This window comes from Aegilops tauschii, chromosome 3 (genome assembly GCF_002575655.3).
Source record: "Aegilops tauschii subsp. strangulata cultivar AL8/78 chromosome 3, Aet v6.0, whole genome shotgun sequence".
Lineage (NCBI taxonomy): Eukaryota > Viridiplantae > Streptophyta > Magnoliopsida > Poales > Poaceae > Aegilops > Aegilops tauschii.
Window position 1 is genome coordinate 605,235,236 of NC_053037.3, and position 63,464 is coordinate 605,298,699.

The window sequence follows — 63,464 nt, forward strand, 5'->3', positions numbered from 1 at the left end:
GATGCCAATCAAACGGCGCCCATTTGGAGACCATTAGCTGTTCAGGTGATTATATCAGAGGAAGAAAGGAGTTGCACGTGCGTACATGCAGTGGAATTCAAACGTACAAATGAACACAAAATGGATGTAGTTTAGCATACATCGTGTGCATGCAAAAAAAACTATAAAAAAAATATGACAACTTGTGGTCTGCACAAAAAACATATATGTGAATGACACATTAAACTATAAACTTATAATCTCGTATATTTTGCATAGTTAAAAAGTGCTCATATTTTAAATGAAATTTTGCAGGGCATAAGATACAACATAACCTATTTTAATAGATACAAAAAATAAACCCATCTCAACGAATTTGTTCATTACGTCTGAACTTCTTTTATTCTTGGCGGTTTCTGTTGTAGAATTTTAGAACCATATATATGCAATGCAATTCACACATACACATATGCCCTGAAAGTTTTTGTATGCCAAGACACTATATTATTTTTGATAAAACACAAAAGCTTTTGTCTCGATGCATTGATAAAATGAGAGAACAAATATTTTTACATGCCTAGTGACGGGCCACACCCCAATGTACAATACTACACTTCTAAGTAGCAACCATTGGGAGGAGTGCCGTCACAGTACACGTCTAAGTATAACCATTGTTTCTTGTCAAAAATAATATAGTGTCTTAACATACAAAAACTTTGAGGGCATATGTGTATGTGTGAATTGCACTGCATATATGTGGTTCTAGAATTCTACAGCAGGAATAAAGAGCAAATTCATTGACTTTGCGTGTTTACGTGAAGGGAACAATCCACGAGTGCATGGTGCGTCCCTGCTCTCTCGCTAGCAATAGCATGCAGGCTGGCTCTTATATGGATAGAATTTAGCTTTTATGCACGTAAATATGGAAGAAAGAACAAATAATGATTTGCTGATAGAAAATGTGTATTACAATAGTCCATCCGACGAAAACAAAAATAAATTGAAAAATTACATTTAGTGGTAAGAGCAAGAAACTAAAAGGCATCCTATATGCATCTACTACAATAGTTCTCTACTTGCGCTTAACAACGCCGACATAAGGAAGCTCTACCGAACCCAAGTAGATTTTGCCATTTGCTCTCTCCATAATCTCGGTGGGCCTCACCTTCTTTGGCCCTCTCATCTCCTCGACTATCTTCCCATCGTTACCGACCCTGACAGCGAGACGATGACTATCACGACCAAAGGGTAACTCATTCTTCTCGCGGTGTAACGCCACCCAATAGCCTCCTTTGGTGTCGGGCCTCACGTTATCTGGATAGCCGGGCAGGTCGGCAAAAGGCTCCGATGTGCCTGCGTTGACCCCTTTGATCCAATGCCTCAGCAGCTTGCATGGTCCGGTAGATGCGACCACGAGGTGAGTGCGGTCGGCGCTGAGCGCGACGCCGTTGGGGTACGTCATGTCCGCCTGGAGCACCGTGACATCGGATGTCCGTGGGTCGTACCTCATGAGGCGGCCCGTCGAGTCCCCAGTGCGAGTGACCATCTCATGCTGCGACCTTTGATAGTTCATCGAGCTGTCGGTGAAGTAGACCTGACCCGTAACTTGATCGACGTCAACACCGTTGGTGAAGCGCAGAGGAAAACCGTCAACCTGGTTGACCAACACGGTGGCCTCCCCGCCGCCCGGCGCAACCCGCATCAGCCCCTTGTATGCGTCGGCCACGTAGAGGTCACCCGATTTCTGGTTGAACCGTAGGCCGAGCGGACGGCCGCAGCGGCTCTCCCTGGCAGTCTCAGTCTCCGGGCTGAACTTGGACGGCGTGCACGTCCTGCTATCGTAGCCGGGTCCATATGCATAGGTAGTCCATCCTAGCTTTTCGCCGTTCCACTTGAGGATCCGGCCATCAGAGACGCCGCTGTAGGGGCCCTGGCCTTGACCGTCGAAGGCGACGCTCTCCGGCCCGTGGACCGTCCCACGCGGCAGCGGCAGCTGTTGGCTTCGTGAGGCATCGAAGCTAGTGGCGGCTAAGGCCCCGGGCATGAGGAGAAGGACGAGGATGATCAGCGTGACGGTGGTCTTGAGGAGGCGGCTCATGCTGCACCCCATGTTGTTGTCGATCTGCTGGTTGTCTCCTTGGCTCTTGGACTCTTGGTTAATAAGCACCTGCGCTGGATGGCTTGGTTTGATGGAGAGATCCAAGCTGGAGGCTGCTCTTATATAGCAGCAGCATTGATCCATCGAGAACTAGCAGTAGTCCGAGTCGGCGTGTGGTACAGCCGGAGGCCGAGTGGGTTTCGATCCTACGTTTTTTTTTTTAGGAAAACCGTTTCTGCTACGTAACGGACGGAATCAAACCAAACGAGGAAGAGCAAAAAAAAGGGTGGCCGGTGTACGTGCGTGATCGTACAAGCCAGCTTCACGTGTATTGTGTACGGGAGCAGAAGAATCGATCCACCTGCTAGCCTGCTTGCTTCGGAGCTCGTACAGCTTGTTCCTTCGGAAAGCACTCCATCGTCATCGTCTCGCCGTCGCCGGAAGTACTCGTCGTCGGCACTCGGCCAACAACCGTTCCGACCAAAACCCCTCTCTTTCCTTGTTTTCACCAACGTACCTTAGGACATGTACAATGGTGCTATCTTAAGAATGCCACGTAGGATAAAAGATAAGGTGGAGGAGAGAGAACTCATAAGAAAAGGCTAGTCTTTTCTTGTTTAAGAGAAGACAAGAGATGATCTCTTAGCACAATATGTCTCACCATGTTTTTAGAAATAACTAGTTATTGACGATAAGGCTAAGAGATGACCCATTGTAGACAAATATTTCTATCATCTCTAAATTACATGCAAAACTTAAGATAAGACCATTTTATCAACCATTGTACATGCCATCTTATCAACCAACTAGTACTACGAATGGTACACGTACACAGGACAGGAGCACGTACGCCATCCATACTCCATAAATTAAAAGAATCTAAAAATATTACTCCATTAACGAGCAATACCGCCGTCTTCCCCGCCTAAGGTTTTGGATTTCGGAAAATATACCGCCCCAGAATGAAATTGACGCAATTCGGCTTTAACGGAAATTCCGGACGAAGAGCACCATCCATATTTTGTGTTCTTGAACGAAAATGAGCCGATTTTGAACAAAAATAAACGAAATTACCCCCGCAAGAAAAATATATCATAAAGGGTTTCTTATTTTTTTGGCACGGATGCACAGAAGTAGGCGGACTACACTGAGCTTGGCCGGCCAAACCTTAGATCAGGGCCTGGGTGTTCCGCGTGACGGCGCCCACTAAACCAGAGGCCGCCACCGCAGCGGTGATCCCAACAAGTGTGTATCATTGCAGGACAAAATTTAAAGAAGAGCTCAAGTGGATCATCTACAGAGCGAAAAGGCATGAATACAGTGGCTTTCATGACTAGGTGAATGATTTTCGTTAAGCCAGACTGTAATTGTTGTAATCTAGTAAACTAGATATATTATTTATTTATTTGTATTTGTATGTTTTTATTTCTTTCTTTTCTTTCCTGAAGACTTTCTATTACTTTTTAAAAATAATAAAATACGCAGCAGAGTCCTGCTGTTTCCCTAAAATAAGGGAACTTAACCCTTCCCCAGAACTGATACAAATAATCAGAGTTAGCATAGTACTTCCCATCAGGAGTCCATTTCCAGCTTAGAACATCCACCCTTTCAGATAGCAAAATTACTTGAGTGTGGTGCCAAAGGCTGATAAATTTAGGAAGAACATCAACGTCCGGGTTGTGCTTTATCGAAGAAATCCATTTACTGTTGGTGAGGCCCTCATTAACAATGATCTTCCTCTTCTTGCTGTGTTTATAAAGATTTGGGAAGACAAATGCAGGAGCCTCCCCATTCAATCAGTGGTCATGCCAAAAGGAAACTGATTTGCCATAACCCAAGATGAAACAAGTACAAGCAACAAACAGAGCCTTGACTTCCTTATCGACAGGAATCGGAAGATCATGCCATAGCTTGTCAGTTCCTCTATGATTGAGCCACAACCACCTCGCTTTTAGAGCAATACCTTGTTTGTGAACACAAGGGATACCGAGCCCACCAAACTGCACTGGCGAGCAAACCTGCGACCATCGCACCAAGCACTTACCGCCAGTGATAGCATCAACTCCTGCCCAAAGGAAAGCACACTGCAGTTTGTCAATCTGCTTGATAACCCACTATGGTTGCTCCATGGCAAGAAGCAAAAATATGAGCATGGCCGATAATACGAAGCGAACAAGAACCAACCCCCAGAGGAGGAGATCCAACAAGCCTTCCATGCAACAATTTTCTTGATGAGCTTATCCAGGAACTACCACACGGCGTACGTGGAGAGCACTTCCAAGCAAAAAAAAAAACTTATCCAGGAGCTCTTGGACATCAGTCAATTTCAGACGCTTATCCAAGAGGGGCATCCCCGAATAAGGACAAGGGAAGCTAGCAATCTGACAACCAATAGCAACTTGCAGAGAGGTGAGATCAATACCATCACATCTGATTGGAAGAATTTTACTTTTGGCCATATTGGTGCATAGGCCTGTAGCTTTACCAAAGAGATCCATGATCTGCGAAACAGCATTGATGTCCAGCAATAAAGGTTTGATGAAGATGATAACATCGTCTGCGTAAATGCAGGCCCTATGCTTGATGGTCATCTTGCTGAGGGGCGAGAGGACGTTGAGCTGCTGAGCGAGGTCCATCAGGCGACCAAGACAATCAACGACCAAGACAAAGATATATGTAGAGTCAATGTAGAGGGATGAGCTCCTACGTGATTACAGCTCCACTTTGATTACATAAGTAGGGAACAACAACTATCTAGAGAAAATATATGACACAATTATACATGAAACAGAAAAAAGGATAACATCCGCACCAATTGTTGTGCTATTTTGTTTTCTCTTTTCAGCATGAAATTCCTTGAGGAATATAAGTAGTGAACGGTGTGCATACCCAGTATACCAAGAGGATGGACATCAAAGTGATCACATCTTTTTTTTAAAGGCACATGCAACCTGTTAAAAAATGAGTGCTGAATTTACTTATCGTAGTTAGGTACAAATGAAGTAAATAGAACAAAAATGTATAAGAATTTACCATATTATTTTCAGATCCAACTTATATGTACACTAGCTAGCTAAATAAAAATAGAACAGGTGAGTGAGGAAAACATCATCAAGGAGATTGACCACGAGAAGCTGATCTTATATGCATATACGCTAATTAAGATCAGTAAAAAAAGATCAATAAACCGACACAGCGTGCACACTAATAACATCAGGAAAAAATATCAATATTTTCCTTCACAAAAACGTCATAAGAGTCGCAATCTCAAAAGAAAAAACTAACAACGTTATAAGAGACCTTTTCTCACAAGAAACGGGGACCATCAGCACTTTTCCTATAAAAAAAAGACCATCACCACGGTCCTCTCCTATCATCTATTTATTAAAAAAAACATGCTTCCATAACCAGAATACATGGTAGCTCCTCCTCTTTTCTTTCATGAATAAAACCACGATCCAAGTCTCATCCAAGAAAACAGGTAGCAGCTGAGGCCGTTGATGCTGTATATGGGCGTGCAATGTGGGAGCTGCACAGAGTCGCCGGTGGCCATGTTCCACGAGAGCAGGGAGACCGTGTTGCATATGCATGTTGATATGTATATAGTGCCCAGGGTTGGAGATTGATCAGCGGATGCTAGCTATCTAATATCCGTATCCCTGAGTGTTTGACGATGGAGGCGGTGGCGTGCATCAGCTTGGCAACAACGACGGGATGCAAGTGGGCGGCTTGCCTCCGTGGGCTGTGTGGCAAACTCGACTGTGCAGCCATCCATTCTCCTCAGAAGCTAAGCGATGCAGGTTTCTTTGCCGCGAAAACGCCCTATATTTCCGACGAGATGTATGATCCTGTACTTTTTGGCACAGTATCATTAACACCCACTAGTAGAAAAGGAGGCTTCCATACGCCCCCATTAGTCTTCAAAATAATCGAACCGCGACCAAAGGGGTCTTTAGTCGCGGTTCGGGAGGAGACCCGCGCCCAACTATCTGGGCCCAGCGCGCTCGGTGGACAGCTGGCGGACGGGAGGGGCTTTAGTCCCGGTTGGCCTGGCCAACCGGGACTAAAGGTCCTCAGGCTGGCCCGAAGGCCTTTAGTCGCGGTTGGCCAGACCAACCGGGACTAAAGGTCGCGACTAATGGCCCGAAGGCCATTAGTCGCGGTTGGCCAGACCAACCGGGACTAAAGGTCTAACCTTTAGTCCCGGTTGCCTTTAGTCCCGGTTGGTCTGGCCAACCGCGACTAATGGGATTTGAGGCTTCATTTTCAAACTCTACCACCCCCCTGATCGCCTTTTTAGTTTTAGAAAAAACAAAAGAAAATGATGGAAATGTCAAAAAAAAGTTTCCCATGTGATATGTGGTCTAGTTGTTGGGAAAATTAACAAATATGAATTTCGACTTTATTTGCAAAATCTCTCTGGAATTTCTTAAAATGGGCATAACTTTTGCATACGAACTCGGATGAAAAAGTTTTTTATATGAAAACTCATCTACTCGAAAAGTTACATCCGAATTTAACCGGGGAAACCCCGTTAAACATTTTCAAAATCCTCAAAAACCTAACAGAAAAAAAGATACGGGGCTTTTAAGATCTGGAGAGGCAAAAAAATTCAAAAAATTTCAAATTGTGGTCAAACTGTGGTCAAACAATGGTCAAACTAATTATTCTAGAATATTAGTGTTACTAAATAATTATTTCAGATTTTTTTAAACTTTGGTCAAATCTGGTCAAACTGTGGTCAAACTGTGGTCAAACAGTGGTCAAACAATGGTCCAACTAATTATTCCAGAAATATTAGTGTTACTAAATAATTATTGTTTTTTAAAACAATAGTTTCAAACTCAAACAGTGAAATGTGTCACTTCGTGCTCAAGCTAAATTCCTGAGGGTTAATAGAATTGACATCCTACTATTGTCAGGAAAACAACAAGTGCAGACTTGGAAACGAGGGATGAACAGGGATGTATAGGATCTCAACTACTAATGTGTCATGATACAATTGCACTTATATTCTCTTAGTGCATCTTATTCTTGAGAACCGCTTAAGAAGAATGACAAGCATGATCCAAAAATCAGTTTGGTTTCATGCCTGAGAGATCGACGATGGAAGCCATTTGCTTGGTTCGACAACTTATGGAGAGATACAGGGAGCAAAAGAAGGACTTGCATATGGTGTTCATTGACTTGGAGAAGGCCTACGATAAGATACCGTGGAATGTCATGTGATGGGCCTTGGAGAAACACAAAGTCCCAGCAAAGTACATTACCCGCATCAAGGACATGTACGATAATGTTGTGACAAGTGTTCGAACAAGTGATGTCGACACTGATGACTTCCTGATTAAGATAGGACTACATCAGGGGTCAACTTTGAGCCCTTATCTTTTTGCCATGGTGATGGACGAGGTCACAAGGGATATACAAGGAGATATCCCATGGTGTATGCTCTTTGCGGACGATGTGGTGCTAGTTGACGATAGTCAGACGGGGGTAAATAGGAAGTTAGAGTTATGGAGACAAACCTTGGAATCGAAAGGGTTTAAGCTTAGTAGAACAAAAACTGAGTACATGATGTGCGGTTGCAGTACTACTAGGTGTGAGGAGGTGGAGGTTAGCCTTGGTGGGCAGGTGGTGCCCCGGAAGTACACCTTTCGATATTTGGGGCCAATGCTACAGGAGGATGGGGGTATTGATGAAGATGTGAACTGACGGCGGTTCGACCCGCAATGCTGTATGGCCTGAGTGTTGGCCGACTAAAAGGTGACATGTTCAACAGTTAGCGTAGCACCAATTGAAGAGAAGCTTGTCCAACATCGTCTGAGATGGTTTGGGCATATTCAACACAGGCCTCCAAAAGATCCAGTGCATAGCGGACGGATAAAACGTACGGAGAATGTCAAGAGAGGTCGGGGTAGACCGAAGTTGACATGGGAGGAGTCCGTTAAGAGAGACATGAAGGATTGGGGTATCACCAAAAAACTATCTATGGATAGGGGTGCGTGGAAGCTTGCAATCCATGTGTCGGAGCCATCAGTTGGTCACAAGATCTTAGGGGTTTCACCTCTAGCCTACCCCAACTTGTTTGATACTAAACGCTTTGTTGTTGTTGTTGTTACTAAGGTTTAATATAACTTTTTTAATCTTTCAATGAAGTAACTTCATTTCTTTTCAAACTATAACTGGCTTAGTATAACGTAGGTTTGTACTTTCCAAGGAGTTCCATGGAAATGATTGGAACATGAGTTCAATATATACTGATATAGAATTTTATTAGTTTGTGTGAGTTTCCTATGTTGATGCACCCATGCTACTTGATTTTGAATACGAGGATTTTTATACCGAGAACTTATGTCATTTCTCTTCTCTATATATATTACTCATCATTGATGCATAAATAAAAAAAATCACATCTGTATGATATTATCTGTAACTTAAATTGCTTTCCCGTGGAAGTGCACGGGTTGATGACTAATCTTGTAGTGATTGAAAGCACATAACTTCAGAAATTATAAAACATTTTTTTACATGAATTGAAATAACTGCCAGCAAATTATTCAACAACAAGCTGATAAAAGGATACTGCAATGTCTTGACACTAGACGTCTTGATGGAACATATCGCTGGAACATGGTACTAGTCATCAGATTCAGACTCATCACTGCCGATGCCTAGCGCCAACATGTAATCACCACGCCGATCATCGCCATCGGCCAAGTCCTGTTGCTGCACAAGTGTAAGGCTCCCCTCTGTGACGTCCACCCAGAACAACTCGACAACCATGTCCACGTGTTCGCTAGGGAACACGACAAGGACGTCACGCACGAGCTGCATTCTCATCACCCCGTCGCGGTGGCGGGCCAGTTGCAGGAAGGATCTGATGAACGAGTTGTTACTAAGCCTGTGGCGAGCGTGCTGCCTAGCCACGCACACGAAGTGAGGCTGCGGTCGGAGCGCATATCTGAGCAAATCCCCTTCTAGAGTTGGCAGGAAGAACTGGCCGCGCACGAAGAGCCCGGACTCTGACAGCATCGGCGAAGGATCCACGATCTGCCACCTGACGTCGCCGGGCTTTGCGTGCATGATTACTTCCCTGAACGACCCCACCGTCACATACAGCACCACGGTGGGATCAGCCTCGCCGTCGTTGTAGACCATTCCTGCCGCGTTCCACTCGATCGCCCAGGGTGGGCTCTCGAGGAAGACGTTGGGTAGGTCAGCGACGGCCCCGGTCACCGGGTTGAACAGCCGCATATCCCACCCTAAGGCTAAGAGCACCAGGAGGCCCTCGGCGCTGGCGACGACGTCCCCGTACTCGCGAGGGATGTTGAGCTCGATGGAGGCGCTGGTGAGATGGTTTACGAACTTGGCCTTGTGATCGGTGCGCTCATCCCCTTTCGTCATCTCCCATTGCCATGGGTAGAAGCGCGGGTCCATGCCCACTAGCTTCGGGTCGGCAGTGGCGGCCCTCCACGGCTTGCACACACCTCAAAGCGCCATGTAGTCCTTTACGTCGGAGGCCAATACCATCTCCGCCACCTTCGGTAGCAGCAGGTCGGCGAAGACGATTTCCTAGTCTAGGCTGTCCAGCTCATCCATTGAGGTGCATACGCTGCAAATCAAGAGATTGGAGTACATTAATCTAACAAATCAGGAGAATACCCCACTAGAGTTTAGAGATTCATTTCCTGGATGCATGCTTTTGAAACTTGGAAATCAAGAGATTAGAGATTCATTCCGTCGATGCATATGCTTTTGATCTAGCAACAAGAAAAAAATATAAAATAGATCTAATCCGTAAAAGATATAGCTATATGCATGCGTAATTTCATATAGTGTACCCACCGTTTTGGGCCGGAATCCTCGGGGCAGGCGATGAACGACCGGCCAATCTCCGGCGCGGCTGCAGGAGCGTTGGTGGCGGCGGCTGCAACAGGGAGCTGGGGTTCCATTTTGCGGCTAGGGTTGTTGGGAGGGCAGGCTAGCTTGCGGAGGCCGGGATGGGTTGGCTTTAAATGGCGGCCGGGCAGCTACAAGTGAAAGGGATCGCTGTGTGGATTGAACGAAAATGGAAGGTAGTAGACAGACATGAGGTCACAGCTAGGCTAGGCGACGAGATTAATTATACGACCAGCTGGTGTATTTTTCGTCATAAATTAATATGCTTCGATCCTGTACCTTGGATGCCAATCAAACGGCGCCCATTTGGAGACCATTAGCTGTTCAGGTGATTATATCAGAGGAAGAAAGGAGTTGCACGTGCGTACATGCAGTGCAATTCAAACGTACAAATGAACACAAAATGGATGTAGTTTAGCATACATCGTGTGCATGCAAAAAAAACTATAAAAAAAATATGACAACTTGTGGTCTGCACAAAAAACATATATGTGAATGACACATTAAACTATAAACTTATAATCTCGTATTTTTTGCATAGTTAAAAAGTGCTCATATTTTAAATGAAATTTTGCAGGGCATAAGATACAACATAACCTATTTTAATAGATACAAAAAATAAACCCATCTCAACGAATTTGTTCATTACGTCTGAACTTCTTTTATTCTTGGCGGTTTCTGTTGTAGAATTTTAGAACGACATATATGCAATGCAATTCACACATACACATATGCCCTGAAAGTTTTTGTATGCCAGGACACTATATTATTTTTGATAAAACACAAAAGCTTTTGTCTCGATGCATTGATAAAATGAGAGAACAAATATTTTTACATGCCTAGTGACGGGCCACACCCCAATGTACAATACTACACTTCTACGTAGCAACCATTGGGAGGAGTGCCGTCACAGTACACGTCTAAGTATAACCATTGTTTCTTGTCAAAAATAATATAGTGTCTTGACATACAAAAACTTTGAGGGCATATGTGTATGTGTGAATTGCACTGCATATATGTGGTTCTAGAATTCTACAGCAGGAATAAAGAGCAAATTCATTGACTTTGCGTGTTTACGTGAAGGGAACAATCCACGAGTGCATGGTGCGTCCCTGCTCTCTCGCTAGCAATAGCATGCAGGCTGGCTCTTATATGGATAGAATTTAGCTTTTATGCACGTAAATATGGAGGAAAGAACAAATAATGATTTGCTGATAGAAAATGTGTATTACAATAGTCCATCCGATGAAAACAAAAATAAATTGAAAAATTACATTTAGTGGTAAGAGCAAGAAACTAAAAGGCATCCTATATGCATCTACTACAATAGTTCTCTACTTGCGCTTAACAACGCCGACATAAGGAAGCTCTACCGAACCCAAGTAGATTTTGCCATTTGCTCTCTCCATAATCTCGGTGGGCCTCACCTTCTTTGGCCCTCTCATCTCCTCGACTATCTTCCCATCGTTACCGACCCTGACAGCGAGACGATGACTATCACGACCAAAGGGTAACTCATTCTTCTCGCGGTGTAACGCCACCCAATAGCCTCCTTTGGTGTCGGGCCTCACGTTATCTGGATAGCCGGGCAGGTCGGCAAAAGGCTCCGATGTGCCTGCGTTGACCCCTTTGATCCAATGCCTCAGCAGCTTGCATGGTCCGGTAGATGCGACCACGAGGTGAGTGCGGTCGGCGCTGAGCGCGACGCCGTTGGGGTACGTCATGCCCGCCTGGAGCACCGTGACATCGGATGTCCGTGGGTCGTACCTCATGAGGCGGCCCGTCGAGTCCCCAGTGCGAGTGACCATCTCATGCTGCGACCTTTGATAGTTCATCGAGCTGTCGGTGAAGTAGACCTGACCCGTAACTTGATCGACGTCAACACCGTTGGTGAAGCGCAGAGGAAAACCGTCAACCTGGTTGACCAACACGGTGGCCTCCCCGCCGCCCGGCGCAACCCGCATCAGCCCCTTGTATGCGTCGGCCACGTAGAGGTCACCCGATTTCTGGTTGAACCGTAGGCCGAGCGGACGGCCGCAGCGGCTCTCCCTGGCAGTCTCAGTCTCCGGGCTGAACTTGGACGGCGTGCACGTCCTGCTATCGTAGCCGGGTCCATATGCATAGGTAGTCCATCCTAGCTTTTCGCCGTTCCACTTGAGGATCCGGCCGTCAGAGACGCCGCTGTAGGGGCCCTGGCCTTGACCGTCGAAGGCGACGCTCTCCGGCCCGTGGACCGTCCCACGCGGCAGCGGCAGCTGTTGGCTTCGTGAGGCATCGAAGCTAGTGGCGGCTAAGGCCCCGGGCATGAGGAGAAGGACGAGGATGATCAGCGTGACGGTGGTCTTGAGGAGGCGGCTCATGCTACACCCCATGTTGTTGTCGATCTGCTGGTTGTCTCCTTGGCTCTTGGACTCTTGGTTAATAAGCACCTGCGCTGGATGGCTTGGTTTGATGGAGAGATCCAAGCTGGAGGCTGCTCTTATATAGCAGCAGCATTGATCCATCGAGAACTAGCAGTAGTCCGAGTCGGCGTGTGGTACAGCCGGAGGCCGAGTGGGTTTCGATCCTACGTTTTTTTTTTTAGGAAAACCGTTTCTGCTACGTAACGGACGGAATCAAACCAAACGAGGAAGAGCAAAAAAAAGGGTGGCCGGTGTACGTGCGTGATCGTACAAGCCAGCTTCACGTGTATTGTGTACGGGAGCAGAAGAATCGATCCACCTGCTAGCCTGCTTGCTTCGGAGCTCGTACAGCTTGTTCCTTCGGAAAGCACTCCATCGTCATCGTCTCGCCGTCGCCGGAAGTACTCGTCGTCGGCACTCGGCCAACAACCGTTCCGACCAAAACCCCTCTCTTTCCTTGTTTTCACCAACGTACCTTAGGACATGTACAATGGTGCTATCTTAAGAATGCCACGTAGGATAAAAGATAAGGTGGAGGAGAGAGAACTCATAAGAAAAGGCTAGTCTTTTCTTATTTAAGAGAAGACAAGAGATGATCCCTTAGCACAATATGTCTCACCATGTTTTTAGAAATAACTAGTTATTGAGGATAAGGCTAAGAGATGACCCATTGTAGACAAATATTTCTATCATCTCTAAATTACATGCAAGACTTAAGATAAGACCATTTTATCAACCATTGTACATGCCATCTTAGCAACCAACTAGTACTACGAATGGTACACGTACACAGGACAGGAGCACGTACGCCATCCATACCCCATAAATTAAAAGAATCTAAAAATATTACTCCATTAAGGAGCAATACCGCCGTCTTCCCCGCCTAAGGTTTTGGATTTCGGAAAATATACCGCCCCAGAATGAAATTGACGCAATTCGGCTTTAACGGAAATTCCGGACGAAGAGCACCATCCATATTTTGTGTTCTTGAACGAAAATGAGCCGATTTTGAACAAAAATAAACGAAATTACCCCCGCAAGAAAAATATATCATAAAGGGTTTCTTATTTTTTTGGCACGGATGCACAGAAGTAGGCGGACTACACTGAGCTCGGCCGGCCAAACCTTAGATCAGGGCCTGGGTGTTCCGGCGTGACGGCGCCCACTAAACCAGAGGCCGCCACCGCAGCGGTGATCCCAACAAGTGTGTATCATTGCAGGACAAAATTTAAAGAAGAGCTCAAGTGGATCATCTACAGAGCGAAAAGGCATGAATACAGTGGCTTTCATGACTAGGTGAAAGATTTTCGTTAAGCCAGACTGTAATTGTTGTAATCTAGTAAACTAGATATATTATTTATTTATTTGTATTTGTATGTTTTTATTTCTTTCTTTTCTTTCCTGAAGACTTTCTATTACTTTTTAAAAATTAATAAAAATACGCAGCAGAGTCCTGCTGTTTCCCTAAAATAAGGGAACTTAACCCTTCCCCAGAACTGATACAAATAATCAGAGTTAGCATAGTACTTCCCATCAGGAGTCCATTTCCAGCTTAGAACATCCTCCCTTTCAGATAGCAAAATTACTTGAGTGTGGTGCCAAAGGCTGATAAATTTAGGAAGAACATCAACGTCCGGGTTGTGCTTTATCGAAGAAATCCATTTACTGTTGGTGAGGCCCTCATTAACAATGATCTTCCTCTTCTTGCTGTGTTTATAAAGATTTGGGAAGACAAATGCAGGAGCCTCCCCATTCAATCAGTGGTCATGCCAAAAGGAAACTGATTTGCCATAACCCAAGATGAAACAAGTACTAGCAACAAACAGAGCCTTGACTTCCTTATCGACAGGAATCGGAAGATCATGCCATAGCTTGTCAGTTCCTCTATGATTGAGCCACAACCACCTCGCTTTTAGAGCAATACCTTGTTTGGGATACCGAGCCCACCAAACTGCACTGGCGAGCAAACCTGCGACCATCGCACCAAGCACTTACCGCCAGTGATAGCATCAACTCCTGCCCAAAGGAAAGCACACTGCAGTTTGTCAATCTGCTTGATAACCCACTATGGTTGCTCCATGGCAAGAAGCAAAAATATGAGCATGGCCGATAATACGAAGCGAACAAGAACCAACCCCCAGAGGAGGAGATCCAACAAGCCTTCCATGCAACAATTTTCTTGATGAGCTTATCCAGGAACTACCACACGGCGTACGTGGAGAGCACTTCCAAGCAAAAAAAAACTTATCCAGGAGCTCTTGGACATCGGTCAATTTCAGACGCTTATCCAAGAGGGGCATCCCCGAATAAGGACAAGGGAAGCTAGCAATCTGACAACCAATAGCAACTTGCAGAGAGGTGAGATCAATACCATCACATCTGATTGGAAGAATTTTACTTTTGGCCATATTGGTGCATAGGCCTGTAGCTTTACCAAAGAGATCCATGATCTGCGAAACAGCATTGATGTCCAGCAATAAAGGTTTGATGAAGATGATAACATCGTCTGCGTAAATGCAGGCCCTATGCTTGATGGTCATCTTGCTGAGGGGCGAGAGGACGTTGAGCTGCTGAGCGAGGTCCATCATGCGACCAAGACAATCAACGACCAAGACAATCAACGACCAAGACAAAGATATATGTAGAGTCAATGTAGAGGGATGAGCTCCTACGTGATTACAGCTCCACTTTGATTACATAAGTAGGGAACAACAACTATCTAGAGAAAATATATGACACAATTATACATGAAACAGAAAAAAGGATAACATCCGCACCAATTGTTGTGCTATTTTGTTTTCTCTTTTCAGCATGAAATTCCTTGAGGAATATAAGTAGTGAACGGTGTGCATACCCAGTATACCAAGAGGATGGACATCAAAGTGATCACATCTTTTTTTTAAAGGCACATGCAACCTGTTAAAAAATGAGTGCTGAATTTACTTATCGTAGTTAGGTACAAATGAAGTAAATAGAACAAAAATGTATAAGAATTTACCATATTATTTTCAGATCGAACTTATATGTACACTAGCTAGCTAAATAAAAATAGAACAGGTGAGTGAGGAAAACATCATCAAGGAGATTGACCACGAGAAGCTGATCTTATATGCATATACACTAATTAAGATCAGAAAAAAAAGATCAATAAACCGACACAGCGTGCACACTAATAACATCAGGAAAAAATATCAATATTTTCCTTCACAAAAACGTCATAAGAGTCGCAATCTCAAAAGAAAAAACTAACAACGTTATAAGAGACCTTTTCTCACAAGAAACGGGGACCATCAGCACTTTTCCTAAAAAAAAAGACCATCACCACGGTCCTCTCCTATCATCTATTTATTAAAAAAAACATGCTTCCATAACCAGAATACATGGTAGCTCCTCCTCTTTTCTTTCATGAATAAAACCACGATCCAAGTCTCATCCAAGAAAACAGGTAGCAGCTGAGGCCGTTGATCCTGTATATGGGCGTGCAATGTGGGAGCTGCACAGAGTCGCCGGTGGCCAGGTTCCACGAGAGCAGGGAGACCGTGTTGCATATGCATGTTGATATGTATATAGTGCCCAGGGTTGGAGATTGATCAGCGGATGCTAGCTATCTAATATCCGTATCCCTGAGTGTTTGACGATGGAGGCGGTGGCGTGCATCAGCTTGGCAACAACGACGGGATGCAAGTGGGCAGCTTGCCTCCGTGGGCTGTGTGGCAAACTCGACTGTGCAGCCATCCATTCTCCTCAGAAGCTAAGCGATGCAGGTTCCTTTGCCGCGAAAACGCCCTATATTTCCGACGAGATGTATGATCCTGTACTTTTTGGCACAGTATCATTAACACCCACTGGTAGAAAAAGAGGCTTCCATACGCCCCCATTAGTCTTCAAAATAATCGAACCGCGACCAACGGGGTCTTTAGTCGCGGTTCGGGAGGAGACCCGCGACCAACTATCTGGGCCCAGCGCGCTCGGTCGACAGCTGGCGGACGGGAGGGGCTTTAGTCCCGGTTGGCCTAGCCAACCGGGACTAAAGGTCCTCAGGCTGGCCCGAAGGCCTTTAGTCGCGGTTGGCCAGATCAACCGGGACTAAAGGTCGCGACTAATGGCCTTCGGGATTTGAGGCTTCATTTTCAAACTCTACCACCCCCCTGGATCGCCTTTTCAGTTTTAGAAAAAACAAAAGAAAATGATGGAAATGTCAAAAAAAAAGTTTCCCATGTTATATGTGGTCTAGTTGTTGGGAAAATTAACAAATATGAATTTCGACTTTATTTGCAAAATCTCTCTGGAATTTCTTAAAATGGGCATAACTTTTGCATACGAACTCGGATGAAAAAGTTTTTTATATGAAAAATCATCTACTCGAAAAGTTACATCCGAATTTAACCGGGGGAACCCCGTTAAACATTTTCAAAATCCTCAAAAACTAATAGAAAAAAGATACGGGGCTTTTAAGATCTGGAGAGGCAAAAAAATTCAAAAAATTTCAAATTGTGGTCAAACTGTGGTCAAACAATGGTCAAACTAATTATTCTAGAATATTAGTGTTACTAAATAATTATTTCAGATTTTTTTAAACTTTGGTCAAATCTGGTCAAACTGTGGTCAAACAGTGGTCAAACAATGGTCCAACTAATTATTCCAGAAATATTAGTGTTACTAAATAATTATTGTTTTTTAAAACAATAGTTTCAAACTCAAACAGTGAAATGTGTCACTTCGTGCTCAAGCTAAATTCCTGAGGGTTAATAGAATTGACATCCTACTATTGTCAGGAAAACAACAAGTGCAGACTTGGAAACGAGGGAGAATAGAACCCGGAAGTTAAGCGTGCTCAGGCTGGAGTAGTGAGAGGATGGGTGACCGTCCGGGAAGTTAGATGATTTGGAATGATGAGGGGTGATTAGAGATTAGAGGATAAATTGAGCAGTGATGAGGGGTGGTGATTAGAGATTAAAGGTTAAAATAATTCAGAAATTTGAAAATTAAAAAAAATTAAAAAAATTCGCAAAGAAACCAGGTTTAGGGGGCCTAAAACCCTAAACCTGCGGAGGAGGCCTTTAGTCCCGGTTAGCCACGAGAACCGGGACTAAAGGTCCTCCGCCCCGACGGACCCCTGGCGCCCACGTGGACGGGCCTTTAGTCCCGGTTAGCCACGAGAACCGGGACTAAAGCCTTTAGTCGCGGTTCGTAAGAGGCGCGACTAAGGGGGGGGGGGGTCTTTAGTCGCGCATATTTAGTCCCGGTTGCACAGCCGGGACTAAAGGCCTTTGCGAACCGGGACTAAAGGCCCATTTTCTACCAGTGACCCACGCACAGATAGATTGGTTACCCCGAGAAGCACGGGTACACGAGGATAGCTAGCTAAAGCTAGCGATTCTATTATGAGAGAAGATGCACGCTGACGTACGTACAAGCAATACCCTCATCCATTGTTTCCCATGGCTGCACAACAGACGTGAGGACGTACTGGCCATATGAGCTTCTCATCACGTCGGGGCTGCATCACGCGTTTCCTGGTGCAGGTGCAGCCCACTAATTATTGGATTGAACCCCTACTGTATTCTACAAGCCATTAAATTCGTCACCAAATATCTGATAAATGAGGTTGATCCGTACCATCTGAACAAAAATATTGAAGCCGTCCTTCCATGTCACCCTCACTTACATCTAGGAGCATTCTGCTCGTTCCAAATGGTCCGAAGCAAGAGCACTGCACCACCAATCTTGCTAAACAACATCATCCGCGAGGCAAACCATTGGATCACCGCCAGAGCTATGAAATTAGGGAACATTATTTTGTGTGACTATTCCTGCATGCCGTGTAGAAGTGTGCCCTTGTAACAAACTATATTCTCTTCTTATTTAATAGATGATGCAAATCTTTTGCCTCTGTTTCGAAAAAAAACTTATATCTAGGAGCAGTAGTTGCCTCTCCTCCACATGCACATCCTCTAAGCCACCACACAGGTAGTTCGCATGTCAGAAAAAAAATATTCCTTCTTTCCCTGACCAGTTCACAAGATTACTTCTGTTTATTTTTTAATTGGTAGCACACTAGGATACCTTGGATGGATGAAAGATGATGGCTTCATACTACCATGTTATTACCCTGCACGTGAAACATCAATAGTGCATTAGAAGTTGAGTCATGGGAATTGCTGATGCTTTACTCCACAGATTGCATGCAGATATGCATTTTCTTACCACGTAAAGTGGCTATTATTTACTCATACTGATTCCATTGATATTTATATACTCTAGATGAGAGTTAACTCCTAGATCTGACCCAATGATTGCTTTGTCCATTATCGAAGTTGCTTATTTTTTAAACCTTTTGGACATTGTATGTTTGCTTGAGTTAGTGTTCATATAGTATATCTATTAAATGAAGCATGCACGTGATTTCTTTCTATTTGAATTTCTATCTCGATTATATGAGTCATGCATATACATCTCCCTATACAACCACTTAATTTCCAGTTCTCTTCCTCTGATTTTTGTTTCCCTCTTAAGTGAAGACGTCCATGATTTTGAATTTCAATCATATTTTTGTCCAAAGTCGGTTGTCCTCCAATGAAGCCATTAGCTATTGTCTCTATGATGAAACCATCAACTATTGTTACCAAATAGAAAGTATATTTCTTCAGGAAATTGTTCTTAGTTCAGACACAAATATGCCATGCAAGCTTAATTATTTCATCATGTTCTGCATTTAATCGTTGTTTCCATCTACCATTTCATCTTTTTGGTTGTAGTGTATGTTTGAGAAAAAGGGGAGATGCCTATAGTTGGAAGCCTCGGATGGAATCCTAATCACCTTTTTCATGATATATGCTTCCTTTAAATTACTTTATTTACTATGATCTTTCGGATTTGTTATTTATTCACTATTTAATCGATACAAATAACAAAGATTCATGACACATAAGCAACATCCAGTTGACAAGGCTATACTGACATTTACTTTTGTATGATTTCTCCAAAACTTTCACTTATTATGGATGATGAGGAGCAGTTTATGTTCGTTCTAAGATTGCAATAACTAATGTTCTGAAACAGATATAGCTTAAAATCTGAGACCAGAGTAGAGAAATAACCACTTTATGAATTGTTAGTAATTTTTGTAATAGCAGAATTATTATTTTATTATTGGTAGCAGGATTTGATTAGTTGATGGAAGCAACAAGAAATTAAAAATCTAAAATTATCCTTTTGGGGCATGTTCAGTGATGACCAAGGAGTTCCTTTTCTCAAGATATAGTACATTGGTGCAGCAAAAAGTCACTTTGGAGCACGGGTGCATTGGAGCCCTATATTTTGAATAATGCCAAAATGCTATTTTGAAGTTTCAAAAAATTATGAAAATAAATCAACATGTTTATATGGATGTATATTACACATGTGCAAAATTTGATGCTGGTATAAGTGACCATGTGAGTCACACGAAAATGACAAAATCAGGACTCTGGAAAGATGAATAGTGCATGTATTATTCACTATTTGGAAATCATCATTTTGTCATTTTTGTATAGCTCACATGTTTACTTATTTCATCGCCAAACTTTACACATATATAATATACATCCATATGATCATGTAGAATTCTTTTCGGATTTTTTTTAAAAAATGAATGTGATTATTAAAGTATTTAAAATAAGGTCCTCCAATACGCCCGCGTTCCAAAAATCCACTCTCGCTGGTGCAGGCTATTCTTATAGGTTATTTTTGCATAATGAGTTGCATGCATGCTCCCTTTGCCAAGGTTAGCTCACCACAATGAACAGGGATGTATAGGATCTCAACTACTAATGTGTCATGATACAATTGCACTTATATTCTCTTAGTGCATCTTATTCTTGAGAACCGCTTAAGAAGAATGACAAGCATGATCCAAAAATCAGTTTGGTTTCATGCCTGGGAGATCGACGATGGAAGCCATTTGCTTGGTTCGACAACTTATGGAGAGATACAGGGAGCAAAAGAAGGACTTGCATATGGTGTTCATTGACTTGGAGAAGGCCTACGATAAGATACCGTGGAATGTCATGTGATGGGCCTTGGAGAAACACAAAGTCCCAGCAAAGTACATTACCCGCATCAAGGACATGTACGATAATGTTGTGACAAGTGTTCGAACAAGTGATGTCGACACTGATGACTTCCCGATTAAGATAGGACTACATCAGGGGTCAACTTTGAGCCCTTATCTTTTTGCCATGGTGATGGACGAGGTCACAAGGGATATACAAGGAGATATCCCATGGTGTATGCTCTTTGCGGACGATGTGGTGCTAGTTGACGATAGTCAGACGGGGGTAAATAGGAAGTTAGAGTTATGGAGACAAACCTTGGAATCGAAAGGGTTTAAGCTTAGTAGAACTAAAACTGAGTACATGATGTGCGGTTGCAGTACTACTAGGTGTGAGGAGGTGGAGGTTAGCCTTGGTGGGCAGGTGGTGCCCCGGAAGTACACCTTTCGATATTTGGGGCCAATGCTACAGGAGGATGGGGGTATTGATGAAGATGTGAACTGACGGCGGTTCGACCCGCAATGCTATATGGCCTGAGTGTTGGCCGACTAAAAGGTGACATGTTCAACAGTTAGCGTAGCACCAATTGAAGAGAAGCTTGTCCAACATCGTCTGAGATGGTTTGGGCATATTCAACACAGGCCTCCAAAAGATCCAGTGCATAGCGGACGGATAAAACGTACGGAGAATGTCAAGAGAGGTCGGGGTAGACCGAAGTTGACATGGGAGGAGTCCGTTAAGAGAGACATGAAGGATTGGGGTATCACCAAAAAACTATCTATGGATAGGGGTGCGTGGAAGCTTGCAATCCATGTGTCGGAGCCATCAGTTGGTCACGAGATCTTAGGGGTTTCACCTCTAGCCTACCCCAACTTGTTTGATACTAAAGGCTTTGTTGTTGTTGTTGTTACTAAGGTTTAATATAACTTTTTTAATCTTTCAATGAAGTGACTTCATTTTTTTTCAAACTATAACTGGCTTAGTATAACGTAGGTTTGTACTTTCCAAGGAGTTCCATGGACATGATTGGAACATGAGTTCAATATATACTGATATAGAATTTTATTAGTTTGTGTGAGTTTCCTATGTTGATGCACCCATGCTACTTGATTTTGAATACGAGGATTTTTATACCCAGAACTTATGTCTTTTCTCTTCTCTATATATATTACTCATCATTGATGCATAAATAAAAAAAATCACATCTGTATGATATTATCTGTAACTTAAATTGCTTTCCCGTGGAAGTGCACGGGTTGATGACTAATCTTGTAGTGATTGAAAGCACATAACTTCAGCTTTGAAGAATAGGAAAAAACGTCAATAATAATTATGTTCCACGCAAAATTATAAAACATTTTTTTACATGAATTGAAATAACTGACAGCAAATTATTCAACAACAAGCTGATAAAAGGATACAGCAATGTCTTGACACTAGACGTCTTGATGGAACATATCGCTGGAACATGGTACTAGTCATCAGATTCAGACTCATCACTGCCGATGCCTAGCGCCAACATGTAATCACCACGCTGATCATCGCCATCGGCCAAGTCCTGTTGCTGCACAAGTGTAAGGCTCCCCTCTGTGACGTCCACCCAGAACAACTCGACAACCATGTCCACGTGTTCGCTAGGGAACACGACAAGGACGTCACGCACGAGCTGCATTCTCATCACCCCGTCGCGGTGGCGGGCCAGTTGCAGGAAGGATCTGATGAACGAGTTGTTACTAAGCCTGTGGCGAGCGTGCTGCCTAGCCACGCACACGAAGTGAGGCTGCGGTCGGAGCGCATATCTGAGCAAATCCCCTTCTAGAGTTGGCAGGAAGAACTGGCCGCGCACGAAGAGCCCGGACTCTGACAGCGCCGGCGAAGGATCCATGATCTGCCACCTGACGTCGCCGGGCTTTGCGTGCATGATTACTTCCCTGAACGACCCCACCGTCACATACAGCACCACGGTGGGATCAGCCTCGCCGTCGTTGTAGACCATTCCTGCCGCGTTCCACTCGATCGCCCAGGGTGGGCTCTCGAGGAAGACGTTGGGCAGGTCAGCGACGGCCCCGGTCACCGGGTTGAACAGCCGCATATCCCACCCTAAGGCTAAGAGCACCAGGAGGCCCTCGGCGCTGGCGACGACGTCCCCGTACTCCCGAGGGATGTTGAGCTCGATGGAGGCGCTGGTGAGATGGTTTACGAACCTGGCCTTGTGATCAGTGCGCTCATCCCCTTTCGTCATCTCCCATTGCCATGGGTAGAAGCGCGGGTCCATGCCCACTAGCTTCGGGTCGACAGTGGCGGCCCTCCACGGCTTGCACACACCTCAAAACGCCATGTAGTCCTTTACGTCGGAGGCCAATACCATCTCCGCCACCTTGGGTAGCAGCAGGTCGGCGAAGACGATTTCCCGATCTAGGCTGTCCAGCTCATCCATTGAGGTGCATACGCTGCAAATCAAGAGATTGGAGTACATTAATCTAACAAATCAGGAGAATAACCCACTAGAGTTTAGAGATTCATTTCCTGGATGCATGCTTTTGAAACTTGGAAATCAGGAGATTAGAGATTCATTCCGTCGATGCATATGCTTTTGATCTAGCAACAAGAAAAAAATATAAAATAGATCTAATCCGTAAAAGATATAGCTATATGCATGCGTAATTTCATATAGTGTAGACACCGTTTTTGGCCGGAATCCTCGGGGCAGGCGATGAACGACCGGCCAATCTCCGGCGCGGCTGCAGGAGCGTTGGTGGCGGCGGCTGCAACAGGGAGCTGGGGTTCCATTTTGCGGCTAGGGTTGTTGGGAGGGCAGGCTAGCTTGCGGAGGCCGGGATGGGTTGGCTTTAAATGGCGGCCGGGCAGCTACAAGTGAAAGGGAACGCTGTGTGGATTGAACGAAAATGGAAGGTAGTAGACAGACATGAGGTCACAGCTAGGCTAGGCGACGAGATTAATTATACGACCAGCTGGTGTATTTTTCGTCATAAATTAATATGCTTCGATCCTGTACCCTTGGATGCCAATCAAACGGCGCCCATTTGGAGACCATTAGCTGTTCAGGTGATTATATCAGAGGAAGAAAGGAGTTGCACGTGCGTACATGCAGTGCAATTCAAACGTACAAATGAACACAAAATGGATGTAGTTTAGCATACATCATGTGCATGCAAAAAAAACTATAAAAAAAATATGACAACTTGTGGTCTGCACAAAAAACATATATGTGAATGACACATTAAACTATAAACTTATAATCTCGTATATTTTGCATAGTTAAAAAGTGCTCATATTTTAAATGAAATTTTGCAGGGCATAAGATACAACATAACCTATTTTAATAGATACAAAAAATAAACCCATCTCAACGAATTTGTTCATTACGTCTGAACTTCTTTTATTCTTGGCGGTTTCTGTTGTAGAATTTTAGAACCATATATATGCAATGCAATTCACACATACACATATGCCCTGAAAGTTTTTGTATGCCAAGACACTATATTATTTTTGATAAAACACAAAAGCTTTTGTCTCGATGCATTGATAAAATGAGAGAACAAATATTTTTACATGCCTAGTGACGGGCCACACCCCAATGTACAATACTACACTTCTAAGTAGCAACCATTGGGAGGAGTGCCGTCACAGTACACGTCTAAGTATAACCATTGTTGCTTGTCAAAAATAATATAGTGTCTTAACATACAAAAACTTTGAGGGCATATGTGTATGTGTGAATTGCACTGCATATATGTGGTTCTAGAATTCTACAGCAGGAATAAAGAGCAAATTCATTGACTTTGCGTGTTTACGTGAAGGGAACAATCCACGAGTGCATGGTGCGTCCCTGCTCTCTCGCTAGCAATAGCATGCAGGCTGGCTCTTATATGGATAGAATTTAGCTTTTATGCACGTAAATATGGAGGAAAGAACAAATAATGATTTGCTGATAGAAAATGTGTATTACAATAGTCCATCCGACGAAAACAAAAATAAATTGAAAAATTACATTTAGTGGTAAGAGCAAGAAACTAAAAGGCATCCTATATGCTTCTACTACAATAGTTCTCTACTTGCGCTTAACAACGCCGACATAAGGAAGCTCTACCGAACCCAAGTAGATTTTGCCATTTGCTCTCTCCATAATCTCGGTGGGCCTCACCTTCTTTGGCCCTCTCATCTCCTCGACTATCTTCCCATCGTTACCGATCCTGACAGCGAGACGATGACTATCACGACCAAAGGGTAACTCATTCTTCTCGCGGTGTAACGCCACCCAATAGCCTCCTTTGGTGTCGGGCCTCACGTTATCTGGATAGCCGGGCAGGTCGGCAAAAGGCTCCGATGTGCCTGCGTTGACCCCTTTGATCCAATGCCTCAGCAGCTTGCATGGTCCGGTAGATGCGACCACGAGGTGAGTGCGGTCGGCGCTGAGCGCGACGCCGTTGGGGTACGTCATGCCCGCCTGGAGCACCGTGACATCGGATGTCCGTGGGTCGTACCTCATGAGGCGGCCCGTCGAGTCCCCAGTGCGAGTGACCATCTCATGCTGCGACCTTTGATAGTTCATCGAGCTGTCGGTGAAGTAGACCTGACCCGTAACTTGATCGACGTCAACACCGTTGGTGAAGCGCAGAGGAAAACCGTCAACCTGGTTGACCAACACGGTGGCCTCCCCGCCGCCCGGCGCAACCCGCATCAGCCCCTTGTATGCGTCGGCCACGTAGAGGTCACCCGATTTCTGGTTGAACCGTAGGCCGAGCGGACGGCCGCAGCGGCTCTCCCTGGCAGTCTCAGTCTCCGGGCTGAACTTGGACGGCGTGCACGTCCTGCTATCGTAGCCGGGTCCATATGCATAGGTAGTCCATCCTAGCTTTTCGCCGTTCCACTTGAGGATCCGGCCGTCAGAGACGCCGCTGTAGGGGCCCTGGCCTTGACCGTCGAAGGCGACGCTCTCCGGCCCGTGGACCGTCCCACGCGGCAGCGGCAGCTGTTGGCTTCGTGAGGCATCGAAGCTAGTGGCGGCTAAGGCCCCGGGCATGAGGAGAAGGACGAGGATGATCAGCGTGACGGTGGTCTTGAGGAGGCGGCTCATGCTGCACCCCATGTTGTTGTCGATCTGCTGGTTGTCTCCTTGGCTCTTGGACTCTTGGTTAATAAGCACCTGCGCTGGATGGCTTGGTTTGATGGAGAGATCCAAGCTGGAGGCTGCTCTTATATAGCAGCAGCATTGATCCATCGAGAACTAGCAGTAGTCCGAGTCGACGTGTGGTACAGCCGGAGGCCGAGTGGGTTTCGATCCTACGTTTTTTTTTTTTAGGAAAACCGTTTCTGCTACGTAACGGACGGAATCAAACCAAACGAGGAAGAGCAAAAAAAAGGGTGGCCGGTGTACGTGCGTGATCGTACAAGCCAGCTTCACGTGTATTGTGTACGGGAGCAGAAGAATCGATCCACCTGCTAGCCTGCTTGCTTCGGAGCTCGTACAGCTTGTTCCTTCGGAAAGCACTCCATCGTCATCGTCTCGCCGTCGCCGGAAGTACTCGTCGTCGGCACTCGGCCAACAACCGTTCCGACCAAAACCCCTCTCTTTCCTTGTTTTCACCAACGTACCTTAGGACATGTACAATGATGCTATCTTAAGAATGCCACGTAGGATAAAAGATAAGGTGGAGGAGAGAGAACTCATAAGAAAAGGCTAGTCTTTTCTTATTTAAGAGAAGACAAGAGATGATCTCTTAGCACAATATGTCTCACCATGTTTTTAGAAATAACTAGTTATTGAGGATAAGGCTAAGAGATGACCCATTGTAGACAAATATTTCTATCATTTCTAAATTACATGCAAGACTTAAGATAAGACCATTTTATCAACCATTGTACATGCCATCTTATCAACCAACTAGTACTACGAATGGTACACGTACACAGGACAGGAGCACGTACGCCATCCATACTCCATAAATTAAAAGAATCTAAAAATATTACTCCATTAAGGAGCAATACCGCCGTCTTCCCCGCCTAAGGTTTTGGATTTCGGAAAATATACCGCCCCAGAATGAAATTGACGCAATTCGGCTTTAACGGAAATTCCGGACGAAGAGCACCATCCATATTTTGTGTTCTTGAACGAAAATGAGCCGATTTTGAACAAAAATAAACGAAATTACCCCCGCAAGAAAAATATATCATAAAGGGTTTCTTTTTTTTTGGCACGGATGCACAGAAGTAGGCGGACTACACTGAGCTCGGCCGGCCAAACCTTAGATCAGGGCCTGGGTGTTCCGGCGTGACGGCGCCCACTAAACCAGAGGCCGCCACCGCAGCGGTGATCCCAACAAGTGTGTATCATTGCAGGACAAAATTTAAAGAAGAGCTCAAGTGGATCATCCACAGAGCGAAAAGGCATGAATACAGTGGCTTTCATGACTAGGTGAAAGATTTTCGTTAAGCCAGACTGTAATTGTTGTAATCTAGTAAACTAGATATATTATTTATTTATTTGTATTTGTATGTTTTTATTTCTTTCTTTTCTTTCCTGAAGACTTTCTATTACTTTTTAAAAATTAATAAAAATACGCAGTAGAGTCCTGCTGTTTCCCTAAAATAAGGGAACTTAACCCTTCCCCAGAACTGATACAAATAATCAGAGTTAGCATAGTACTTCCCATCAGGAGTCCATTTCCAGCTTAGAACATCCTCCCTTTCAGATAGCAAAATTACTTGAGTGTGGTGCCAAAGGCTGATAAATTTAGGAAGAACATCAACGTCCGGGTTGTGCTTTATCGAAGAAATCCATTTACTGTTGGTGAGGCCCTCATTAACAATGATCTTCCTCTTCTTGCTGTGTTTATAAAGATTTGGGAAGACAAATGCAGGAGCCTCCCCATTCAATCAGTGGTCATGCCAAAAGGAAACTGATTTGCCATAACCCAAGATGAAACAAGTACTAGCAACAAACAGAGCCTTGACTTCCTTATCGACAGGAATCGGAAGATCATGCCATAGCTTGTCAGTTCCTCTATGATTGAGCCACAACCACCTCGCTTTTAGAGCAATACCTTGTTTGGGATACCGAGCCCACCAAACTGCACTGGCGAGCAAACCTGCGACCATCGCACCAAGCACTTACCGCCAGTGATAGCATCAACTCCTGCCCAAAGGAAAGCACACTGCAGTTTGTCAATCTGCTTGATAACCCACTATGGTTGCTCCATGGCAAGAAGCAAAAATATGAGCATGGCCGATAATACGAAGCGAACAAGAACCAACCCCCAGAGGAGGAGATCCAACAAGCCTTCCATGCAACAATTTTCTTGATGAGCTTATCCAGGAACTACCACACGGCGTACGTGGAGAGCACTTCCAAGCAAAAAAAAACTTATCCAGGAGCTCTTGGACATCAGTCAATTTCAGACGCTTATCCAAGAGGGGCATCCCCGAATAAGGACAAGGGAAGCTAGCAATCTGACAACCAATAGCAACTTGCAGAGAGGTGAGATCAATACCATCACATCTGATTGGAAGAATTTTACTTTTGGCCATATTGGTGCATAGGCCTGTAGCTTTACCAAAGAGATCCATGATCTGCGAAACAACATTGATGTCCAGCAATAAAGGTTTGATGAAGATGATAACATCGTCTACGTAAATGCAGGCAATATGCTTGATGGTCATCTTGCTGAGGGGCGAGAGGACGTTGAGCTGCTGAGCGAGGTCCATCAGGCGACCAAGACAATCAACGACCAAGACAATCAACGACCAAGACAAAGATATATGTAGAGTCAATGTAGAGGGATGAGCTCCTACGTGATTACAGCTCCACTTTGATTACATAAGTAGGGAACAACAACTATCTAGAGAAAATATATGACACAATTATACATGAAACAGAAAAAAGGATAACATCCGCACCAATTGTTGTGCTATTTTGTTTTCTCTTTTCAGCATGAAATTCCTTGAGGAATATAAGTAGTGAACGGTGTGCATACCCAGTATACCAAGAGGATGGACATCAAAGTGATCACATCTTTTTTTTAAAGGCACATGCAACCTGTTAAAAAATGAGTGCTGAATTTACTTATCGTAGTTAGGTACAAATGAAGTAAGTAGAACAAAAATGTATAAGAATTTACCATATTATTTTCAGATCGAACTTATATGTACACTAGCTAGCTAAATAAAAATAGAACAGGTGAGTGAGGAAAACATCATCAAGGAGATTGACCACGAGAAGCTGATCTTATATGCATATACACTAATTAAGATCAGAAAAAAAAGATCAATAAACCGACACAGCGTGCACACTAATAACATCAGGAAAAAATATCAATATTTTCCTTCACAAAAACGTCATAAGAGTCGCAATCTCAAAAGAAAAAACTAACAACGTTATAAGAGACCTTTTCTCACAAGAAACGGGGACCATCAGCACTTTTCCTAAATAAAAGACCATCACCACGGTCCTCTCCTATCATCTATTTATTAAAAAAAACATGCTTCCATAACCAGAATACATGGTAGCTCCTCCTCTTTTCTTTCATGAATAAAACCACGATCCAAGTCTCATCCAAGAAAACAGGTAGCAGCTGAGGCCGTTGATGCTGTATATGGGCGTGCAATGTGGGAGCTGCACAGAGTCGCCGGTGGCCAGGTTCCACGAGAGCAGGGAGACCGTGTTGCATACGCATGTTGATATGTATATAGTGCCCAGGGTTGGAGATTGATCAGCGGATGCTAGCTATCTAATATCCGTATCCCTGAGTGTTTGACGATGGAGGCGGTGGCGTGCATCAGCTTGGCAACAACGACGGGATGCAAGTGGGCGGCTTGCCTCCGTGGGCTGTGTGGCAAACTCGACTGTGCAGCCATCCATTCTCCTCAGAAGCTAAGCGATGCAGGTTCCTTTGCCGCGAAAACGCCCTATATTTCCGACGAGATGTATGATCCTGTACTTTTTGGCACAGTATCATTAACACCCACTAGTAGAAAAAGAGGCTTCCATACGCCCCCATTAGTCTTCAAAATAATCGAACCGCGACCAAAGGGGTCTTTAGTCGCGGTTCGGGAGGAGACCCGCGACCAACTATCTGGGCCCAGCGCGCTCGGTCGACAGCTGGCGGACGGGAGGGGCTTTAGTCCCGGTTGGCCTGGCCAACCGGGACTAAAGGTCCTCAGGCTGGCCCGAAGGCCTTTAGTCGCGGTTGGCCAGACCAACCGGGACTAAAGGTCGCGACTAATGGCCTTCGGGATTTGAGGCTTCATTTTCAAACTCTACCACCCCCCTGGATCGCCTTTTCAGTTTTAGAAAAAACAAAAGAAAATGATGGAAATGTCAAAAAAAAAGTTTCCCATGTTATATGTGGTCTAGTTGTTGGGAAAATTAACAAATATGAATTTCGACTTTATTTGCAAAATCTCTCTGGAATTTCTTAAAATGGGCATAACTTTTGCATACGAACTCGGATGAAAAAGTTTTTTATATGAAAAATCATCTACTCGAAAAGTTACATCCGAATTTAATCGGGGGAACCCTGTTAAAAATTTTCAAAATCCTCAAAAACCTAACAGAAAAAAAGATACGGGGCTTTTAAGATCTGGAGAGGCAAAAAAATTCAAAAAAATTCAAACTGTGGTCAAACTGTGGTCAAACAATGGTCAAACTAATTATTCTAGAATATTAGTGTTACTAAATAATTATTTCAGATTTTTTTAAACTTTGGTCAAATCTGGTCAAACAGTGGTCAAACAGTGGTCAAACAATGGTCCAACTAATTATTCCAGAAATATTAGTGTTACTAAATAATTATTGTTTTTTAAAACAATAGTTTCAAACTCAAACAGTGAAATGTGTCACTTCGTCCTCAAGCTAAATTCCTGAGGGTTAATAGAATTGACATCCTACTATTGTCAGGAAAACAACAAGTGCAGACTTGGAAACGAGGGAGAATAGAACCCGGAAGTTAAGCGTGCTCAGGCTGGAGTAGTGAGAGGATGGGTGACCGTCCGGGAAGTTAGATGATTTGGAATGATGAGGGGTGATTAGAGATTAGAGGATAAATTGAGCAGTGATGAGGGGTGGTGATTAGAGATTAGAGGTTAAAATAATTCAGAAATTTGAAAATAAAAAAAATTAAAAAAATTCGCAAAGAAACCAGGTTTAGGGGGGCTAAAACCCTAAACCTGCGGAGGAGGCCTTTAGTCCCGGTTAGCCACGAGAACCGGGACTAAAGGTCCTCCGCCCCGACGGACCCCTGGCGCCCACGTGGACGGGCCTTTAGTCCCGGTTAGCCACGAGAACCGGGACTAAAGCCTTTAGTCGCGGTTCGTAAGAGGCGCGACTAGGGGGGGGGTCTTTAGTCGCGCATATTTAGTCCCGGTTGCACAGCCGGACTAAAGGCCTTTGCGAACCGGGACTAAAGGCCCATTTTCTACCAGTGACCCACGCACAGATAGATTGGTTACGCTGAGAAGCACGGGTACACGAGGATAGCTAGCTAAAGCTAGCGATTCTATTATGAGAGAAGATGCACGCTGACGTACGTACAAGCAATACCCTCATCCATTGTTTCCCATGGCTGCACAACAGACGTGAGGACGTACTGGCCATATGAGCTTCTCATCACGTCGGGGCTGCATCACGCGTTTCCTGGTGCAGGTGCAGCCCACTAATTATTGGATTGAGCCCCTACTGTATTCTACAAGCCATTAAATTCGTCACCAAATATCTGATAAATGAGGTTGATCCGTACCATCTGAACAAAAATATTGAAGCCGTCCTTCCATGTCACCCTCACTTATATCTAGGAGCATTCTGCTCGTTCCAAATGGTCCGAAGCAAGAGCACTGCACCACCAATCTTGCTAAACAACATCATCCGCGAGGCAAACCATTGGATCACCGCCAGAGCTATGAAATTAGGGAACATTATTTTGTGTGACTATTCCTGCATGCCGTGTAGAAGTGTGCCCTTGTAACAAACTATATTCTCTTCTTATTTAATAGATGATGCAAATCTTTTGCCTCTGTTTCGAAAAAAAACTTATATCTAGGAGCAGTAGTTGCCTCTCCTCCACATGCACATCCTCTAAGCCACCACACAGGTAGTTCGCATGTCAGAAAAAAAATATTCCTTCTTTCCCTGACTAGTTCACAAGATTACTTCTGTTTATTTTTTAATTGGTAGCACACTAGGATACCTTGGATGGATGAAAGATGATGGCTTCATACTACCATGTTATTACCCTGCACGTGAAACATCAATAGTGCATTAGAAGTTGAGTCATGGGAATTGCTGATGCTTTACTCCACAGATTGCATGCAGATATGCATTTTCTTACCACGTAAAGTGGCTATTATTTACTCATACTGATTCCATTGATATTTATATACTCTAGATGAGAGTTAACTCCTAGATCTGACCCAATGATTGCTTTGTCCATTATCGAAGTTGCTTATTTTTTAAACCTTTTGGACATTGTATGTTTGCTTGAGTTAGTGTTCATATAGTATATCTATTAAATGAAGCATGCACGTGATTTCTTTCTATTTGAATTTCTATCTCGATTATATGAGTCATGCATATACATCTCCCTATACAACCACTTAATTTCCAGTTCTCTTCCTCTGATTTTTGTTTCCCTCTTAAGTGAAGACGTCCATGATTTTGAATTTCAATCATATTTTTGTCCAAAGTCGGTTGTCCTCCAATGAAGCCATTAGCTATTGTCTCTATGATGAAACCATCAACTATTGTTACCAAATAGCAAGTATATTTCTTCAGGAAATTGTTCTTAGTTCAGACACAAATATGCCATGCAAGCTTAATTATTTCATCATGTTCTGCATTTAATCGTTGTTTCCATCTACCATTTCATCTTTTTGGTTGTAGTGTATGTTTGAGAAAAAGGGGAGATGCCTATAGTTGGAAGCCTCGGATGGAATCCTAATCACCTTTTTCATGATATATGCTTCCTTTAAATTACTTTATTTACTATGATCTTTCGGATTTGTTATTTATTCACTATTTAATCGATACAAATAACAAAGATTCATGACACATAAGCAACATCCAGTTGACAAGGCTATACTGACATTTACTTTTGTATGATTTCTCCAAAACTTTCACTTATTATGGATGATGAGGAGCAGTTTATGTTCGTTCTAAGATTGCAATAACTAATGTTCTGAAACAGATATAGCTTAAAATCTGAGACCAGAGTAGAGAAATAACCACTTTATGAATTGTTAGTAATTTTTGTAATAGCAGAATTATTATTTTATTATTGGTAGCAGGATTTGATTTGTTGATGGAAGCAACAAGAAATTAAATCTAAAATTATCCTTTTGGGGCATGTTCAGTGATGACCAAGGAGTTCCTTTTCTCAAGATATAGTACATTGGTGCAGCAAAAAGTCACTTTGGAGCACGGGTGCATTGGAGCCCTATATTTTGAATAATGCCAAAATGCTATTTTGAAGTTTCAAAAAATTATGAAAATAAATCAACATGTTTATATGGATGTATATTACACATGTGCAAAATTTGATGCTGGTATAAGTGACCATGTGAGTCACACGAAAATGACAAAATCAGGACTCTGGAAAGATGAATAGTGCATGTATTATTCACTATTTGGAAATCATCATTTTGTCATTTTTGTATAGCTCACATGTTTACTTATTTCATCGCCAAACTTTACACATATGTAATATACATCCATATGATCATGTAGAATTCTTTTCGGAATTTTTTTTAAAAATGAATGTGATTATTAAAGTATTTAAAATAAGGTCCTCCAATACGCCCGCGTTCCAAAAATCCACTCTCGCTGGTGCAGGCTATTCTTATAGGTTATTTTTGCATAATGAGTTGCATGCATGCTCCCTTTGCCGAGGTTAGCTCACCACAATGAACAGGGATGTATAGGATCTCAACTACTAATGTGTCATGATACAATTGCACTTATATTCTCTTAGTGCATCTTATTCTTGAGAACCGCTTAAGAAGAATGACAAGCATGATCCAAAAATCAGTTTGGTTTCATGCCTGGGAGATCGACGATGGAAGCCATTTGCTTGGTTCGACAACTTATGGAGAGATACAGGGAGCAAAAGAAGGACTTGCATATGGTGTTCATTGACTTGGAGAAGGCCTACGATAAGATACCGTGGAATGTCATGTGATGGGCCTTGGAGAAACACAAAGTCCCAGCAAAGTACATTACCCGCATCAAGGACATGTACAATAATGTTGTGACAAGTGTTCGAACAAGTGATGTCGACACTGATGACTTCCCGATTAAGATAGGACTACATCAGGGGTCAACTTTGAGCCCTTATCTTTTTGCCATGGTGATGGACGAGGTCACAAGGGATATACAAGGAGATATCCCATGGTGTATGCTCTTTGCGGACGATGTGGTGCTAGTTGACGATAGTCAGACGGGGGTAAATAGGAAGTTAGAGTTATGGAGACAAACCTTGGAATCGAAAGGGTTTAAGCTTAGTAGAACTAAAACTGAGTACATGATGTGCGGTTGCAGTACTACTAGGTGTGAGGAGGTGGAGGTTAGCCTTGGTGGGCAGGTGGTGCCCCGGAAGTACACCTTTCGATATTTGGGGCCAATGCTACAGGAGGATGGGGGTATTGATGAAGATGTGAACTGACGGCGGTTCGACCCGCAATGCTATATGGCCTGAGTGTTGGCCGACTAAAATGTGACATGTTCAACAGTTAGCGTAGCACCAATTGAAGAGAAGCTTGTCCAACATCGTCTGAGATGGTTTGGGCATATTCAACACAGGCCTCCAAAAGATCCAGTGCATAGCGGACGGATAAAACGTACGGAGAATGTCAAGAGAGGTCGGGGTAGACCGAAGTTGACATGGGAGGAGTCCGTTAAGAGAGACATGAAGGATTGGGGTATCACCAAAAAACTATCTATGGATAGGGGTGCGTGGAAGCTTGCAATCCATGTGTCGGAGCCATCAGTTGGTCACGAGATCTTAGGGGTTTCACCTCTAGCCTACCCCAACTTGTTTGATACTAAAGGCTTTGTTGTTGTTGTTACTAAGGTTTAATATAACTTTTTTAATCTTTCAATGAAGTAACTTCATTTTTTTTCAAACTATAAGTGGCTTAGTATAACGTAGGTTTGTACTTTCCAAGGAGTTCCATGGAAATGATTGGAACATGAGTTCAATATATACTGATATAGAATTTTATTAGTTTGTGTGAGTTTCCTATGTTGATGCACCCATGCTACTTGATTTTGAATACGAGGATTTTTATACCGAGAACTTATGTCATTTCTCTTCTCTATATATATTACTCATCATTGATGCATAAATAAAAAAAATCACATCTGTATGATATTATCTGTAACTTAAATTGCTTTCCCGTGGAAGTGCACGGGTTGATGACTAATCTTGTAGTGATTGAAAGCACATAACTTCAGCTTTGAAGAATAGGAAAAAATGTCAATAATAATTATGTTCCACGCAAAATTATAAAACATTTTTTTACATGAATTGAAATAACTGACAGCAAATTATTCAACAACAAGCTGATAAAAGGATACAGCAATGTCTTGACACTAGACGTCTTGATGGAACATATCGCTGGAACATGGTACTAGTCATCAGATTCAGACTCATCACTGCCGATGCCTAGCGCCAACATGTAATCACCACGCCGATCATCGCCATCGGCCAAGTCCTGTTGCTGCACAAGTGTAAGGCTCCCCTCTGTGACGTCCACCCAGAACAACTCGACAACCATGTCCACGTGTTCGCTAGGGAACACGACAAGGACGTCACGCACGAGCTGCATTCTCATCACCCCGTCGCGGTGGCGGGCCAGTTGCAGGAAGGATCTGATGAACGAGTTGTTACTAAGCCTGTGGCGAGCGTGCTGCCTAGCCACGCACACGAAGTGAGGCTGCGGTCGGAGCGCATATCTGAGCAAATCCCCTTCTAGAGTTGGCAGGAAGAACTGGCCGCGCACGAAGAGCCCGGACTTTGACAGCGCCGGCGAAGGATCCATGATCTGCCACCTGACGTCGCCGGGCTTTGCGTGCATGATTACTTCCCTGAACGACCCCACCGTCACATACAGCACCACGGTGGGATCAGCCTCGCCGTCGTTGTAGACCATTCCTGCCGCGTTCCACTCGATCGCCCAGGGTGGGCTCTCGAGGAAGACGTTGGGCAGGTCAGCGACGGCCCCGGTCACCGGGTTGAACAGCCGCATATCCCACCCTAAGGCTAAGAGCACCAGGAGGCCCTCGGCGCTGGCGACGACGTCCCCGTACTCCCGAGGGATGTTGAGCTCGATGGAGGCGCTAGTGAGATGGTTTACGAACCTGGCCTTGTGATCGGTGCGCTCATCCCCTTTCGTCATCTCCCATTGCCATGGGTAGAAGCGCGGGTCCATGCCCACTAGCTTCGGGTCGGCAGTGGCGGCCCTCCACGGCTTGCACGCACCTCAAAGCGCCATGTAGTCCTTTACGTCGGAGGCCAATACCATCTCCGCCACCTTGGGTAGCAGCAGGTCGGCGAAGACCATTTCCCGGTCTAGGCTGTCCAGCTCATCCATTGAGGCGCATACGCTGCAAATCAAGAGATTGGAGTACATTAATCTAACAAATCAGGAGAATACCCCACTAGAGTTTAGAGATTCATTTCCTGGATGCATGCTTTTGAAACTTGGAAATCAAGAGATTAGAGATTCATTCCGTCGATGCATATGCTTTTGATCTAGCAACAAGAAAAAAATATAAAATAGATCTAATCCGTAAAAGATATAGCTATATGCATGCGTAATTTCATATAGTGTACCCACCGTTTTTGGCCGGAATCCTCGGGGCAGGCGATGAACGACCGGCCAATCTCCGGCGCGGCTGCAGGAGCGTTGGTGGCGGCGGCTGCAACAGGGAGCTGGGGTTCCATTTTGCGGCTAGGGTTGTTGGGAGGGCAGGCTAGCTTGCGGAGGCCGGGATGGGTTGGCTTTAAATGGCGGCCGGGCAGCTACAAGTGAAAGGGAACGCTGTGTGGATTGAACGAAAATGGAAGGTAGTAGACAGACATGAGGTCACAGCTAGGCTAGGCGACGAGATTAATTATACGACCAGCTGGTGTATTTTTCGTCATAAATTAATATGCTTCGATCCTGTACCCTTGGATGCCAATCAAACGGCGCCCATTTGGAGACCATTAGCTGTTCAGGTGATTATATCAGAGGAAGAAAGGAGTTGCACGTGCGTACATGCAGTGCAATTCAAACGTACAAATGAACACAAAATGGATGTAGTTTAGCATACATCGTGTGCATGCAAAAAAAACTATAAAAAAAATATGACAACTTGTGGTCTGCACAAAAAACATATATGTGAATGACACATTAAACTATAAACTTATAATCTCGTATATTTTGCATAGTTAAAAAGTGCTCATATTTTAAATGAAATTTTGCAGGGCATAAGATACAACATAACCTATTTTAATAGATACAAAAAATAAACCCATCTCAACGAATTTGTTCATTACGTCTGAACTTCTTTTATTCTTGGCGGTTTCTGTTGTAGAATTTTAGAACCATATATATGCAATGCAATTCACACATACACATATGCCCTGAAAGTTTTTGTATGCCAAGACACTATATTATTTTTGATAAAACACAAAAGCTTTTGTCTCGATGCATTGATAAAATGAGAGAACAAATATTTTTACATGCCTAGTGACGGGCCACACCCCAATGTACAATACTACACTTCTAAGTAGCAACCATTGGGAGGAGTGCCGTCACAGTACACGTCTAAGTATAACCATTGTTGCTTGTCAAAAATAATATAGTGTCTTAACATACAAAAACTTTGAGGGCATATGTGTATGTGTGAATTGCACTGCATATATGTGGTTCTAGAATTCTACAGCAGGAATAAAGAGCAAATTCATTGACTTTGCGTGTTTACGTGAAGGGAACAATCCACGAGTGCATGGTGCGTCCCTGCTCTCTCGCTAGCAATAGCATGCAGGCTGGCTCTTATATGGATAGAATTTAGCTTTTATGCACGTAAATATGGAGGAAAGAACAAATAATGATTTGCTGATAGAAAATGTGTATTACAATAGTCCATCCGACGAAAACAAAAATAAATTGAAAAATTACATTTAGTGGTAAGAGCAAGAAACTAAAAGGCATCCTATATACATCTACTACAATAGTTCTCTACTTGCGCTTAACAACGCCGACATAAGGAAGCTCTACCGAACCCAAGTAGATTTTGCCATTTGCTCTCTCCATAATCTCGGTGGGCCTCACCTTCTTTGGCCGTCTCATCTCCTCGACTATCTTCCCATCGTTACCGACCCTGACAGCGAGACGATGACTATCACGACCAAAGGGTAACTCATTCTTCTCGCGGTGTAACGCCACCCAATAGCCTCCTTTGGTGTCGGGCCTCACGTTATCTGGATAGCCGGGCAGGTCGGCAAAAGGCTCCGATGTGCCTGCGTTGACCCCTTTGATCCAATGCCTCAGCAGCTTGCATGGTCCGGTAGATGCGACCACGAGGTGAGTGCGGTCGGCGCTGAGCGCGACGCCGTTGGGGTACGTCATGCCCGCCTGGAGCACCGTGACATCGGATGTCCGTGGGTCGTACCTCATGAGGCGGCCCGTCGAGTCCCCAGTGCGAGTGACCATCTCATGCTGCGACCTTTGATAGTTCATCGAGCTGTCGGTGAAGTAGACCTGACCCGTAACTTGATCGACGTCAACACCGTTGGTGAAGCGCAGAGGAAAACCGTCAACCTGGTTGACCAACACGGTGGCCTCCCCGCCGCCCGGCGCAACCCGCATCAGCCCCTTGTATGCGTCGGCCACGTAGAGGTCACCCGATTTCTGGTTGAACCGTAGGCCGAGCGGACGGCCGCAGCGGCTCTCCCTGGCAGTCTCAGTCTCCGGGCTGAACTTGAACGGCGTGCACGTCCTGCTATCGTAGCCGGGTCCATATGCATAGGTAGTCCATCCTAGCTTTTCGCCGTTCCACTTGAGGATCCGGCCGTCAGAGACGCCTCTGTCGGGGCCCTGGCCTTGACCGTCGAAGGCGACGCTCTCCGGCCCGTGGACCGTCCCACGCGGCAGCGGCAGCTGTTGGCTTCGTGAGGCATCGAAGCTAGTGGCGACTAAGGCCCCGGGCATGAGGAGAAGGACGAGGATGATCAGCGTGACGGTGGTCTTGAGGAGGCGGCTCATGCTGCACCCCATGTTGTTGTCGATCTGCTGGTTGTCTCCTTGGCTCTTGGACTCTTGGTTAATAAGCACCTGCGCTGGATGGCTTGGTTTGATGGAGAGATCCAAGCTGGAGGCTGCTCTTATATAGCAGCAGCATTGATCCATCGAGAACTAGCAGTAGTCCGAGTCGGCGTGTGGTACAGCCGGAGGCCGAGTGGGTTTCGATCCTACAGAAGAATCGATCCACCTGCTAGCCTGCTTGCTTCGGAGCTCGTACAGCTTGTTCCTTCGGAAAGCACTCCATCGTCATCGTCTCGCCGTCGCCGGAAGTACTCGTCGTCGGCACTCGGCCAACAACCGTTCCGACCAAAACCCCTCTCTTTCCTTGTTTTCACCAACGTACCTTAGGACATGTACAATGGTGCTATCTTAAGAATGCCACGTAGGATAAAAGATAAGATGGAGGAGAGAGAACTCATAAGAAAAGGCTAGTCTTTTCTTATTTAAGAGAAGACAAGAGATGATCTCTTAGCACAATATGTCTCACCATGTTTTTAGAAATAACTAGTTATTGAGGATAAGGCTAAGAGATGACCCATTGTAGACAAATATTTCTATCATCTCTAAATTACATGCAAGACTTAAGATAAGACCATTTTATCAACCATTGTACATGCCATCTTATCAACCAACTAGTACTACGAATGGTACACGTACACAGGACAGGAGCACGTACGCCATCCATACTCCATAAATTAAAAGAATCTAAAAATATTACTCCATTAAGGAGCAATACCGCCGTCTTCCCCGCCTAAGGTTTTGGATTTCGGAAAATATACCGCCCCAGAATGAAATTGACGCAATTCGGCTTTAACGGAAATTCCGGACGAAGAGCACCATCCATATTTTGTGTTCTTGAACGAAAATGAGCCGATTTTGAACAAAAATAAACGAAATTACCCCCGCAAGAAAAATATATCATAAAGGGTTTCTTTTTTTTTTGGCACGGATGCACAGAAGTAGGCGGACTACACTGAGCTCGGCCGGCCAAACCTTAGATCAGGGCCTGGGTGTTCCGGCGTGACGGCGCCCACTAAACCAGAGGCCGCCACCGCAGCGGTGATCCCAACAAGTGTGTATCATTGCAGGACAAAATTTAAAGAAGAGCTCAAGTGGATCATCTACAGAGCGAAAAGGCATGAATACAGTGGCTTTCATGACTTGATGAAAGATTTTCGTTAAGCCAGACTGTAATTGTTGTAATCTAGTAAACTAGATATATTATTTATTTATTTGTATTTGTATGTTTTTATTTCTTTCTTTTCTTTCCTGAAGACTTTCTATTACTTTTTAAAAATTAATAAAAATACGCAGCAGAGTCCTGCTGTTTCCCTAAAATAAGGGAACTTAACCCTTCCCCAGAACTGATACAAATAATCAGAGTTAGCATAGTACTTCCCATCAGGAGTCCATTTCCAGCTTAGAACATCCTCCCTTTCAGATAGCAAAATTACTTGAGTGTGGTGCCAAAGGCTGATAAATTTAGGAAGAACATCAACGTCCGGGTTGTGCTTTATCGAAGAAATCCATTTACTGTTGGTGAGGCCCTCATTAACAATGATCTTCCTCTTCTTGCTGTGTTTATAAAGATTTGGGAAGACAAATGCAGGAGCCTCCCCATTCAATCAGTGGTCATGCCAAAAGGAAACTGATTTGCCATAACCCAAGATGAAACAAGTACTAGCAACAAACAGAGCCTTGACTTCCTTATCGACAGGAATCGGAAGATCATGCCATAGCTTGTCAGTTCCTCTATGATTGAGCCACAACCACCTCGCTTTTAGAGCAATACCTTGTTTGTGAACACAAGGGATACCGAGCCCACCAAACTGCACTGGCGAGCAAACCTGCGACCATCGCACCAAGCACTTACCGCCAGTGATAGCATCAACTCCTGCCCAAAGGAAAGCACACTGCAGTTTGTCAATCTGCTTGATAACCCACTATGGTTGCTCCATGGCAAGAAGCAAAAATATGAGCATGGCCGATAATACGAAGCGAACAAGAACCAACCCCCAGAGGAGGAGATCCAACAAGCCTTCCATGCAACAATTTTCTTGATGAGCTTATCCAGGAACTACCACACGGCGTACGTGGAGAGCACTTCCAAGCAAAAAAAACTTATCCAGAAGCTCTTGGACATCAGTCAATTTCAGACGCTTATCCAAGAGGGGCATCCCCGAATAAGGACAAGGGAAGCTAGCAATCTGACAACCAATAGCAACTTGCAGAGAGGTGAGATCAATACCATCACATCTGATTGGAAGAATTTTACTTTTGGCCATATTGGTGCATAGGCCTGTAGCTTTACCAAAGAGATCCATGATCTGCGAAACAGCATTGATGTCCAGCAATAAAGGTTTGATGAAGATGATAACATCGTCTGCGTAAATGCAGGCCCTATGCTTGATGGTCATCTTGCTGAGGGGCGAGAGGACGTTGAGCTGCTGAGCGAGGTCCATCAGGCGACCAAGACAATCAACGACCAAGACAATCAACGACCAAGACAAAGATATATGTAGAGTCAATGTAGAGGGATGAGCTCCTACGTGATTACAGCTCCACTTTGATTACATAAGTAGGGAACAACAACTATCTAGAGAAAATATATGACACAATTATACATGAAACAGAAAAAAGGATAACATCCGCACCAATTGTTGTGCTATTTTGTTTTCTCTTTTCAGCATGAAATTCCTTGAGGAATATAAGTAGTGAACGGTGTGCATACCCAGTATACCAAGAGGATGGACATCAAAGTGATCACATCTTTTTTTTAAAGGCACATGCAACCTGTTAAAAAATGAGTGCTGAATTTACTTATCGTAGTTAGGTACAAATGAAGTAAATAGAACAAAAATGTATAAGAATTTACCATATTATTTTCAGATCGAACATATATGTACACTAGCTAGCTAAATAAAAATAGAACAGGTGAGTGAGGAAAACATCATCAAGGAGATTGACCACGAGAAGCTGATCTTATATGCATATACACTAATTAAAATCAGAAAAAAAAGATCAATAAACCGACACAGCGTGCACACTAATAACATCAGGAAAAAATATCAATATTTTCCTTCACAAAAACGTCATAAGAGTCGCAATCTCAAAAGAAAAAACTAACAACGTTATAAGAGACCTTTTCTCACAAGAAACGGGGACCATCAGCACTTTTCCTATATAAAAAAGACCATCACCACGGTCCTCTCCTATCATCTATTTATTAAAAAAAACATGCTTCCATAACCAGAATACATGGTAGCTCCTCCTCTTTTCTTTCATGAATAAAACCACGATCCAAGTCTCATCCAAGAAAACAGGTAGCAGCTGAGGCCGTTGATGCTGTATATGGGCGTGCAATGTGGGAGCTGCACAGAGTCGCCGGTGGCCAGGTTCCACGAGAGCAGGGAGACCGTGTTGCATATGCATGTTCATATGTATATAGTGCCCAGGATTGGAGATTGATCAGCGGATGCTAGCTATCTAATATCCGTATCCCTGAGTGTTTGACGATGGAGGCGGTGGCGTGCATCAGCTTGGCAACAACGACGGGATGCAAGTGGGCGGCTTGCCTCCGTGGGCTGTGTGGCAAACTCGACTGTGCAGCCATCCATTCTCCTCAGAAGCTAAGCGATGCAGGTTCCTTTGCCGCGAAAACGCCCTATATTTCCGACGAGATGTATGATCCTGTACTTTTTGGCACAGTATCATTAACACCCACTAGTAGAAAAAGAGGCTTCCATACGCCCCCATTAGTCTTCAAAATAATCGAACCGCGACCAAAGGAGTCTTTAGTCGCGGTTCGGGAGGAGACCCGCGCCCAACTATCTGGGCCCAGCGCGCTCGGTCGACAGCTGGCGGACGGGAGGGGCTTTAGTCCCGGTTGGCCTGGCCAACCGGGACTAAAGGTCCTCAGGCTGGCCCGAAGGCCTTTAGTCGCGGTTGGCCAGACCAACCGGGACTAAAGGTCGCGACTAATGGCCCGAAGGCCATTAGTCGCGGTTGGCCAGACCAACCGGGACTAAAGGTCTAACCTGTAGTCCCGGTTGGTCTGGCCAACCGCGACTAATGGGATTTGAGGCTTCATTTTCAAACTCTACCACCCCCCTGATCGTCTTTTTAGTTTTAGAAAAAACAAAAGAAAATGATGGAAATGTCAAAAAAAAAGTTTCCCATGTGATATGTGGTCTAGTTGTTGGGAAAATTAACAAATATGAATTTCGACTTTATTTGCAAAATCTCTCTGGAATTTCTTAAAATGGGCATAACTTTTGCATACGAACTCGGATGAAAAAGTTTTTTATATGAAAAATCATCTACTCGAAAAGTTACATCCGAATTTAACCGGGGAAACCCTGTTAAACATTTTCAAAATCCTCAAAAACCTAACAGAAAAAAAGATACGGGGCTTTTAAGATCTGGAGAGGCAAAAAAATTCAAAAAATTTCAAATTGTGGTCAAACTGTGGTCAAACAATGGTCAAACTAATTATTCTAGAATATTAGTGTTACTAAATAATTATTTCAGTTTTTTTAAAACTTTGGTCAAATCTGGTCAAACTGTGGTCAAACAGTGGTCAAACAATGGTCCAACTAATTATTCCAGAAATATTAGTGTTACTAAATAATTATTGTTTTTTAAAACAATAGTTTCAAACTCAAACAGTGAACTGTGTCACTTCCTGCTCAAGCTAAATTCCTGAGGGTTAATAGAATTGACATCCTACTATTGTCAGGAAAACAACAAGTGCAGACTTGGAAACGAGGGAGAATAGAACCCGGAAGTTAAGCGTGCTCAGGCTGGAGTAGTGAGAGGATGGGTGACCGTCCGGGAAGTTAGATGATTTGGAATGATGAGGGGTGATTAGAGATTAGAGGATAAATTGAGCAGTGATGAGGGGTGGTGATTAGAGATTAGAGGTTAAAATAATTCAGAAATTTGAAAATAAAAAAATTAAAAAAATTCGCAAAGAAACCAGGTTTAGGGGGGCTAAAACCCTAAACCTGCGGAGGAGGCCTTTAGTCCCGGTTAGCCACGAGAACCGGGACTAAAGGTCCTCCGCCCCGACGGACCCCTGGCGCCCACGTGGACGGGCCTTTAGTCCCGGTTAGCCACGAGAACCGGGACTAAAGCCTTTAGTCGCGGTTCGTAAGAGGCGCGACTAAAGGGGGGGGGGTCTTTAGTCGCGCATATTTAGTCCCGGTTGCACAGCCGGGACTAAAGGCCTTTGCGAACCGGGACTAAAGGCCCATTTTCTACCAGTTACCCACGCACAGATAGATTGATAGATTGGTTACCCTGAGAAGCACGGGTACACGAGGATAGCTAGCTAAAGCTAGCGATTCTATTATGAGAGAAGATGCACGCTGACGTACGTACAAACAATACCCTCATCCATTGTTTCCCATGGCTGCACAACAGACGTGAGGACGTACTGGCCATATGAGCTTCTCATCACGTCGGGGCTGCATCACGCGTTTCCTGGTGCAGGTGCAGCCCACTAATTATTGGATTGAACCCCTACTGTATTCTACAAGCCATTAAATTCGTCACCAAATATCTGATAAATGAGGTTGATCCGTACCATCTGAACAAAAATATTGAAGCCGTCCTTCCATGTCACCCTCACTTATATCTAGGAGCATTCTGCTTGTTCCAAATGGTCCGAAGCAAGAGCACTGCACCACCAATCTTGCTAAACAACATCATCCGCGAGGCAAACCATTGGATCACCGCCAGAGCTATGAAATTAGGGAACATTATTTTGTGTGACTATTCCTGCATGCCGTGTAGAAGTGTGCCCTTGTAACAAACTATATTCTCTTCTTATTTAATAGATGATGCAAATCTTTTGCCTCTGTTTCAAAAAAAACTTATATCTAGGAGCAGTAGTTGCCTCTCCTCCACATGCACATCCTCTAAGCCACCACACAGGTAGTTCGCATGTCAGAAAGAAAATATTCCTTCTTTCCCTGACCAGTTCACAAGATTACTTCTGTTTATTTTTTAATTGGTAGCACACTAGGATACCTTGGATGGATGAAAGATGATGGTTTCATACTATCATGTTATTACCCTGCACGTGAAACATCAATAGTGCATTAGAAGTTGAGTCATGGGAATTGCTGATGCTTTACTCCACAGATTGCATGCAGATATGCATTTTCTTACCACGTAAAGTGGCTATTATTTACTTATACTGATTCCATTGATATTTATATACTCCAGATGAGAGTTAACTCCTAGATCTGACCCAATGATTGCTTTGTCCATTATCGAAGTTGCTTATTTTTTAAACCTTTTGGACATTGTATGTTTGCTTGAGTTAGTGTTCATATAGTATATCTATTAAATGAAGCATGCACGTGATTTCTTTCTATTTGAATTTCTATCTCGATTATATGAGTCATGCATATACATCTCCCTATACAACCACTTAATTTCCAGTTCTCTTCCTCTGATTTTTGTTTCCCTCTTAAGTGAAGACGTCCATGATTTTGAATTTCAATCATATTTTTGTCCAAAGTCGGTTGTCCTCCAATGAAGCCATTAGCTATTGTCTCTATGATGAAACCATCAACTATTGTTACCAAATAGCAAGTATATTTCTTCAGGAAATTGTTCTTAGTTCAGACACAAATATGCCATGCATGCTTAATTATTTCATCATGTTCTGCATTTAATCGTTGTTTCCATCTACCATTTCATCTTTTTGGTTGTAGTGTATGTTTGAGAAAAAGGGGAGATGCCTATAGTTGGAAGCCTCGGATGGAATCCTAATCACCTTTTTCATGATATATGCTTCCTTTAAATTACTTTATTTACTATGATCTTTCGGATTTGTTATTTATTCACTATTTAATCGATACAAATAACAAAGATTCATGACACATAAGCAACATCCAGTTGACAAGGCTATACTGACATTTACTTTTGTATGATTTCTCCAAAACTTTCACTTATTATGGATGATGAGGAGCAGTTTATGTTCGTTCTAATATTGCAATAACTAATGTTCTGAAACAGATATAGCTTAAAATCTGAGACGAGAGTAGAGAAATAACCAGTTTATGAATTGTTAGTAATTTTTGTAATAGCAGAATTATTATTTTATTATTGGTAGCAGGATTTGATTAGTTGATGGAAGCAACAAGAAATTAAATCTAAAATTATCCTTTTGGGGCATGTTCGGTGATGACCAAGGAGTTCCTTTTCTCAAGATATAGTACATTGGTGCAGCAAAAAGTCACTTTGGAGCACGGGTGCATTGGAGCCCTATATTTTGAATAATGCCAAAATGCTATTTTGAAGTTTCAAAAAATTATGAAAATAAATCAACATGTTTATATGGATGTATATTACACATGTGCAAAATTTGATGCTGATATAAGTGACCATGTGAGTCACACGAAAATGACAAAATCAGGACTCTGGAAAGATGAATAGTGCATGTATTATTCACTATTTGGAAATCATCATTTTGTCATTTTTGTATAGCTCACATGTTTACTTATTTCATCGCCAAACTTTACACATATGTAATATACATCCATATGATCATGTAGAATTCTTTTCGGAATTTTTTTAAAAAATGAATGTGATTATTAAAGTATTTAAAATAAGGTCCTCCAATACGCCCGCGTTCCAAAAATCCACTCTCGCTGGTGCAGGCTATTCTTATAGGTTATTTTTGCATAATGAGTTGCATGCATGCTCCCTTTGCCAAGGTTAGCTCACCACAATGAACAGGGATGTATAGGATCTCAACTACTAATGTGTCATGATACAATTGCACTTATATTCTCTTAGTGCATCTTATTCTTGAGAACCGCTTAAGAAGAATGACAAGCATGATCCAAAAATCAGTTTGGTTTCATGCCTGGGAGATCGACGATGGAAGCCATTTGCTTGGTTCGACAACTTATGGAGAGATACAGGGAGCAAAAGAAGGACTTGCATATGGTGTTCATTGACTTGGAGAAGGCCTACGATAAGATACCGTGGAATGTCATGTGATGGGCCTTGGAGAAACACAAAGTCCCAGCAAAGTACATTACCCGCATCAAGGACATGTACGATAATGTTGTGACAAGTGTTCGAACAAGTGATGTCGACACTGATGACTTCCCGATTAAGATAGGACTACATCAGGGGTCAACTTTGAGCCCTTATCTTTTTGCCATGGTGATGGACGAGGTCACAAGGGATATACAAGGAGATATCCCATGGTGTATGCTCTTTGCGGACGATGTGGTGCTAGTTGACGATAGTCAGACGGGGGTAAATAGGAAGTTAGAGTTATGGAGAAAAACCATGGAATCGAAAGGGTTTAAGCTTAGTAGAACAAAAACTGAGTACATGATGTGCGGTTGCAGTACTACTAGGTGTGAGGAGGTGGAGGTTAGCCTTGGTGGGCAGGTGGTGCCCCGGAAGTACACCTTTCGATATTTGGGGCCAATGCTACAGGAGGATGGGGGTATTGATGAAGATGTGAACTGACGGCGGTTCGACCCGCGCAATGCTGTATGGCCTGAGTGTTGGCCGACTAAAAGGTGACATGTTCAACAGTTAGCGTAGCACCAATTGAAGAGAAGCTTGTCCAACATCGTCTGAGATGGTTTGGGCATATTCAACACAGGCCTCCAAAAGATCCAGTGCATAGCGGACGGATAAAACGTACGGAGAATGTCAAGAGAGGTCGGGGTAGACCGAAGTTGACATGGGAGGAGTCCGTTAAGAGAGACATGAAGGATTGGGGTATCACCAAAAAACTATCTATGGATAGGGGTGCGTGGAAGCTTGCAATCCATGTGTCGGAGCCATCAGTTGGTCACGAGATCTTAGGGGTTTCACCTCTAGTCTACCCCAACTTGTTTGATACTAAAGGCTTTGTTGTTGTTGTTGTTACTAAGGTTTAATATAACTTTTTTAATCTTTCAATGAAGTAACTTCATTTTTTTCCAAACTATAACTGGCTTAGTATAACGTAGGTTTGTACTTTCCAAGGAGTTCCATGGAAATGATTGGAACATGAGTTCAATATATACTGATATAGAATTTTATTAGTTTGTGTGAGTATCCTATGTTGATGCACCCATGCTACTTGATTTTGAATACGAGGATTTTTATACCGAGAACTTATGTCATTTCTCTTCTCTATATATATTACTCATCATTGATGCATAAATAAAAAAAATCACATCTGTATGATATTATCTGTAACTTAAATTGCTTTCCCGTGGAAGTGCACGGGTTGATGACTAATCTTGTAGTGATTGAAAGCACATAACTTCAGCTTTGAAGAATAGGAAAAAATGTCAATAATAATTATGTTCCACGCAAAATTATAAAACATTTTTTTACATGAATTGAAATAACTGACAGCAAATTATTCAACAACAAGCTGATAAAAGGATACAGCAATGTCTTGACACTAGACGTCTTGATGGAACATATCGCTGGAACATGGTACTAGTCATCAGATTCAGACTCATCACTGCCGATGCCTAGCGCCAACATGTAATCACCACGCCGATCGTCGCCATCGGCCAAGTCCTGTTGCTGCACAAGTGTAAGGCTCCCCTCTGTGACGTCCACCCAGAACAACTCGACAACCATGTCCACGTGTTCGCTAGGGAACACGACAAGGACGTCACACACGAGCTGCATTCTCATTACCCCGTCGCGGTGGCGGGCCAGTTGCAGGAAGGATCTGATGAACGAGTTGTTACTAAGCCTGTGGCGAGCGTGCTGCCTAGCCACGCACACGAAGTGAGGCTGCGGTCGGAGCGCATATCTGAGCAAATCCCCTTCTAGAGTTGGCAGGAAGAACTGGCCGCGCACGAAGAGCCCGGACTCTGACAGCGCCGGCGAAGGATCCACGATCTGCCACCTGACGTCGCCGGGCTTTGCGTGCATGATTACTTCCCTGAACGACCCCACCGTCACATACAGCACCACGGTGGGATCAGCCTCGCCGTCGTTGTAGACCATTCCTGCCGCGTTCCACTCGATCGCCCAGGGTGGGCTCTCGAGGAAGACATTGGGTAGGTCAGCGACGGCCCCGGTCACCGGGTTGAACAGCCGCATATCCCACCCTAAGGCTAAGAGCACCAGGAGGCCCTCGGCGCTGGCGACGACGTCCCCGTACTCCCGAGGGATGTTGAGCTCGATGGAGGCGCTGGTGAGATGGTTTACGAACCTGGCCTTGTGATCGGTGCGCTCATCCCCTTTCGTCATCTCCCATTGCCATGGGTAGAAGCGCGGGTCCATGCCCACTAGCTTCGGGTCGGCAGTGGCGGCCCTCCACGGCTTGCACACACCTCAAAGCGCCATGTAGTCCTTTACGTCGGAGGCCAATACCATCTCCGCCACCTTGGGTAGCAGCAGGTCGGCGAAGACGATTTCCCAGTCTAGGCTGTCCAGCTCATCCGTTGAGGTGCATACGCTGCAAATCAAGAGATTGGAGTACATTAATCTAACAAATCAGGAGAATACCCCACTAGAGTTTAGAGATTCATTTCCTGGATGCATGCTTTTGAAACTTGGAAATCAAGAGATTAGAGATGCATTCCGTCGATGCATATGCTTTTGATCTAGCAACAAGAAAAAATATAAAATAGATCTAATCCGTAAAAGATATAGCTATATGCATGCGTAATTTCATATAGTGTACCCACCGTTTTTGGCCGGAATCCTCGGGGCAGGCGATGAACGACCGGCCAATCTCCGGCGCGGCTGCAGGAGCGTTGGTGGCGGCGGCTGCAACAGGGAGCTGGGGTTCCATTTTGCGGCTAGGGTTGTTGGGAGGGCAGGCTAGCTTGCGGAGGCCGGGATGGGTTGGCTTTAAATGGCGGCCGGGCAGCTACAAGTGAAAGGGAACGCTGTGTGGATTGAACGAAAATGGAAGGTAGTAGACAGACATGAGGTCACAGCTAGGCTAGGCGACGAGATTAATTATACGACCAGCTGGTGTATTTTTCGTCATAAATTAATATGCTTCGATCCTGTACCCTTGGATGCCAATCAAACGGTGCCCATTTGGAGACCATTAGCTGTTCAGGTGATGATATCAGAGGAAGAAAGGAGTTGCACGTGCGTACATGCAGTGCAATTCAAACGTACAAATGAACACAAAATGGATGTAGTTTAGCATACATCGTGTGCATGCAAAAAAACTATAAAAAAAAAATGACAACTTGTGGTCTGCACAAAAAACATATATGTGAATGACACATTAAACTATAAACTTATAATCTCGTATATTTTGCATAGTTAAAAAGTGCTCATATTTTAAATGAAATTTTGCAGGGCATAAGATACAACATAACCTATTTTAATAGATACAAAAAATAAACCCATCTCAACGAATTTGTTCATTACGTCTGAACTTCTTTTATTCTTGGCGGTTTCTGTTGTACAATTTTAGAACCACATATATGCAATGCAATTCACACATACACATATGCCCTGAAAGTTTTTGTATGCCAAGACACTATATTATTTTTGATAAAACACAAAAGCTTTTGTCTCGATGCATTGATAAAATGAGAGAACAAATATTTTTACATGCCTAGTGACGGGCCACACCCCAATGTACAATACTACACTTCTACGTAGCAACCATTGGGAGGAGTGCCGTCACAGTACACGTCTAAGTATAACCATTGTTTCTTGTCAAAAATAATATAGTGTCTTAACATACAAAAACTTTGAGGGCATATGTGTATGTGTGAATTGCACTGCATATATGTGGTTCTAGAATTCTACAGCAGGAATAAAGAGCAAATTCATTGACTTTGCGTGCTTACGTGAAGGGAACAATCCACGAGTGCATGGTGCGTCCCTGCTCTCTCGATAGCAATAGCATGCAGGCTGGCTCTTATATGGATAGAATTTAGCTTTTATGCACGTAAATATGGAGGAAAGAACAAATATTGATTTGCTGATAGAAAATGTGTATTACAATAGTCCATCAGACGAAAACAAAAATAAATTGAAAAATTACATTTAGTGGTCAGAGCAAGAAACTAAAAGGCATCCTATATGCATCTACTACAATAGTTCTCTACTTGCGCTTAACAACGCCGACATAAGGAAGCTCTACCGAACCCAAGTAGATTTTGCCATTTGCTCTCTTCATAATCTCGGTGGGCCTCACCTTCTTTGGCCCTCTCATCTCCTCGACTATCTTAGCATCGTTACCGACCCTGACAGCGAGACGATGACTATCACGACCAAAGGGTAACTCATTCTTCTCGCGGTGTAACGCCACCCAATAGCCTCCTTTGGTGTCGGGCCTCACGTTATCTGGATAGCCGGGCAGGTCGGCAAAAGGCTCCGATGTGCCTGCGTTGACCCCTTTGATCCAATGCCTCAGCAGCTTGCATGGTCCGGTAGATGCGACCACGAGGTGAGTGCGGTCGGCGCTGAGCGCGACGCCGTTGGGGTACGTCATGCCCGCCTGGAGCACCGTGACATCGGATGTCCGTGGGTCGTACCTCATGAGGCGGCCCGTCGAGTCCCCAGTGCGAGTGACCATCTCATGCTGCGACCTTTGATAGTTCATCGAGCTGTCGGTGAAGTAGACCTGACCCGTAACTTGATCGACGTCAACACCGTTGGTGAAGTGCAGAGGAAAACCGTCAACCTGGTTGACCAACACGGTGGCCTCCCCGCCGCCCGGCGCAACCCGCATCAGCCCCTTGTATGCGTCGGCCACGTAGAGGTCACCCGATTTCTGGTTGAACCGTAGGCCGAGCGGACGGCCGCAGCGGCTCTCTCTGGCAGTCTCAGTCTCCGGGCTGAACTTGGACGGCATGCACGTCCTGCTATCGTAGCCGGGTCCATATGCATAGGTAGTCCATCCTAGCTTTTCGCCGTTCCACTTGAGGATCCGGCCGTCAGAGACGCCGCTGTAGGGGCCCTGGCCTTGACCGTCGAAGGCGACGCTCTCCGGCCCGTGGACCGTCCCACGCGGCAGCGGCAGCTGTTGGCTTCGTGAGGCATCGAAGCTAGTGGCGGCTAAGGCCCCGGGCATGAGGAGAAGGACGAGGATGATCAGCGTGACGGTGGTCTTGAGGAGGCGGCTCATGCTGCACCCCATGTTGTTGTCGATCTGCTGGTTGTCTCCTTGGCTCTTGGACTCTTGGTTAATAAGCACCTGCGCTGGATGGCTTGGTTTGATGGAGAGATCCAAGCTGGAGGCTGCTCTTATATAGCAGCAGCATTGATCCATCGAGAACTAGCAGTAGTCGGAGTCGGCGTGTGGTACAGCCGGAGGCCGAGTGGGTTTCGATCCTACGTTTTTTTTTTAGGAAAACCGTTTCTGCTACGTAACGGACGGAATCAAACCAAACGAGGAAGAGCAAAAAAAAGGGTGGCCGGTGTACGTGCGTGATCGTACAAGCCAGCTTCACGTGTATTGTGTACGGGAGCAGAAGAATCGATCCACCTGCTAGCCTGCTTGCTTCGGAGCTCGTACAGCTTGTTCCTTCGGAAAGCACTCCATCGTCATCGTCTCGCCGTCGCCGGAAGTACTCGTCGTCGGCACTCGGCCAACAACCGTTCCGACCAAAACCCCTCTCTTTCCTTGTTTTCACCAACGTACCTTAGGACATGTACAATGGTGCTATCTTAAGAATGCCACGTAGGATAAAAGATAAGGTGGAGGAGAGAGAACTCATAAGAAAAGACTAGTCTTTTCTTATTTAAGAGAAGACAAGAGATGATCCCTTAGCACAATATGTCTCACCATGTTTTTAGAAATAACTAGTTATTGAGGATAAGGCTAAGAGATGACCCATTGTAGACAAATATTTCTATCATCTCTAAATTACATGCAAGACTTAAGATAAGACCATTTTATCAACCATTGTACATGCCATCTTATCAACCAACTAGTACTACGAATGGTACACGTACACAGGACAGGAGCACGTACGCCATCCATACTCCATAAATTAAAAGAATCTAAAAATATTACTCCATTAAGGAGCAATACCGCCGTCTTCCCCGCCTAAGGTTTTGGATTTCGGAAAATATACCGCCCCAGAATGAAATTGACGCAATTCGGCTTTAACGGAAATTCCGGACGAAGAGCACCATCCATATTTTGTGTTCTTGAACGAAAATGAGCCGATTTTGAACAAAAATAAACGAAATTACCCCCGCAAGAAAAATATATCATAAAGGGTTTCTTATTTTTTTTGGCACGGATGCACAGGAGTAGGCGGACTACACTGAGCTCGGCCGGCCAAACCTTAGATCATGGCCTGGGTGTTCCGGCGTGACGGCGCCCACTAAACCAGAGGCCGCCACCGCAGCGGTGATCCCAACAAGTGTGTATCATTGCAGGACAAAATTTAAAGAAGAGCTCAAGTGGATCATCTACAGAGCGAAAAGGCATGAATACAGTGGCTTTCATGACTTGATGAAAGATTTTCGTTAAGCCAGACTGTAATTGTTGTAATCTAGTAAACTAGATATATTATTTATTTATTTGTATTTGTATGTTTTTATTTCTTTCTTTTCTTTCCTGAAGACTTTCTATTACTTTTTAAAAATTAATAAAAATACGCAGCAGAGTCCTGCTGTTTCCCTAAAATAAGGGAACTTAACCCTTCCCCAGAACTGATACAAATAATCAGAGTTAGCATAGTACTTCCCATCAGGAGTCCATTTCCAGCTTAGAACATCCTCCCTTTCAGATAGCAAAATTACTTGAGTGTGGTGCCAAAGGCTGATAAATTTAGGAAGAACATCAACGTCCGGGTTGTGCTTTATCGAAGAAATCCATTTACTGTTGGTGAGGCCCTCATTAACAATGATCTTCCTCTTCTTGCTGTGTTTATAAAGATTTGGGAAGACAAATGCAGGAGCCTCCCCATTCAATCAGTGGTCATGCCAAAAGGAAACTGATTTGCCATAACCCAAGATGAAACAAGTACTAGCAACAAACAGAGCCTTGACTTCCTTATCGACAGGAATCGGAAGATCATGCCATAGCTTGTCAGTTCCTCTATGATTGAGCCACAACCACCTCGCTTTTAGAGCAATACCTTGTTTGTGAACACAAGGGATACCGAGCCCACCAAACTGCACTGGCGAGCAAACCTGCGACCATCGCACCAAGCACTTACCGCCAGTGATAGCATCAACTCCTGCCCAAAGGAAAGCACACTGCAGTTTGTCAATCTGCTTGATAACCCACTATGGTTGCTCCATGGCAAGAAGCAAAAATATGAGCATGGCCGATAATACGAAGCGAACAAGAACCAACCCCCAGAGGAGGAGATCCAACAAGCCTTCCATGCAACAATTTTCTTGATGAGCTTATCCAGGAACTACCACACGGCGTACGTGGAGAGCACTTCCAAGCAAAAAAAAACTTATCCAGGAGCTCTTGGACATCGGTCAATTTCAGACGCTTATCCAAGAGGGGCATCCCCGAATAAGGACAAGGGAAGCTAGCAATCTGACAACCAATAGCAACTTGCAGAGAGGTGAGATCAATACCATCACATCTGATTGGAAGAATTTTACTTTTGGCCATATTGGTGCATAGGCCTGTAGCTTTACCAAAGAGATCCATGATCTGCGAAACAGCATTGATGTCCAGCAATAAAGGTTTGATGAAGATGATAACATCGTCTGCGTAAATGCAGGCCCTATGCTTGATGGTCATCTTGCTGAGGGGCGAGAGGACGTTGAGCTGCTGAGCGAGGTCCATCAGGCGACCAAGACAATCAACGACCAAGACAATCAACGACCAAGACAAAGATATATGTAGAGTCAATGTAGAGGGATGAGCTCCTACGTGATTACAGCTCCACTTTGATTACATAAGTAGGGAACAACAACTATCTAGAGAAAATATATGACACAATTATACATGAAACAGAAAAAAGGATAACATCCGCACCAATTGTTGTGCTATTTTGTTTTCTCTTTTCAGCATGAAATTCCTTGAGGAATATAAGTAGTGAACGGTGTGCATACCCAGTATACCAAGAGGATGGACATCAAAGTGATCACATCTTTTTTTTAAAGGCACATGCAACCTGTTAAAAAATGAGTGCTGAATTTACTTATCGTAGTTAGGTACAAATGAAGTAAATAGAACAAAAATGTATAAGAATTTACCATATTATTTTCAGATCGAACATATATGTACACTAGCTAGCTAAATAAAAATAGAACAGGTGAGTGAGGAAAACATCATCAAGGAGATTGACCACGAGAAGCTGATCTTATATGCATATACACTAATTAAGATCAGAAAAAAAAGATCAATAAACCGACACAGCGTGCACACTAATAACATCAGGAAAAAATATCAATATTTTCCTTCACAAAAACGTCATAAGAGTCGCAATCTCAAAAGAAAAAACTAACAACGTTATAAGAGACCTTTTCTCACAAGAAACGGGGACCATCAGCACTTTTCCTATATAAAAAAGACCATCACCACGGTCCTCTCCTATCATCTATTTATTAAAAAAAACATGCTTCCATAACCAGAATACATGGTAGCTCCTCCTCTTTTCTTTCATGAATAAAACCACGATCCAAGTCTCATCCAAGAAAACAGGTAGCAGCTGAGGCCGTTGATGCTGTATATGGGCGTGCAATGTGGGAGCTGCACAGAGTCGCCGGTGGCCAGGTTCCACGAGAGCAGGGAGACCGTGTTGCATATGCATGTTGATATGTATATAGTGCCCAGGGTTGGAGATTGATCAGCGGATGCTAGCTATCTAATATCCGTATCCCTGAGTGTTTGACGATGGAGGCGGTGGCGTGCATCAGCTTGGCAACAACGACGGGATGCAAGTGGGCGGCTTGCCTCCGTGGGCTGTGTGGCAAACTCGACTGTGCAGCCATCCATTCTCCTCAGAAGCTAAGCGATGCAAGTTCCTTTGCCGCGAAAACGCCCTATATTTCCAACGAGATGTATGATCCTGTACTTTTTGGCACGGTATCATTAACACCCACTAGTAGAAAAAGAGGCTTCCATACGCCCCCATTAGTCTTCAAAATAATCGAACCGCGATCAAAGGGGTCTTTAGTCGCGGTTCGGGAGGAGACCCGCGACCAACTATCTGGGCCCAGCGCGCTCGGTCGACAGCTGGCGGACGGGAGGGGCTTTAGTCCCGGTTGGCCTGGCCAACCGGGACTAAAGGTCCTCAGGCTGGCCCGAAGGCCTTTAGTCGCGGTTGGTCAGACCAACCGGGACTAAAGGTCGCGACTAATGGCCTTCGGGATTTGAGGCTTCATTTTCAAACTCTACCACCCCCCGGATCGCCTTTTCAGTTTTAGAAAAAACAAAAGAAAATGATGGAAATGTCAAAAAAAAAGTTTCCCATGTGATATGTGGTCTAGTTGTTGGGAAAATTAACAAATATGAATTTCGACTTTATTTGCAAAATCTCTCTGGAATTTCTTAAAATGGGCATAACTTTTGCATACGAACTCGGATGAAAAAGTTTTTTATATGAAAAATCATCTACTCGAAAAGTTACATCCGAATTTAACCGGGGGAACCCCGTTAAACATTTTCAAAATCCTCAAAAACCTAATAGAAAAAAGATACGGGGCTTTTAAGATCTGGAGAGGCAAAAAAATTCAAAAAATTTCAAATTGTGGTCAAACTGTGGTCAAACAATGGTCAAACTAATTATTCTAGAATATTAGTGTTACTAAATAATTATTTCAGATTTTTTTTAACTTTGGTCAAATCTGGTCAAGCAGTGGTCAAACAGTGGTCAAACAATGGTCCAACTAATTATTCCAGAAATATTAGTGTTACTAAATAATTATTGTTTTTTAAAACAATAGTTTCAAACTCAAACAGTGAAATGTGTCACTTCGTGCTCAAGCTAAATTCCTGAGGGTTAATAGAATTGACATCCTACTATTGTCAGGAAAACAACAAGTGCAGACTTGGAAACGAGGGAGAATAGAACCCGGAAGTTAAGCGTGCTCAGGCTGGAGTAGTGAGAGGATGGGTGACCGTCCGGGAAGTTAGATGATTTGGAATGATGAGGGGTGATTAGAGATTAGAGGATAAATTGAGCAGTGATGAGGGGTGGTGATTAGAGATTAGAGGTTAAAATAATTCAGAAATTTGAAAATTAAAAAAAAATAAAAAAATTCGCAAAGAAACCAGGTTTAGGGGGCCTAAAACCCTAAGCCTGCGGAGGAGGCCTTTAGTCCCGGTTAGCCACGAGAACCGGGACTAAAGGTCCTCCGTCCCGACGGACCCCTGGCGCCCACGTGGACGGGCCTTTAGTCCCGGTTAGCCACGAGAACCGGGACTAAAGCCTTTAGTCGCGGTTCGTAAGAGGCGCGACTAAGGGGGGGGGGGGGGTCTTTAGTCGCGCGTATTTAGTCCCGGTTGCACAGCCGGGACTAAAGGCCTTTGCGAACCGGGACTAAAGGCCCATTTTCTACCAGTGACCCACGCACAGATAGATTGGTTACCCTGAGAAGCACGGGTACACGAGGATAGCTAGCTAAAGCTAGCGATTCTATTATGAGAGAAGACGCACGCTGATGTACGTACAAGCAATACCCTCATCCATTGTTTCCCATGGCTGCACAACAGACGTGAGGACGTACTGGCCATATGAGCTTCTCATCACGTCGGGGCTGCATCACGCGTTTCCTGGTGCAGGTGCAGCCCACTAATTATTGGATTGAACCCCTACTGTATTCTACAAGCCATTAAATTCGTCACCAAATATCTGATAAATGAGGTTGATCCGTACCATCTGAACAAAAATATTGAAGCCGTCCTTCCATGTCACCCTCACTTATATCTAGGAGCATTCTGCTCGTTCCAAATGGTCCGAAGCAAGAGCACTGCACCACCAATCTTGCTAAACAACATCATCCGCGAGGCAAACCATTGGATCACCGCCAGAGCTATGAAATTAGGGAACATTATTTTGTGTGACTATTCCTGCATGCCGTGTAGAAGTGTGCCCTTGTAACAAACTATATTCTCTTCTTATTTAATAGATGATGCAAATCTTTTGCCTTTGTTTCGAAAAAAAACTTATATCTAGGAGCAGTAGTTGCCTCTCCTCCACATGCACATCCTCTAAGCCACCACACAGGTAGTTCGCATGTCAGAAAAAAAATATTCCTTCTTTCCCTGACCAGTTCACAAGATTACTTCTGTTTATTTTTTAATTGGTAGCACACTAGGATACCTTGGATGGATGAAAGATGATGGCTTCATGCTACCATGTTATTACCCTGCACGTGAAACATCAATAGTGCATTAGAAGTTGAGTCATGGGAATTGCTGATGCTTTACTCCACAGATTGCATGCAGATATGCATTTTCTTACCACGTAAAGTGGCTATTATTTACTCATACTGATTCCATTGATATTTATATACTCTGGATGAGAGTTAACTCCTAGATCTGACCCAATGATTGCTTTGTCCATTATCGAAGTTGCTTATTTTTTAAACCTTTTGGACATTGTATGTTTGCTTGAGTTAGTGTTCATATAGTATATCTATTAAATGAAGCATGCACGTGATTTCTTTCTATTTGAATTTCTATCTCGATTATATGAGTCATGCATATACATCTCCCTATACAACCACTTAATTTCCAGTTCTCTTCCTCTGATTTTTGTTTCCCTCTTAAGTGAAGACGTCCATGATTTTGAATTTCAATCATATTTTTGTCCAAAGTCGGTTGTCCTCCAATGAAGCCATTAGCTATTGTCTCTATGATGAAACCATCAACTATTGTTACCAAATAGCAAGTATATTTCTTCAGGAAATTGTTCTTAGTTCAGACACAAATATGCCATGCAAGCTTAATTATTTCATCATGTTCTGCATTTAATCGTTGTTTCCATCTACCATTTCATCTTTTTGGTTGTAGTGTATGTTTGAGAAAAAGGGGAGATGCCTATAGTTGGAAGCCTCGGATGGAATCCTAATCACCTTTTTCATGATATATGCTTCCTTTAAATTACTTTATTTACTATGATCTTTCGGATTTGTTATTTATTCACTATTTAATCGATACAAATAACAAAGATTCATGACACATAAGCAACATCCAGTTGACAAGGCTATACTGACATTTACTTTTGTATGATTTCTCCAAAACTTTCACTTATTATGGATGATGAGGAGCAGTTTATGTTCGTTCTAAGATTGCAATAACTAATGTTCTGAAACAGATATAGCTTAAAATCTGAGACGAGAGTAGAGAAATAACCAGTTTATGAATTGTTAGTAATTTTGTAATAGCAGAATTATTATTTTATTATTGGTAGCAGGATTTGATTAGTTGATGGAAGCAACAAGAAATTAAATCTAAAATTATCCTTTTGGGGCATGTTCGGTGATGACCAAGGAGTTCCTTTTCTCAAGATATAGTACATTGGTGCAGCAAAAAGTCACTTTGGAGCACGGGTGCATTGGAGCCCTATATTTTGAATAATGCCAAAATGCTATTTTGAAGTTTCAAAAAATTATGAAAATAAATCAACATGTTTATATGGATGTATATTACACATGTGCAAAATTTGATGCTGGTATAAGTGACCATGTGAGTCACACGAAAATGACAAAATCAGGACTCTGGAAAGATGAATAGTGCATGTATTATTCACTATTTGGAAATCATCATTTTGTCATTTTTGTATAGCTCACATGTTTACTTATTTCATCGCCAAACTTTACACATATGTAATATACATCCATATGATCATGTAGAATTCTTTTCGGAATTTTTTTTAAAAATGAATGTGATTATTAAAGTATTTAAAATAAGGTCCTCCAATACGCCCGCGTTCCAAAAATCCACTCTCGTTGGTGCAGGCTATTCTTATAGGTTATTTTTGCATAATGAGTTGCATGCATGCTCCCTTTGCCAAGGTTAGCTCACCACAATGAACAGGGATGTATAGGATCTCAACTACTAATGTGTCATGATACAATTGCACTTATATTCTCTTAGTGCATCTTATTCTTGAGAACCGCTTAAGAAGAATGACAAGCATGATCCAAAAATCAGTTTGGTTTCATGCCTGGGAGATCGACGATGGAAGCCATTTGCTTGGTTCGACAACTTATGGAGAGATACAGGGAGCAAAAGAAGGACTTGCATATGGTGTTCATTGACTTGGAGAAGGCCTACGATAAGATACCGTGGAATGTCATGTGATGGGCCTTGGAGAAACACAAAGTCCCAGCAAAGTACATTACCCGCATCAAGGACATGTACGATAATGTTGTGACAAGTGTTCGAACAAGTGATGTCGACACTGATGACTTCCCGATTAAGATAGGACTACATCAGGGGTCAACTTTGAGCCCTTATCTTTTTGCCATGGTGATGGACGAGGTCACAAGGGATATACAAGGAGATATCCCATGGTGTATGCTCTTTGCGGACGATGTGGTGCTAGTTGACGATAGTCAGACGGGGGTAAATAGGAAGTTAGAGTTATGGAGACAAACCTTGGAATCGAAAGGGTTTAAGCTTAGTAGAACTAAAACTGAGTACATGATGTGCGGTTGCAGTACTACTAGGTGTGAGGAGGTGGAGGTTAGCCTTGGTGGGCAGGTGGTGCCCCGGAAGTACACCTTTCGATATTTGGGGCCAATGCTACAGGAGGATGGGGGTATTGATGAAGATGTGAACTGACGGCGGTTCGACCCGCAATGCTGTATGGCCTGAGTGTTGGCCGACTAAAAGGTGACATGTTCAACAGTTAGCGTAGCACCAATTGAAGAGAAGCTTGTCCAACATCGTCTGAGATGGTTTGGGCATATTCAACACAGGCCTCCAAAAGATCCAGTGCATAGCGGACGGATAAAACGTACGGAGAATGTCAAGAGAGGTCGGGGTAGACCGAAGTTGACATGGGAGGAGTCCGTTAAGAGAGACATGAAGGATTGGGGTATCACCAAAAAACTATCTATGGATAGGGGTGCGTGGAAGCTTGCAATCCATGTGTCGGAGCCATCAGTTGGTCACGAGATCTTAGGGGTTTCACCTCTAGCCTACCCCAACTTGTTTGATACTAAAGGCTTTGTTGTTGTTGTTGTTACTAAGGTTTAATATAACTTTTTTAATCTTTCAATGAAGTAACTTCATTTTTTTTCAAACTATAACTGGCTTAGTATAACGTAGGTTTGTACTTTCCAAGGAGTTCCATGGAAATGATTGGAACATGAGTTCAATATATACTGATATAGAATTTTATTAGTTTGTGTGAGTTTCCTATGTTGATGCACCCATGCTACTTGATTTTGAATACGAGGATTTTTATACCCAGAACTTATGTCATTTCTCTTCTCTATATATATTACTCATCATTGATGCATAAAAAAAAATCACATCTGTATGATATTATCTGTAACTTAAATTGCTTTCCCGTGGAAGTGCACGGGTTGATGACTAATCTTGTAGTGATTGAAAGCACATAACTTCAGCTTTGAAGAATAGGAAAAAACGTCAATAATAATTATGTTCCACGCAAAATTATAAAACATTTTTTTACATGAATTGAAATAACTGACAGCAAATTATTCAACAACAAGCTGATAAAAGGATACAGCAATGTCTTGACACTAGACGTCTTGATGGAACATATCGCTGGAACATGGTACTAGTCATCAGATTCAGACTCATCACTGCCGATGCCTAGCGCCAACATGTAATCACCACGCTGATCATCGCCATCGGCCAAGTCCTGTTGCTGCACAAGTGTAAGGCTCCCCTCTGTGACGTCCACCCAGAACAACTCGACAACCATGTCCACGTGTTCGCTAGGGAACACGACAAGGACGTCACGCACGAGCTGCATTCTCATCACCCCGTCGCGGTGGCGGGCCAGTTGCAGGAAGGATCTGATGAACGAGTTGTTACTAAGCCTGTGGCGAGCGTGCTGCCTAGCCACGCACACGAAGTGAGGCTGCGGTCGGAGCGCATATCTGAGCAAATCCCCTTCTAGAGTTGGCAGGAAGAACTGGCCGCGCACGAAGAGCCCGGACTCTAACAGCGCCGGCGAAGGATCCATGATCTGCCACCTGACGTCGCCGGGCTTTGCGTGCATGATTACTTCCCTGAACGACCCCACCGTCACATACAGCACCACGGTGGGATCAGCCTCGCCGTCGTTGTAGACCATTCCTGCCGCGTTCCACTCGATCGCCCAGGGTGGGCTCTCGAGGAAGACGTTGGGCAGGTCAGCGACGGCCCCGGTCACCGGGTTGAACAGCCGCATATCCCACCCTAAGGCTAAGAGCACCAGGAGGCCCTCGGCGCTGGCGACGACGTCCCCGTACTCCCGAGGGATGTTGAGCTCGATGGAGGCGCTGGTGAGATGGTTTACGAACCTGGCCTTGTGATCAGTGCGCTCATCCCCTTTCGTCATCTCCCATTGCCATGGGTAGAAGCGCGGGTCCATGCCCACTAGCTTCGGGTCGGCAGTGGCGGCCCTCCACGGCTTGAACACACCTCAAAGCGCCATGTAGTCCTTTACGTCGGAGGCCAATACCATCTCCGCCACCTTGGGTAGCAGCAGGTCGGCGAAGACGATTTCCCGGTCTAGGCTGTCCAGCTCATCCATTGAGGTGCATACGCTGCAAATCAAGAGATTGGAGTACATTAATCTAACAAATCAGGAGAATACCCCACTAGAGTTTAGAGATTCATTTCCTGGATGCATGCTTTTGAAACTTGGAAATCAAGAGATTAGAGATTCATTCCGTCGATGCATATGCTTTTGATCTAGCAACAAGAAAAAAATATAAAATAGATCTAATCCGTAAAAGATATAGCTATATGCATGCGTAATTTCATATAGTGTACCCACCGTTTTTGGCCGGAATCCTCGGGGCAGGCGATGAACGACCGGCCAATCTCCGGCGCGGCTGCAGGAGCGTTGGTGGCGGCGGCTGCAACAGGGAGCTGGGGTTCCATTTTGCGGCTAGGGTTGTTGGGAGGGCAGGCTAGCTTGCGGAGGCCGGGATGGGTTGGCTTTAAATGGCGGCCGGGCAGCTACAAGTGAAAGGGAACGCTGTGTGGATTGAACGAAAATGGAAGGTAGTAGACAGACATGAGGTCACAGCTAGGCTAGGCGACGAGATTAATTATACGACCAGCTGGTGTATTTTTCGTCATAAATTAATATGCTTCGATCCTGTACCCTTGGATGCCAATCAAACGGCGCCCATTTGGAGACCATTAGCTGTTCAGGTGATTATATCAGAGGAAGAAAGGAGTTGCACGTGCGTACATGCAGTGCAATTCAAACGTACAAATGAACACAAAATGGATGTAGTTTAGCATACATCATGTGCATGCAAAAAAAAACTATAAAAAAAATATGACAACTTGTGGTCTGCACAAAAAACATATATGTGAATGACACATTAAACTATAAACTTATAATCTCGTATATTTTGCATAGTTAAAAAGTGCTCATATTTTACATGAAATTTTGCAGGGCATAAGATACAACATAACCTATTTTAATAGATACAAAAAATAAACCCATCTCAATGAATTTGTTCATTACGTCTGAACTTCTTTTATTCTTGGCGGTTTCTGTTGTAGAATTTTAGAACCATATATATGCAATGCAATTCACACATACACATATGCCCTGAAAGTTTTTGTATGCCAAGACACTATATTATTTTTGATAAAACACAAAAGCTTTTGTCTCGATGCATTGATAAAATGAGAGAACAAATATTTTTACA

The 63,464-nt window shown here is 43.8% G+C and overlaps 3 protein-coding genes and 2 pseudogenes across 3 annotated transcripts; all 5 read right to left on the reverse strand.

Annotated features, from left to right (window-relative positions):
• Positions 1-1,051: 1,051 nt before the first annotated feature.
• On the reverse strand, positions 1,052-2,089 carry LOC141021088 (protein STRICTOSIDINE SYNTHASE-LIKE 10-like; annotated as a pseudogene).
• Positions 2,090-11,310: 9,221 nt separating this feature from the next.
• On the reverse strand, positions 11,311-12,480 carry LOC141020814 (protein STRICTOSIDINE SYNTHASE-LIKE 10-like). The gene has a single exon (XM_073495757.1). It carries the CDS (start codon positions 12,478-12,480, stop codon positions 11,311-11,313), a length of 1,170 nt encoding a protein of 389 aa, XP_073351858.1.
• A 12,003-nt stretch (positions 12,481-24,483) lies between these two features.
• LOC141020815 (protein STRICTOSIDINE SYNTHASE-LIKE 10-like) lies at positions 24,484-25,653 on the reverse strand. The gene has a single exon (XM_073495758.1). The coding sequence runs from the start codon at positions 25,651-25,653 to the stop codon at positions 24,484-24,486; it is 1,170 nt and encodes a 389-aa protein (XP_073351859.1).
• Positions 25,654-37,646: 11,993 nt separating this feature from the next.
• On the reverse strand, positions 37,647-38,684 carry LOC141020816 (protein STRICTOSIDINE SYNTHASE-LIKE 10-like; annotated as a pseudogene).
• A 12,097-nt stretch (positions 38,685-50,781) lies between these two features.
• On the reverse strand, positions 50,782-51,951 carry LOC109757135 (protein STRICTOSIDINE SYNTHASE-LIKE 10-like). Its single transcript, XM_073495759.1, has one exon. It carries the CDS (start codon positions 51,949-51,951, stop codon positions 50,782-50,784), a length of 1,170 nt encoding a protein of 389 aa, XP_073351860.1.
• Between the last annotated feature and the right edge of the window lie 11,513 nt (positions 51,952-63,464).

What these genes read in the sequence shown, in the direction of transcription:
- LOC109757135 (XM_073495759.1), bottom strand. Translation starts at nt 51,951, where the DNA reads ATGGATCAATGCTGCTGCTATATAAGAGCAGCCTCCAGCTTGGATCTC.
- LOC141020815 (XM_073495758.1), bottom strand. Translation starts at nt 25,653, where the DNA reads ATGGATCAATGCTGCTGCTATATAAGAGCAGCCTCCAGCTTGGATCTC.
- LOC141020814 (XM_073495757.1), bottom strand. Translation starts at nt 12,480, where the DNA reads ATGGATCAATGCTGCTGCTATATAAGAGCAGCCTCCAGCTTGGATCTC.